Below are 60566 nucleotides of genomic sequence, written 5' to 3' on the forward strand. Positions count from 1 at the left end.
CCACCACCAGTGTCTAGACGGGGGATATTCCTGTACAGCTAATGGCATGACTACTACTGCAAAATGATGACGTCATGATGAGGTCTAATCGCCCAAGACTCCGCACATACTGTATATCTTCAACACTACACTATATTAAATAAATGCATTTATTAATATATCCAGCAGCTGAGTCTAAACTATTAGTGTACTCTACATTTTTAAAGCACGAATTGAATACAACATCCAGTATTGTTTGAGCATGCTATCCAGTATGCACAGTGCAATGTATTCTATGCTGTGTCGATCTCTGCTAAAAAACAGTTGATTATTAGTATTAAGAAACTATTCATCTGAAAAAAGAAATACATTTTAATTTCATTTTATGGACTCCAGCTGCTACTCTTCCTGCTTCATTCCTTGTCATATGATTTAGAAAACCTCCTCTGACCAGATCATTTACATGATGATGTCATGGCACAGTTTTAATCATGTATGGAGCAAGAGCTTCATACTAAAAACTTATACATGGTGAGTGTTTTTTGATTGATTTCCAGGGGAACTTCCTTGAAAGAACAAATCATTTGAAATAAAATTGCCGGTAGTAATACTGAACCGCTAACTTAATAAATAAAATATGAAAAATCTAAATAATGAAGAAGTTTGACACATTTCATTATTGTTTAGGCAAGTATTTGTAAAACCCTGGCTACAACCGTGCTGAAAGTTTCATGTGATGTACAATTGTTTTCCTACTCAAACCTTTCACAAAATAAATTTGTATACTACAGTGCTATTGCATATTAGTGTGTAGTTCAAACAATGCAGACACAACTAGTTTCTTGCTCAATGGCACTTGAGCAAGCAGGATGCTGAAGCCAGTTTCCCTGACAGTTCGGTCTCTACTTTTTGCAAATAACTGTCTCTGAATTAAAGAGAGTGTGAAGGCAAAGCTGTACCTTAAAACTAAGTCTGTCATATTCAATAAACTCAAAAAGTGTTAAATAATAGACACTTTTCATTACAAATGAATAGGAGTAAAATGCCCAGAAAGCCTGAAATGCAGGGGCGGGGGGATCACTCTGAACATCCATGACAAAGAAACTAAAAGCAGAGATAAAAATGTTGCACCGATCTTAAGTTTTGAGGGAAAAAAGAGCAGAAAAGACCCGTCTATGATGGTGCACAAACACTGTCTTCATCACACACACACAGACACAAAAAACAGCCGAGGTTCAGCTCCGCAACAGGAAGTTTTAAGTTTATTACTGAATGTTCAGTCATATACCTTATATTAATTATGAAGGAACAATATAATATTACATCTGGATCATTGTATAGTATTCCCTTTACAGCCAACAATCATATACACTACATATACAGTGTCAACAAAACTCACTACATATCTTCTTCACTATCTGAAGTATACAAACACGGCCGCTGCTTTTAATTACTTCAACTAGTCCAAAAGTAAAAGATGGTCTCATTATTGGGTGAAACTGAAGGGGAGGAAATGGGACAGTGGAATGGAGAGAGGAAGAAAAAGAGAGGGAGAGAAGACATGACAGCCAGAGGCCTCAGGGTGGGCCTGAGGGAGACTAGTCACACCAAATGTCTAATAAGAGTAAAGTCAAGGAGCGTTTGTGTGTGTACTGCTGAAGTGAGCATAGTGTCTAATGGTACGCTGCCGCTTTTGTGTCAAGAATATGATATTGTGTGTGCCTGTTTAAATGATATAATCATCATAAACAGGACCGAAATAACAGAGGTTAAAGCTCACGGCTGACAAGAAACAACCCGCAGGCTCCATTCTGGTGGGAAGGAAACTAGCTAACGGCGCTAGCATACTGACTGCACTTCTCTCTACTTTTTCTGTGTGCCAAAGCAGCACAGGCCAAATCTAAGCATGTACTGAAGGAGAGAGAACTAATGCCAGCCTTTTTAGTGTCATGGTTTACAGTGGAAGTCAATAAAGATCCTGATTCAAAATCTGATATCCAAATGTCTTTCCTCATTATGTTAGTCCAGTGTTCTCCAATGCTCTCCTTTTAGCTCTGTTTTGGTTTCCAACTCCTGAGAAAAAGATCTGGCTTTTTTAGCTACTAAACACTCCACTTTGTCACCTGATAATTACTAACTTTGTCAAGACAGGTAGCATATAGTGAGTTTATTTCAACTTTTTCAGTGAAAACAGCTGTGACTGGAAACAAACTTAATGAGAGCATTTAGACCAAAAAAATAAAGTTGAGGGCCTTAAACCAAAAATGAAAACCTGAAAGATGCTGAAACGCTGAGTGGTGTGATAATTCTCTGTGGGTTCATCACTATGTGCAACCCCTTTGACATTACACAGTCATTTGATCCATTGTTAATATAAAAATATTGGATTAGTGCAGCTTTAAGTCTGATATTAATTAACAGCTTGAAAATAAAACAAAATAATGAACCGTGGCATTTTAAGTAATTTCAAATTCTAGGTCTTTTGCGTATTTTTAAGTAATTATGTCTGTCTAACAATCCAGTATTAAAGCAGCTCATTGACATTTTATCACTACTTTCCAGTCTCTATTCTTGTCATATAATATAATCATATACGGTCAAACTCCCAAAATCATGTTCTTTGTGAACGTGAACCCATATTTGACTAATTAAACAAGAAAGACTTCATCTTTATCTCCCAGCACAAAGTGCACAAAGGGGTTCAATTCCCAATCAGGGCGGGGCAGTATCCAGGTGGACCCTTGTACCCTTAGGCAAAGTTCTTAATGCTACTGAAATATGCAGTATATGCAGTGGCTATGGGATATATGGATGCTTCAAAACCCAACATCTACACTGACAAAGAAACATCTCCTAGCTCAGTGCTCTAACATCTGCAAGTGGCAACTGCAATCACAACTTTAGATTGATGAGGTACAACAAACATGCTACAGCAAAGGGGAGCCAGGACGACAGTTCAGGGGGGAGATATCATCATCATCATCATCATCATCATCCCCACACTCCGAGATTGGGTACCAAGCCCCAATAACAAGCCCTTACGACACAGACTCACTTAACACAAGGGCGACTGAACTAAGATTGAAGATGACTAAGCTGGACCCCCAGTTACAACGATCACGACTACCAAGGTTAAGTGACAAAGTACCCTCTGAATGTCTGCTACAAGATGTGAATGCAGCACTGCATACTATCTCTACTAAGACCATAACTGAGACCAATGAGCTGATATACGCCTAGAAATGCTTGGCTACAAGATGAAAACCATAAGCCATAAACAGCATCATCCCCCATGGAGGAGAAGGCTGGAGGCCAAGATCAAGGCAACATGGAGAGAAGTCAGTCAGCTCTCAAAGTTACAGAAAGGTGCAAGGAAGAAGGGGCTACCTAAGAAGGCAGTGGAGACTGCCAAACAAAGACTCACAGCTCTGGCCACCCGCCTGAAGAGATACCAGCAGAAGCCAGGAGAATAAAACTCTAAGAAGCAGTTATTACATTGGAGTTCAATGTAACTTTTTGTTAGATTTCTAAAGATTTAACTTACCTCAGTCAGGTTTTGACAGGTTTTAAGCGGTTAAAAAAAGTTTGATTCTCATTTATGTGATGACTTTTGACATCCAGTATAAAAAAGCAAATAGTACCAAATCTAAAAAAAAGAACCTTTGTGTAATTGTCTTAATGTGCTCAAACGACTCACACTAAACCTCATAAAAATAAACTGCTGTTTACACAAAAAGTAAAAATCATTGAGTGTTTGTATTGATGTGCATGTCACAGCAACAAAAGATTTTTACAAGCAACATAAACAGAAAATGATAAAAGTGCATTTAAACATGAAAAGAGTCTCAGCTGAAAGGGGTTGTACTAAAATGGGATGTTTCAGCTCAAACATAAGAATGAAAAAAACCTCTAAGTACCTGGTAATGTCAAAATCTTACAAATGTACCTTTGAATATTTGCCACTGGACTTGGAATGGCTTGGACCACCTTGACACTAAAAGCAGACAGCCTGTGAGGAATGCATTGACTTTTTGGGAAAATGAACCTTTTGATTTGAGAATTCTGGTGGCAGTTTCACCTCTGTCTCCACTGAATAAAATAAATACTCACACTGTATACATTAGTGTCCAAAATGAGATAGCTGAGCAAAAACATTTACATACTGTGTGCAGTGTGGCACACTGAGTGCAGGACAAAAGAGGTGAACAGACTGGCAATCTCTGACTGTTAAATTATCAGAGATCAAAAGGTCAGCGTATTCATTTCGTGCTGACCCCAGCGGGTGTATGTTGATGTTGCTGTCCTACTAATGGCCCATAAGTTAAACCAATAATTTCATAACTGTTATTGGCTTCAAATTGCTTTCTTTATGGTGTCCAACCTGAAAACCCTGTTGTAGGAAAAAGCAGAGCTCCATGATGATTTCAGGCACATTAAAATGCTTAAAGATGCACATACTGAATTTGTAATGAGGGCTTGATATATGAAAACCTTTTACACTTTGCAAATGGGTAATTGAATGAATGTATACAGATACTTACTTCCAACGAAACTTAAATAACCACAAAAGAAAAAGTTGTTAAAATTTCATTTAAATAGACGATATTTTACAAAGGCTTTGTGTGTGAGGGGGAATAATCAGACAGACAGGCAGCCAGTGCTCACTGACGGAGGAAGGTGGGAGAGGACAAGACGGGACTCGCTGAATCTCATCTAAAAACTTTGAGAAAAAGTAAAAAATTTTATTCACTCTAGTTTCTTCCCTCAGCCTTCCTTGACTTCTCCTCACCTCCATCCCTCTTTAGCACTTGTGGTCAGTAGTAAAATTCACATAAAACATATACACAGAATACATATACACAGAGTGCCATCATCACCCCTCAAAGTGGACAAGACAAGAAAGAAAAAAGCAACCACGAACATTGTGCTGTAAAAAAAAAAAAACACAGCGAGGAAGCACCGAATTTGAACTTAAAGTACTGTTTAGTTTGTGCACCACAATCCCACATTCAGTAGTTGGCTTGAATGGAGTATCCAACACACTGAGGGAACTGTGTGGGATATTTTAAATGGCACATTCACCCTAAAAGAAAATTTACATAAGCTTTTCCTATGTCCACTGACAATTCTGGAAACAAGAGAACTGAACTACTGTTTTTCATACAGTTTTTCATAGCAACACACGATAATGGCAATAAGAGGTAACTCTTAATTTTGAGGCTTCAGTGAAATTAAAGCAGCAGAAAACAGACTTCTGCAAGTGCATTGTTACATTAAAATGTCATAGTGCAGTTTTAAGTCATCATCTGAAGACTGCTTCCTACAGTGGCATTACTATGTAAGCATACTGTATGTTATGTGTGTGTGTGTGCTGTTTTTCAAATGGGGGTAGATTGGATGGGAAGAGGATTTTGGAGACTTTTGTCCTCTGAACCTCTGTGTGTGTGTGTGTGTGTGTGTGTGTGTGCGTGCGCAAGTGAGTGTTACATCACTTAAATCCTCCCTTCTTTACCCTCAAACACACACACACACACACACACACACACACACACACACACACACTTGTCGCCAGATGGATGTCTGCTGACCGCCCCCCATGCAACCTTGGCTTGATATTGATTGGAGGTTAAAGGCCAGAGACTTTATCACGACCAATGATGCTGCAAATCTGCTGTGTGAGTGAGTGTGTGTTGGGGGTACAGTATAACAGGATAATCAGGCTGGATGAATGGAAAACCACCAATTTAAAATATACAGTTAAGGCTGCAGCACCACTTGCTGGTCAGCTACTGCCATTACAGCTAACACTTAAGCTTTTAAAACCTTTTTTTAAGTGTCTAAAAAATCAGGCTAAAAATGTAGCCCTCTTTTCCTTCATATTCCCTCTTGATACTCAATTCTGGAAAATACATCTCTAACCTTGATCATTTTTAAGTAGAAAAGATGTGTGGTTTTTGACATAGTTTTGCAGCACTAAGACATCTCCATAGGCTGTGTTTTAAATAGTTCCTCATCTATTTGTAGGACATACCAATAAGAAGCAATCACATTGGACAAATGTTGCTACAAACAAAATGTCAAAGATTTGTTGAGAATTACTTTTTCTTACCTTTATGGTAATAGCTTGGGCCAACTGTATGTATGTTACTAATTTTCCCTGACCAAAGGCCCTAACCCTGCTCCTCTCTCGACACAGTTTAAAGCTCAAAAAGTGTCAAAAAAATAGGTTAAAGCTGTTACAAACAGAAAGCTTTTAGCAAAAACAGTGTGAACATGAAGCTTGCGGCGTTGCAAAACCATAACAAAGCTTACTGACCAGACAAAAATGGAAATGATGCAAAGAAAAAGGTATGAAAGGATATGACATTAAAAGCAAGATATACAGACAAGAAAATGTAAAAAAAGTCAAAAGTTTGATTATGAAATCTTCCAACAAAAGGCATGATGTGTCATCTGACAAAAACAGCAAAATAAAAAATAAAATAGCTCTGTAGACAAGAACAAAATAGTCTGTAATAAAAAAAGGAATAAAATTAGTTAATAATTAATATCATTACTATCCCGCAGTATAATCATTATAGACCCCAGTTGAATGAATGTATTTTCCTTTTTACAAGTAATAATTTTAACTGAACGACATCTCCGCCTCTGACAGGACGGGAGTGGTGGACGAGGAAGTGGAATCGGCCAATGAGGCAGTGCTATTGTCCATGCTCCTGTTCCAGGTGCTCCGATTGGGCGTTGACGGGTCAGAGGGCGTGGAGCAGTTGGAGGGCGGGCCTGAGCCAGAACTGGGGCTTGGGCAGCTGTGATTGGACAAGGACGAGAACAGGGCGTCCTTTCGGAGACCTTTGTTCTGGAGTTCCAACTGAAGGTGCTTGCAGATTTCCTCCGGTAGTCGCTGATACTCCTCCTCCAGTTCCCTCTCCAACTGAGACTGGAGCTGGATAAGCATCACCAGGAAAATATTAAAAGTGTTAAAGTAAAAGTTTGAGCTTTTGGGAAATTCGCTTTCTTGCCGAGCATTATGTGAAAAAATTGATACAACTCTCATGTCTGTACGAAAAGTATGTAGCTAGAACCAGGAGGTGATTAGCTTAGCTTAGCATAAAGACTGGAAGAAGGCGTAAACAGCTACCCTGACTCACTCTAAAGTTTCAAAAAATATATCTACTAACACCTCTAAAGAGCACTAATTAACACATTGTATCTTGTTAATTTAATCCGTACACAAGCAGAAATGTAAAAATAGCAATCTGTGGTTTTACGGGGAGTTAAGTGCTGTAACCAAATTTTTCATTTCGTCACCATGAGGCATCGTCAGGCAACCATGGGAGACACTTAATTGCCCCAAAAACCACAAATGATCATTTTTACATTTCTGTTTATGTACAGTTTAAACAAACGAGATACGTGTTAGAGGTGTTGATATGTGTATTTTGGACAGAGCCAGGCTAGCTGTTTCTCCCTGCTTCCAGTCTTAATGGTAAGCTAGGCTAACCGCGTCCACTCTTGAGGTAAGAGTGGTATCAGTCTTCTCATCTCACTGTCAGTAAGAACGTGAAAAAGCTTATTTTCCAAAATATCAAACTATTCCTTTAAAACTTAATGTAGATATTGTCATATTAAAAACCTCAAGACTTCACATTCTGGAGATTTTGTTTGGTTTTTTACTACTTTTGGAGCAGCAGCACATTAAAATTTCAAGATATACAAGAACACTGCTGCCCTTTGAAAGCAGAGAGCAGTAACTATAGAAGAAATGAAGAAAAGGGTTTAAAGTTTTTAGGCTGGCTGATTATTTTAAATAGTAAAAAGTAAATTTAGTTTTAGGTTTAGCTAAGGCTAGCTGTAGCCAGCTCGCCAGCTAGCTTTTACTTGATATGGCTGTGTTACTATAGCTGTCTTGTTGGTTGTTTCTCTGTGACAGAGATTGCAGTAAGTGCAACGGTACCGCATTTTGCTTTTGGACGGTAGACTGGAGTACAACAAAACTGCCTCTGCTCTTAAATCAGTTAAATGACAGCACTTCAATGTGTGTGTGAGTCGATGTGTTTTTGCTCACCAGTGGAAATTCCTCGTCTATGTGTTGCAGTACCTCCTTCTGCTTCAGCTTCAATTTTTCCTGTCTCCTGGTCTGAGCCTCCTCCAGCTGGGGTGTGAGGAAAGAAGAAGGGAGGAAGATTTTGGAAAGAAGGAAGGAAAGGGACAATGAAAGGAAGATTTGAGGGGTGTCAGGTGGGAAAAAGGAGTAATGCAGGGGAAGTAGGAATGGAAATAGAAGGGAGATACAGGATGAAAAGCAGTGTGTAAGAGGGGAGAATTGAAGATTTTAGAAGAAACCAGTAAAAAAAAATATATATATATAAGGATGCGGAGGAAGGATGGCAACGTGGATTAGGAGGTGAAAAGATAAGGGAGGAAGGGAAATTAAGATAATGTATGAGAGAGTGGAGAAAAGTTGATGACAATGGCAGAAAAATGTACTATAAAGCAGGTAACTGGCCCTTCTCAAGGATTGTTGGTGATAAAAGTGTGTGTACGTGTGCTAGACTGGGTACTTACCCCGCGGATTAAAGCGACAGAATCTTGAATATGTTTCCTGTTGATCTCATTCAGTTCCCTACAGAGAGAGATAGAAGGACGAAGAGAAAGAGTGAGGAAAATAAAAGAAAGAAGACTAGATTTACCACCCCGCGGTTGTACACCTCCACCAACCAGTCAAGTTGAAGTTTACCTCCATCTCTGTCCAGACTCATATAATAAATGTAGATAATAATACTTGGAAGGAATTGAATCAAAGGTATAAAGTGTATTTTTTGGCTAAATAGAAGTTATCACTATATTGATGATTCCAATGAAGACACATTATCAGTAGGTGAAACTCACTCACAGGATCACGATTAGCTAGTACCCAATACGTTGTTTGCAGTCACGTGATTCCGATGACGCTCGGAATTCCGAATGAGGCAGGAAGCGAAAGGCAGAATGGACAAGAAGGAGGAAAGCCCGTACTGTGCTAGTTATTGTTTACTCAGTGTGTCGTCCTAGTCAACATGTGTGTGAAGTCTGAAATCGGCCAATTCATTCTTAAATTATGGCTAAAAACCCATTTAGAGGTCACAATGACCTTTGAGTCAAAACTGTCACTTATTCAGTGTCCGACCAGATAAATATGGTCACAATCTTGCCTTCTGTTCCTGAGTTATGGTGTTGAATAATGGCCAAAAAAGGACAAGTGGAAATTTGTGCCAAATTTGCAAAAATTCCCTCAAGCCATTCCTGAGATATCGCATTCACGAGAAAGGGACGGACGGACAACCCGGCCACGGCTATCGCCTGTGCAGACGCATAAAAAGAATGAAAGACAAGTTTTTGTTGTGAATTAAAATAAGGTCTGACTGCTCAAATATCCAATAAACATGTCTAATTCCAGATAAATAACAGACAAGTTTATTACGTTTCAGCCTTGTCTTTGTCGCGGCTCTTGGCTTCGCTGATGCTGTTTTGTCGCTTCCTGTCCAGGATCTTCTGGAGCTCTTTCTTCTCCCTGCAGACACAATTACATACCAACATTACATCCGAACAAAGACAAATAACAAGTTTTGTAGAGAAATATGACATTTTTGTGAATGTTAGTAAAAAACCTAGATGCTTGTGGTGAATCCAACATCTGGGAATCAAAGTCACATGTTGTAAAAAGGGACAAAGCTACTTTAAAAATCAATATAACACTATGGCATTATGGCAAAAACTAAGACTTAATTATACCATAATAATAACTAAAAGCAGAAAGTCACTCTGGCAATGACTTTTTTTTAATGTTCGGTCGTGAAAGGTGAAAAGGGGCGCACTTACTTCTCACAAGTCTCCCAGAGCTTCTTAAGCTGAGCTTCTTGGCATTTATGAGCCGTATCCTTTAACTTCTGGTAGTCCTAAAAACAATGTATATTTAAGAATTCACAGGAGGGATACAGTGTTATTCCAATTGTGTCACCTTGAGTATGCTTAAGTGTGCATTGATGCTTTTCATACATAGGTGTGTGTGTGTGTGTGTGTGTGTGTGTGTGTGTGTGTGTGGTTACCTCTTGCAGGTGTGTTTTTTGCTTCTCTCTCTCCAGTGAGTAAAGTTTCTGTCGGAGTATCAGCAGTTCTTGCATCTGCCATTCCCTCAGCTGGACCGTCTGCTTCTCAATCTCCTGATCCAACGCTGTCAGCTCACTCTGCACTGGCTCCCGGGGCTCGCTGAACACACACACACACACACACACACACACACACACACACATTACAACATACGCAGTGAGGTCAGGTTTAGTCAGCTGCAACTGTAAGTGCAAGTTTAAGTAAAACAGAGACCTTCTCCCCTTCATCATCTGCTTTTTCTTCTTCTTCTCCTCAAGTCTTTTGCACCTACCCCACCATCCATCACCCACCCGTTAACACACTGATTTCCATCCACCTATCTTTACATCATTAGTCTATCCAGATATTTTATCATATCTGTTCCGACTTCCCTCCTTCATTTACTGGTACTTCTTAAGATCTTCTCCACTGTTCTCCCTTTATACAACCCATAAATCCATCCATCCTTACTTTTTCTTGATGCTACGTTTGAGGTGTTTCTCCATCTGACTGCGTCTCCTCTGGGTGTCAGATTGAATCTGGCTACTCCGACTCTTCTGCTCCTTACTCAGATTCCACACCTACCAACACACACACACAAGCAAAAACTACTGTTTTGTAGCAGACAGGCAAAAGGAAGTGATTTGGACTTTTCATCATCCAGTTTCTATGTAGAGCTGAAAAAAACACGTGGAGTAAAACATTAAATACATATAGTTTTACATAGGAGTGTTTCCATTCTGTTAGGCATCTGTCTCTGTGTGTGTGTGTGTGTACCTTCTTAAGGTGTTTCTTGCGCAGCTCTTTGACTTCCTTGCTATGTTTCTTTAGCAGCTTCAAATAGCTCTTCTGCTGCTTCAGCTCCTCTATAGACTGGGCCTGGATGTCTGACAGAGACAGAGAGATCTAGAATTATGGCCAATCACCACTGTAATTTACCAGTTTAAAACTTGCTGACAACTTGCCACTCCTGGCTTGTCCAACTTAAAAAATGGCCATTAAATCTATATCCTATACGCAGCTTTATGTGACACACAAATGATTTCACTAATTTCTGAGCGGAAATGAATGCAGTGGAATGACCTTACCTGCCAGAACACTGGCTATGAGGTCTTGCTTCGGATTTTGTACACACACACACACACACACACACACAGAAGGAAATACAGGAGGAGAAGTACACACAGACAGTATGTGTGAAATGGACGATGAGAAAATTAACACAAACAGCAGAAAACTCATTGTGCCCAATGTAATGAACAGTATGCATAGCTTTAGTGTAAGTTTGACATACTGTATAAGTTATCCTTGTATTGAAAAGAACAATATTTTTCATAAATGGATGAAATTGGGCGAGCTCATAAAATTTCCCTTTCTTCTACTGACTAAAAAGTTACATTTTCAAAAAGCTTTAATTCATGAAAAGTTGACATTTTGGGAGATGCGTGATATTCACAAAACAGTGAAAAAATATTGTTTCACTTGTTGAAAATTCCTGGAAACAAGTGAAAAGACCTTGTCAATAGATCACAATGGATATTTGTGCAGTGAATTCACATACATGGACATATTACATTAGCTAACATTAGCATATAATACACCTACTCGTAGTAGGCTAACAAATACACATGGGAGGTAGGCAGACTGATACAACGGAACAACTTTAAGTGAAGATAAATTAAATGGTGTGGGTATTTACATGTGTTACATGTAGACATTAAGACAACATTTGTGGCTGTGTATGTATTGTTTGTGGATGTCTCTACCAGGTGCAGGTAATTTGATGATGTCAGGGGCTTCATCCAATGAGCAGGGGGGGAGGGCGTGGAAGGGTGGGAGGGGTCGACCTCCCGAATTGACGTCATACTCTTTCTTGGTCTCTTTCTCTTTGGGCTGGATGGGGACATGCTGGACAAAAGCAACCGAAAGATGAATTTAAGTGATTGAGTTGAGAGTCCACAATCTGTAGGCCTATCACACAGTGACTTACTACTGACTACATGGGGTAAAAAAAGTTGGGGGGGGTCTTTACAACCACACACGTGTTCTGACATCCCTGCAAAGTAACAAGATTTTTTTTCTTTTAGTTTATTTTATTATTACTTACACAGATGTGTCTTACCTCACTGTTGTCCTCTAGGAGAACAGCCAGCTGTGTCTCTCTCTTGTGCAACTGACTGATGTGCTTAATGGGGTTGGTCAGAGCCTCTGCGTACTCTGCGAATACACACACACACACACACACAAAAAACAAGACAAAGAGTGTCTTAATGTCATGGATGGATATTAACAAGTTCATATATTCTGGACAAGAGCTATGATAAGTCCAAGTCAAGTCTTCAAGCAAATTGCAAGTCAAGGTACTTTATTATTTATTGCTATTTGAACATTTCTCTTTCAAAACTTTTTTACATTGCTGAGACTAAGGCCTTATGATGAAAATGATTCCGGGGCTTACCGGGTTAAAATTAAAGTCTCAAATTGTCTTAAAAGGAATAGTTTGGCGTTTTGGCAAACACGCTTACTCACTTTCATGCTGAGTTAGATGAAAAGATTGATACCACTCTCATGTCTGTACACTAAATATGAAGCTAGACCCAGCGGCTGGTTAGCTTAGCTTAGCACATGGATTGGAAGATTTAACAAACCAACCACTGGCTCTATATAGGGCCGTTGGCGATTTTCACGGCCACCGTAGTTTCTCCTATACGCTTGGAAGGGGAGGTTGAGGCAAGCAGTATTCAAATGGTTGCATTCTGCAATGTCACCGCTAAATGTCACTAAATCCTACACACTGGACCTTTAAACAAAGTAGATACAACATTTTAATCTTCTCATCTAACGCTGGGCAAGAAAGTGAAAAGTGCATTTCACAAAATGTCAAAGTATTCCTTTAAAGCCCTGTGTGAACTGAATGAAAACTAGTTAGAAAGTGAGCAGAGAAGTCAACATTAGCAAAAACTCATGGATACATTTTTCAAATAGTTAGCTAAAAGTAATGGTATTTCTCAAATTGCCAAACTATTGCTTTATGGTGGTAAGTTTAAAGTAAGTCAAGTGGCTCAAGTTGGTTGTGTGGTGCAAAGCTGCAAAGTGCTGTTGTTTATGTGTTCTTACCCTGATGTTCATTAGGGATGTAGTCCTGAGCTTCAGTGTAAACCAGCAGAGAGGGCAGGAGGAGAGGCTGGTTTAGCTCATTCTTCAGGTTGATGTAGTGGTAGCCTAGAAGGAAGGAAGAAGGGAAGAAAGAAACAAATAAATGACTACTGTCCATTGGTGCTGGACAGTAAAAGGTACAGTAGCACAACATTTCCACTGAATGCAGACATACAGTACATCAGTGGAGGACTTTGTTTAAATGCTTGACAGTAAGAGAGAGTGTTCATTTGTGTCTGAGTGTGACAACTGACCAGGTCTAATGGCCGACACAGGGAGGATCCGGTGTCCAACGAACTTGCCGTTTTCTTCAAACACCGCTATCCTCAGAGAGGCCAGCGTAGGGAGGACCACCTGGAGAGAGAGGGGTGTTGATGCCATGGGAGAAGTTTAGAGAGTATGAAAGAGTTAACAAATGACAGACAACGAAGGGTGAGAGTAAGATTTGAAAGACATCTGAATTCTGGTATGTGTGCATGAGTTACCTTATTAAACACAAACATTTCGTCATCCCACACGGGATCCAGCGAGTTCCCATTGGACGTTTTGGTTCTGTACTTCCTCTTTGTATCAGCAGGAAGTCCAAATATGTCCACTTCCACGTACACGCCCACCTTTTTATCTGTCAGGAACTGGCCTGAGATCACCTGGTTGATGTTAAATTATAGATGTTTATTATAACAACTCTTACAAAGAAATCGAATGTCCAACTGATGACACGTTTTGTCCTTACCCTAATTTTGACAGTATTGGCGACTATCCCATCCACTATGTTTTCTGTAAAAGGGTCAAAGTGTTTGTCCGTCCTTCTCATGAACTCAGGTTTCAGCAGGTAGCCGCTGCCGCCGTTGTACTCAAACACACCCATGTTCAGCTGCATAGGGAGGTCTGACAGAGAGGAATTGATAGATGGGGGGGGGATTTAGTGGGATGAAGACTGAGATGCTTTAACTTGACCTCCCTGAGTCTTGAATTATTTATAAGGCTGAGGAGACTCTTTAAATTATCATCTATGCCACAGTATCTGCCAGTTAAAGATGAAACAATAAGGAAACAGAAAATTGGCTAAACATGCCTACATAGCGTGTGATAGTTCTAAAATGATAAATTAGCAGAATAAAAATGCAGACAAAAGAAAATATGTGTTAAAAAGACATGAATCCCAACACAGACATGTTTGGTATAATGTCCTATTAAACTTGTTAGGAACTGCTCTTAGAGTGGAAATGAGTAATTACATGCTGCAAAAAAATACAATTACTTTTTGTAAATGTGCACAATTTATACTTCTTAAAGGCTTAAAGCAATTTTTTAAGAGTTACAAAGGTTGAGTGGATACTTTGTACATCTGAGGCTGAAAAAGCAGAACTTACCGAGGGTCTGGAAGTTTAGCGCCACCATCTGGCAGCCGACATTCCAGAAGAGCTGAGGCATGTAGTTGGAGCTATCAACCCTTGTTCCTTTAGGGTAGATTCGGCTCAGCTGATTCTTATTGTACCTGGAGGAGTGCTGTTAAGAACCAAGCATTGCATATGTGGCATATACAGTATGTGCATGACCATTTGTTACATGTTGTAAATTGCAGCAGATAAAAGGCAAACATCACTTTTTATTTTATTATAGCTTTAAAGGTCAAATTTTTTTAAGGCTTTTCCTCCGTCACTACTTCCCATCCTGATGAAGAGTTCAAACACAAAAGAGGCATTTGAACACACCAAAGATTATGCACATAAACATTAACTGTACTCCTCAAAAGAAGCTCAAGTTTTCAAGGATCTTCCAAGGAGCTTTCAAGGATACTCGACAAACTCGATGGGGGAGCTCTTCAGGGTGTCCATGCCTTTCGTTTCCACGAATGACGACATTTCAAAGAACTTCCTCCTCTCTGGTGGGCAGAAAGCGAGTCACAAAAGAGAAAAGAACTCAGACGAAGAATGAGAATGTGATAAAAAAAAAGAAACAAAATCAAAACGGGTACAGGAATTGATTAAGATAATCTATGTGCAACAGGTCTGTATGACAAGACTGATCCACCCCCCTCACACACACACACTCTTTTTATTTCGCTTTATATCGTCTCTGCCCAGCATCTTTCTGTCTCTCTCTCTTTATCACTCACACACACACACTTACTGTTTGCCACCTCGAAACTCTTGAATTTGACAGGTTCGATGTAGTTGACGAGAGTCGACATCTCCTCTGTGGCGTTCACCTCGCTGCTGGCTGTACCCTGAGGGAGGCAGATACCACTAATCCATCAACCAGCCCATCATCCAGTCAAACACACCCGTCAGTCCTGCTCCTGATGGCTCTTACCTCGTCCGAGTTCGGCTTTTTCAGGTCCATCCCTGGCTCGTCCTCGTCCTCCTCCTCGCTCTCTCCTTCACCTCCTGGTAGGATGTAATAAAAACACCTTATGCAAAATATACACCACACTGGCACCCTTTCTCATCATTCATTCCATTCTTCTTCAACCCACCTATGGACTTGCGAGGCTCCGAGTCTTTGACCATCCTCTCAGCCAGCTTCTCCTCTCCGTTGGACAGGAGCTGACTTCCCTCACTGTCATTCAAAGGACAGTCTGCACAGACAACAGCAAATGATCAGCTTTGATTTGGTACCTTGAATTCTTGTTTTTGCACATATATGTGTAGCAAAAGGTCTTTATCAACCTTACTTTAAGCTTGTGTGTGCGATACCTGATGTAGTTGTCAGCCATATGCCATCTTGGCCTAAGACTATGCAGGTTTTCATTCCTCTAAATACTACAGAAGCTGATTTCATTTCATTAGTACAATAAGACAAAATGAACTTAGGCGTGAAATCAGCTGCTGTAGTGCTTCAATACAGTCCAAACATACAGATTCTCAGCCCTACATGCCACCGCAAGAGATGCAGTTGTCTGCGCTCACCGTTGTGGGGTGAAGACTGCTCCTCCAGTTCTCTGCGTTGTATGCTGCCACCACTGGAGGGTCGGTGATGTTGGTGCTTCTTCTTGTTTTTAATGAGAATCTTCCCCAGCATTTCCTGCGGTGAGGGGAGGGGCTGACCCTGGTCCAGCTAAAGCCACATGAAAGACACAATGGTGAACTCAGTGCTAGATTAGTTAACTTTTTAAGGTTTAGATTTAAATATGGTGACCAAATATAGAAAACCAGGGAGTGTGACTATCAAACTTTTGACAGGACAGATAAAGGGATAAAAGAAAAAACACACATCATTTTAATCATGAAGTGCTCTGAACAAGGTAATAGTAGATGTGTGGACTGGCAGGAGTCACAGGGACAAGCACAGTGTTCTATAACTGAACTTTTCAGTCTCAACACTGGACGATTGTGTTTAGTTTAAAAGTCGTCACACACTGCCCTCTGATACACATTCAAATTGATTCATCCTTGCAGTTCAAGCTGTACTTTCCATTACTTCTCCAAATAAAAAGTCAAGTCTGGTGCTATGACCCTTGGTTTGGGTCATGGGCCGTGCACATTTTTGAGTTTCATTTTAAGAATTGTGTATAGCCTATGCACTGGGAAAAAAACGGTTGAAAAATAAATAAATAAATAAATTAGTGGAATACTTTTTAGGCCACAGTTGTGAATACAGAGAGGTCAAAAACAGAGCATCACGAGTTGTGTTTGGGTACAAAATGATCAAGATCATGAGCTGATGTGCATGTCACAAGCTGTTTGATCAGATTTGACGGTTTGCAAGTTGATTAACACCGTGACTGCGGAGTAAAAGGATATTAGTGTGTTGAGGAACAGCAGTGAGACATCACTCAAAATCACAGACGACAGCCCTGCACTGTTTCCTTTACATCTTCACATTCAATCACAGTTACTCCCGGAGAAATCATATTTTCTTTTGGTCTAATTTCTACAGTGATCATAGGTATCTTAACTACAACAAATTGGCAAAGTTCATGTCAGATCTGACTGAAGATCAGTCTTACCGGATATTTCTCCAGTGGATCAATGAGCAGGGCGTCTCCAAAGATGGTCCTGCAGTACTCTGCCATTTTGGCCTGCTGCTTGGCCCTGACAGAACAAGAGACACAGGTTAGTTTCTGGTTTACTTTAACCTACCGCAATGGGACGGGGCAGTTAAATTAAAACCCAGACTGCCTTCAATCATCACTTTTAACTGCACATGTTTTAGAGCAAATATTTCAATAAAAGCCTTGAATTTTGCATCTGGTCTGCTTTATAAACACATCAGACTAAACTGCAAACTGTAAAAAAAGACTTGATTAATGAGCCAAAATACATAGAGCCTGAGACAAACTAGATGACCTGAATCCACGTGCTGACAAACACACTCATACATGCCGACACGACTTACGAATCTACGTGGTTTTCAAAGGACAGGATGAGGGGGTATGGTGAGGTCTTGAAAGCACTCTCTGCTATCGCTTCAATCACCTCCTACATTCGGGGAAAGAATGAGAACATTAAAAGGAGCTCCACTGAATAAAATCTCCAAGCACATGGTAAAATAAACATTTCCTCAGATTGTTAGGCGTTTCATGAGTGCTCATAACCTTTTTTTTGTGACAGAGGGTAAAAATGTAATTATTTGAATAAAAACCCAAAATACTCAACAGATATTTGCTTCAGGTAAGGTTATGGCACTGCCAACACTGTAATAATAATAAAGAAACTGAATTTCAGTGGAAACTTTTTATAATATTTCTTCTGCTTTGTTCAAACTGTCTGTGGTCGCTGCCTCCATATTCAGCAGCTCTCAATCCACTGCACAAATACACCAAGGTTAAGAGGTCCACACACCAAGTTTCCTAAAACAATCTTTATATTTTTAACAGCTGGAGGAGGAGAAATAGCATCTCAGCTTGTCAGGGCTTTATAACATGTACATAAAAGTCAATAAACTATCAAGTAAATCTACAAAGTGGGACTCTTAATGAATTGGTGATTTATTGAATCACTTTTATATACTGTCAGAAAATACAGAGTGGAAAAACAGACATTTACAGTATGTGAGGGAAAAAATCCCGTGAACATTTCATACCCTTGTAAAAATGCTGTATAGTAAATGATATATAAGACCAATAAAAAACACAAACTCAACCTAACCAAGGTTTCACAATTAAACTAGGCACAATGGTAAACTCAGTCAAAATTGAAAATCTGGAAAAATAACAGAATGATGCAGGAAGTCTCAGTGCTAGCTTAGCTAACTTTTAAGGTTTAGATTTAAATATGGTGACCAGATATAGAAAACCAGGGAGTGTGACTATCAAACTTTTGACAGGACAGATAAAGGTATAAAAGAAAAAATGAACAGTAATAAATAGTACGAATTGTATCTAAAATGAATAACTTGTTTTTTATCACGAAGCGCTCTGAACAAGGTAATAGTAGAGGTGTGGACTGGCAGCCACAAAATATTATCCCAATTTAATGCTACAATGTTACAGGAGTCACAGGGACAAGCACAGTGTTCTATAACTGAACTTTTCAGTCTCAACACTGGACGATTGTGTTTAGTTTAAAAGTCGTCACACACTGCCCTCTGATACACATTCAAATTGATTCATCCTTGCAGTTCAAGGATAGACAAAAACGTCAAGGGAAGAACGCTGGGTAATTGAATGCACAACACAACAACAAGTGGATGCCAAAAAGCAGTGGCTACCACCTTAAAGGGGATCTCAGTGGTCATGGTGAAGCCGTGGGTGATGTAGGGCTCCTCATCTTGCGGCCGGCCCTTCCAGCAGTCCAGCTCTACACAGCGACAGCCAGTCAGCAGCACCTGCCTGTACATCTCCACTGACGACAGACCGGTCAGCTGACCCACTGCAGGCAGACAGACAAAGAGGAGGGAAAAACAGTCTCAGATCCAAAAAGATTAACTATAATGCTAAATATTAAAATGAAGCATTAAACCGGTATGTGTGTCTCGTTAGATCTGAGGTATTTGTGGCTCTGTGAGTGTGTTTTTTTTTTGTTTTGTTTTTTTTACCTGTGAGGTATGTGTTGTGTGAGGAGTTGATGAAGTAGTGAGACAGCGGTTGGTTCATATCGTCGATGATATCCAGCCTCTCTGGAGGTACGATACTGTTTTCCTCTCCTCCCAGATACCGAGTGAAAGCCTGCAAACTGATCTGGTCTGCAGGAGAGAGACAGAGTATGTGTTTGCCGTCAGTATAAATGGACGGACCAGCATCCATCGGCAGCAGAATAACTGATTTGATTTAAAGGGCAAGGACTGGAAGATGCTATATTAAATTTACGTCATCTGCTTTAGCAGTAAACTGACCCAAAAGAGCAAAAGGCTCGTGTTTTAGGACAGACATCAACAGATTTAGAGGGAGCTCCAGGTTAGTTCTGAACACTGTGGGCTGGATAGTGGATCATCTTACAGGTTTTGGCTTAACAGTGTCCTAGCAGAGCGGCTCACGGTAGCCAAGTTTTGTACAGTTTATCCACGGATGACCACAGCAAAACATGTGGAGGACATTTCATCAAATGTGAGAATGATTCCCACATTCTGGATGTTTTACAGAAGGGAAATGGATGTGGCCTCAGTCAGTGCATGGCCAGGGATTTTAGAAAAAGACAACCTGCGCTCTTTTTTGCTGCAATAAAAATCAAGGAAATCAATCATACCTATAAACCAGTAATTATCTGAGTACTGCTGCAGCTGATCAAATTTGCTTTGGGACAAAAAGATACAAAATACAATAAGATAAAGCTGCATGTACACTGAACTCTTCAACTCTCGTCTTGAATCTCTTTTTGTGCGGTTATTTAATGCAGCAGCTTAAAAAGGTCAGTGTGTCCTGGTCACTTCCTTGGATGATCTTTAAAGATCACATTAAAGGCAAAAGCTGATTTATATACGCTGCAATGGTTCACTGCATTATTTTATCAAGATAAATGAAGATCACATGTTTTAAGCTGCTCTTGATATAAGCATCTAAATGCCTGAAATGTAAGAGAAACATAAGAAATAATAATAAGTTACTAACCTCTCTCCAGCTGGCTGGTGTTGGTCTCATACTTCTCCATGATGTGTCGGACCTGTTCTCTTTTCAGCGGGGGGTACAGAACCTCGTTCAGTCTGGAGTCTCGCTGCCTGCGGTTGATGAAGTCCATCAACTGGTCCAAAGAGATGAATGGCTTCCTCTTGGAGCCACTGGAGCAAAGCGAAAAGTGTACTGAAAAGAGTGTGTGTATGATCACTGAGGTACAGGTTGGGCGCATTACTAGCAATCCTAAAAATATAACTAGAGCATAATTACAACAGGATTCAGGGTGGGGATTGAAATTTTATTCTGGGGAAAGGGAATAAGCATAATTGAAAATCACAGCATATGTTTGTGAAAGTGTTATTTATGTGCCACATACATTTCCTCAAAGATGCTTTGTATCTCAGGCCGGAGACAGAGGCTGTCGAGAAACTTCTGGAAGGCCTCCCACGTGAAATCATCTGGCTTGAGTCCCTCTGACTAAAAGAGAACAAGGAGGATTGTGTAGAAAGACTGGTGGTTTGAGAGACACTTTGATCCTGTTAATCCTGTAAGTCAGCCTCTCAGCAGCCATCTGCCTCCAGCGACACACTGACATCCAACTTACTCCCATTGTAAGTATTTAAAAAACACAAGACATTCTAAACTATGACGCATTGTACATTCTGCAGGCTGAAGACAAATATACTTTCTAAAGCACCTAATAACATTGATGACACTGTCAGTTGCAGCTCAGATCCTCCTCGGTCTTTTCCCACCTTGTGTGTTCTTCTACTTAACCAGCAGGAGGCACTAGAGCACAACAATCCAAAGAGAAATGCTGACAGGGCAGTTTGCATAAACTGGTCTCTTATTCAAAAAGAAATGTCTTGTGACTCCAAACTGATTTTTAGAAAAGATTGCACTGACTAATAACACACAAGAAACCTTGTTTTACCTACCAAACCACACGCCTGTGTTACCCAACACTGCCAATACAAGAAAATATTTTGACAATACACTGAAAAAACAGGACTGATATTTTCATTTGACTCTCAGGTTTGTAGGAATGAATTAAGCCATGGTTTTTAGTATTTTAACAACAGTTGCTCTCTCTAGGAAGCCGCATTTATTAGGAAAAATCCTGATTTTTTAAGTACAATGTTTAAACTATTATTAAAGCCCAAGCTGCAAAGAGTCACTGAGCGATTAATGCATTTACATTTAGGCTAGTGTAAGAGGCCACAATTTAATGTCAAGTAACACAACATAAAAGTTGATATTGTTACAATATTTCTTTCATACAGTCAATGTTCAGGTTGGTTTGGTCAAGTTTTCATTCCTGCTACTACCACTTGGTGTGGCAGAAGCTGGGCCCTTCAACCATTAGTTTTATCTAAATATTTCAAATGTTTATCCATTACTAATAGCTTTCTATTTCAACTGTTTATGCATTACCTTTAGCTAACTATTTCAACTGTTCATCCTTTACTGTTAGCTATATTTCAACTGTTCATCCATTACATTTAGCTTAGCTTAGCACAAAGACTGGAAACAGCTAGCCTTTCTCTGTAACAAAATCCACCTACCAGCATCTCTAAAGCTCACTATTAACACATTATATATTTGTTTAATCCTAAAACTTAAAAATTTGTGACTCTTGTTGACAGTTAATTAAAATGTAAATTGTCATATTTTAAGGCTACTCTCCGATAGGTCTACATCCTTTTTTTTTGCCTTCCTTACACCGCAAAGGCATGCAAAGAATGCTATGCAACACCCCAGGTAAGAGACTGGGTTGCAGCTGTCATCATGTATCAACCAGTACAATAGAAACACACATCTTGAGTAGCCCTGTGGTCAGTGATTGCTTTTCATGATTACCCTGTTATTGACGAGGCCACACTGCTCCAGAGCCGTCTCCACTCTCTTTTTATCTGAAAACATCTTGAGAATACTGAAAGACAGAGAGTTTGGAGAGATAACAGTCACTGTTCGAAACTATTTTTTATCATGACTGAGTCTAACCATTCACAGGTTTATTGTTCTCAACATAAAAATCAAACCCTGTCAGGAGAGTCTGGAAGGATTTGATTTAGATGAGTGACAGGGCTGAGCAAAAGGGGTTAAAGTAGAGGTGAACTAAGAAGAGACAAGAGAGAAAGTGGAAGAGAGACAGAGAAGAGGAAAGGAAAGAAGAAGTTTAAAAAAGTGGTTGATGTGTGCGTTTCTCACTTCTTCACAGGAATCTTCCCATCTTGATTAATCTGCAACTTTAACTTAGTGTACCTGAAACGAAAAGAGACAGAGAGAGGCTTTTAAAATAATGATCTAGAATCTACATTTGCCTCATGTCAAGATAAGACACACACACACACAACTTCTTACGCTTTGAGGAGGAAGGTGTTCCGTGATGCATTCTTGGAAAGTATGTTTGTGGCCAAAGTGAACAGCTCATCCGTCCAAATCTGGAAACACACAAGAATGAGATGATAAAACGGGGTTGTTTGACTGTTCGTCTGGTGTTAAAACTAAGTGAAACAGTTTCTATATACAATATAAACGATACAGACAAACACACAGAAGAAAAAATCCCACTTTACAACTCCTAAACACACACATGCAGATGCCTCAATGTCAACATCGTAAAGTGAGTAATCAGCATATGGCCTGAGGAAAGAAAGAGGGGGGGATAAGGAGGAAGGAAGGAAGGAAGGAAGGAGAGATCAAAGGAAGCAAGGAAGAAATATTATGGTAACCTTGGCTGCATCTTCCTGCATAGCCTGGAAGTTGAGGAAGGAGATGTTGACAAGGTCGTTGCCATAGACGACAGTTACCAGCTTCCCTTCAACGTTGTCACCCTTACCGAAGCCCAGCACCTCCCGCAGCTTCGGGTCCTGACACACACACACACACACACACACACACACACACACACACACACTTTAATTTACATTGAATGTGAACATGACACATGCAATATATTGACCACAACACTGGTTTGATTTGTGCATACGAACTCTGCATCCTTCCCGCTCCTTCTCTCCGTCTCCTGAGAACAGTAAATGTGATGCATGTATTGTAGCACATTAATTAACCAAACAGTTTCTCAGTTTCTCTCTATCAATTATGCATTCTCTCCATGACTCCCTCTCTTAACGCATCTGTCAAACTGTCTTTTCTACGTTACTTAAGATTATACAGCAGGCTTCACTATTAACCACCAAAGAAATAGTCCTCGTAAAACTGTTGACAGTGTGTTCTGTGCATTTTCCAGAGCGACAGGAACACTGCTTCTGTTTATAAATGCTGTTGAACTTTTGAAACCTGCATTAACAGATTGTTTGGCCAACGAGCTGTAAATACAACATCGATAAATTATCACCTTATAAAGTTGATATGGCGAACTAACAAACAGATGCTTATTTACACATCCAGCACATACGGAGAAACGTTAGCATTCATTTGGAGTCGTGTTTGTGTCCACCTGATGAATCCTTTTAGCTGTGGTCTGGTCTCTTCCAACTCCTGAGGGAAATATCTGGCTGCTAAATGCTACACTATGTTCACCAGCTAGTCGCTAGTGTTGTCTGTCTGCTGTCTGGTGCCGTGCAGGTGCTATACAGTTAGTTTATCAGAGATTTCATTTGCTAAAAACAGCTCCCTGGTGTGGCTGTAAACAACACTGATGAGAGTGGTGAGAGCGAACAGAACAGTAAAGTTGCGGAACGTACAATCAAAACAATGAGATAAAAGATGGTAAAAAGCAAAGAGTGACCCCTCACATTACATTTCATTTGAGCCATTGTTAATATAAAAATATTGATTATAGCAGCTTTAAAATGAAATGTACAATGCTGTTAGCATCACAGACAAAGTTGTATTGAGGTGGAGGCAGAAATCTCAAAGAACCAAACCAAAGCTATCTGCTAGATACCATTAGTGATAGGTGAGAAGATGTGTGAACCGGCCCCTTTAAGTATTTAAATAAGATTTTTTTTGTCACTGCTTTTCTGAACACCACATTTTGACATTACACAGCAGTCTTAAGGCACATTTCCTAACCACATAACAGTCATGATATTCACTTTTTACACAACACTCCTAAATTAAATGTCACACTGTAACTAGACAATATTTCTGAACATGGTGTTTTTGTTACATATTGGCTAAGTCTTCATTGCACTCCAACATAATTTTAGTGTTTATTACTTTAATTACAAATTGTAAGTAAAGGAATGATGTAAAATGCTGTTATATATTGACCAATGACTCAGCAAAGAGTCTTTTGTTATTTTTTTACCAATTTGATCCACAAGCCTGCGCTATGTCAACACATCCATATGTTTGAACTGTTTACCACTAATACATGGCTCTATATTAGTGTCTCTGTCTGCCTGATCTACGCCCTTACACAATGACTTCCTCACCAACAGTCACTGGTTTTATCACTTCCTGTCTCCATCTGTCAGCAGGCTCATTAGTGCTCTGTCACCTTTGCACCATCAGCTGAGAGAGGAAACACACACATACAGTAGACACACACATACATCTTTTGGTGACAGTCACACTTGAGCATTACATTTCTGGTCAGAGGACAAAGTTATCAACAGCAGGAGGTGACAGCCTCTCTCTCTCTCTCTCTCTCTCTCTCTCTCTCTCTCTCTCTCACTCTCTCACTCTCACAGAAATTACCAACCTTTGGTTGTTTGGCGTACTTTCCTGTTCTGGTGTCCCTGATGGTGCCCATGTCCAGAATCTCCACCTCCTAAAAGACAGAAGAGTAGAAGAGTGTGTCAGGACAGAAATTCAACATTAGTTGTAATGCTATAAGAGTGGTTCATCATATTTTTTTGCCACAGCTGTGTTGTTCTTGGGATGGCAATGTCGATCGGTTAGTCAGTCCACCACTTTGGTCCAGACTGAAATATCTCAGTAACTATTGGATGCATTGCCATGAAATCTGGTACAGACTTCCATGTCTCCTTTAGGACTAACTGTAATCACTTTGGTGAACCCTTAACTTTCCATATCCTGCCATCATAAGCTGAAAACTTGACCAAATACCTACAAAACAAACGACATTCCCATCAGCCTCAGCTTTACTTTGTGTTAGCAAACCTTAGCATGCTAACATGCTAAACTAAGATGGTGACCATGGTAAATATTGTACCTGCTTAGCATATTGGCATTGTCATTGTGAGCATATTAGCATGCTGATGTTAGCATTTAGCTCAAAGCACCAATATGTCTAGCCTCGCGGAGCTCTCAGTCTTGTTCTGAATCTATTTGTATGAAATACTGATTGAGCTGGGAGCTGTTTCCTTCAGTTCAATCTTCACTTCATTAAACGTTTACACATGCACTTCAACTGATAATTGGGGCAAGTATGCTTATGCACCATGGTGGCGTGGCACTCCAGTTTTATATACATTATTTTCTGCTGTTTGCAATTTATGTAAGAAACAGCAAGCAGAAATGCTGACGGAACAAAAGTGTGTTTTTGGATGGATGTGAAATGAAGAAAAACCTGAATAGAGGCCTGTGTAGAAATTTATTCCTCAGGCTAAAAGCTTATGCTCTGTCTATGCTTTCTCCTCCTTCCATTAAATCCACTTTTATCTATCTTTTATCAGACTCCCCTGCTTCTCTAGACATAAATCACAACCACTGAGATATGAACTCAACTGTGCTGTGTGTGTTTGCGTGAGACAGTGGAAAACAGAGAGAAACAGTTGATATTTAGAGAGAACATTTGGAGAACTCCACACACACACACACACACACACATCTTTGGAATAGATTTGCATGCCTGATGGTCTGACACAAATACACATATGTATTCATGCACACACACACACACACAAGCAAAACACACACACAGAGAAGATAGAAAGATAGAAAGAGTTGTACTACATAACAAGTATAATATGCATGCATATCAAGCAAGGATAGTGTGGTCTGTGGACGAAGCAAGAGACAAAAATGGGAGGGATGGACAAGAGGAGGAAAGTGTGGTCATAAACCCAGCCATAAACACAGAGGAGGACGCACTGTAAATATTTGTTTAGCCCTGCACTCATTCCCCAAGCTTTCTTACTTCATCTATGTCACTTATGTCCCATGTTCTTTTTCTCCTCATCTTTCTCTCCATCTCTGTGCGGTTTTGCTGTGGCATTTAGTGCATTTTTAGGACGCATTTTACATTTCTTCCTCCATCCTAAGATTTCATTAATGAAAAAAAAACACCAAATATTTATGTCTCTCTTCCTGTTATTGTTTGTCTGAATCTGTGACTGTTTGTCAGTTTGTCAAACGTCTCCTTGCCCTTGTTTTATTCATGTTGTACCCAGATTTCCTTTCCAAAAATAACAACAAAGACAAACTCATAAAGTCACTATCCTTGGCTTAAGTATTGGAACTCATGTCTTCTCCATTCCTTCTTTCGCTACTTGACTCTAGCTGTGATGTTATGGCTGGCTGTCCACTCCCCTGGGACTGTCCGCGAGTAATAAAAGGTCAGAAGTGTTGGACCAATTGGATTAAACTCTGTCTCAAACTTTGTCCTCTGATTGGCCTGTGGAGAATAACTTACTTCCTGGGGGATTGAACCACTTCTAGGTCTGTAGGACACACACACATAGACATACGTGCGCACACACACACACACACACACACACCTCCTCTCCCACAGGCCATGGTTTCATTCTGCCATTGCCATGGTAACTCCTTGGAGACCGCAGTAATGAGACTACAGCTTTGTCAAATGCCTGTGTGTGTGTGTGTGTGTCTGTCTTTGACAGTTAAACATTGGCATCACTGGCTAGTAATGTAAAACACACACACACACTCAGACACACACAGTTGCAGCAGTATAAAGACGGGCATATCCTCGACAAGCAGGTCCCAACTTGTGAAACATCCTGACCTGTTGAGCAAGACAGGGTGTAGGTGTGTAGGTGTGTGGATGTGCGTTTGGAAGAGGCTTGTAAGTCAGCACACATTATGTGACACAAAAGCGTGAGCAATTCTTCAAGAGCCAATCTTCACTCAGGACGAGTACAAATGTGTCAGCGCGAGATCCGAAAAGTGTGTGAATGTGAAGTGAAACGTGTGTGTTTTTGCACATGGTTGTGTATCTGACCGCAGAACGTGGTGCGCGTGTACGTGTGAAGGTCGGTCATCGCCGAGAGCACATTCCTAACATATTCCGGCCTTCTGCTCAGTTAGCGTGTGTGTATCTGTGTGTGTTTCAGTGTGTAATATTTAGCTAGTCATGGCAGCTGTAGCGCTCCATTTCTCTCTCAGTGCTAAGCCCAAACACAGCTCACTCCATTTATCACTTCAGACTCGGCTGCAGGCTCATTATTGTTCCAAATGAGTCTGGGTGAGAGTTTTCCAGGAGTCATGTTGTGATAAAGTGCTATAATTTACCGTTTCTGGTGGACTGAAGAACTTTCCCTCAGCCTGCCTCTGTACTTTTGCCTCAGTTAGTGATTTCCTACATTTCCCAGAATGCACTCCCATACATCTTCTAGAGAATGTTGTGAACTTGTTGCACTCAGCTGTTGATTACGTGGAAGGGTAGTTTCTAGTTGAGAAAACAAAGAATGTGCGGGGTGTGAGTTGCTCACCCTCCCTTTTTGATTCTAAGGAAGCGTTACCAACACCATTACTGTTGATGTTTTATAATAATAATAATAATAATAATAATAATAATAATAATTAAAAAAAACTTTATTTATAGAGCACTTATCAAAACAAAGTACAAAGTGCTTCACAACAAGAAACAAGAAATAAAATAGCACTGAGCTCATTAATTAATATAATTAGTTTTTCTAATTCATACAAAAACCAAAGTGTAAAAAAGACAAGTTGAGGTTTCTACTCCAAGAAGTCATTGCACCAGGAGAAGAAATAGTCCAGCACATTACCCCCCCCCCCCCCGTAACAGCAGCAAATTGTTTTTGGTATCACTCTTCTCATCTAACTCAAGAAAGCAAACAAATGTATTTCCTAAAATGTCAAACTATTACTTTAAATAAAATAATAATTTCTTACACAGTGTCCTTAGGGTAATCTTTTGTGCTGTGCTGCAGTTGCGTGCATGGGTGGTTTTGATGCAATAATAGTTATTAGGTTAGTCTATATTTAGGCACTCAACACAAGAACAGTAAATGTTGCTTTGATTAGGCCCTCGGTCACTTACTTTCCTTCCTTCCTTCATTTCTTTGACTTTTCACTTCCCCTCCTCCCACCTGCCCTGTCACTCTCCCCCATTCACTTTCTTAAGATTAGAAAAATATAAAATCGCAACTAAACAATCAAGGGAGCGCCACTCCTTTCCTGTGACGCGCCTGTGTGTGTGTTTGAAAGATCACCAGAGCTAAATATGTCCCGAATGACCAATCACGGCTCCTATCAAATGGCACATGGTGACGGCATATAGGAAACTGATCCTCCTAAACACACACACACACACACACACACACCCCGCCAGGACAGCATACGTCGCCACCCTCCACAGCTTGGCTGCGACCCAATCGGCCAGTCAGTGCGGAGGAGAGGAGAGAACATGTAGCCTTGACAGAAGAAGACTTTAAAGGACACAGAAACATCGAAGAAGTAGAACAAAGAGACCTTCAAACTGTTTTATGGCGGTGATGGGAGAGTTGGCAAGGTGTTTAGAGAAAGAGAAGGAGGGGGACACTTAATACCCCTGTGAGCTCTATAACTCCATCTCTGTCACCTCATAATATTTCCTCTGTGTACATCAATGAGCTCTCACTCTCCCTTTTCTACTCCTCCACTACCGCTCCCTCCTTTATCTGTCTCTCTCTCTCTCTCTCTCTCTCTCTCTCGCTCTTTGTCTTTCATCCTCACTTAGTTGTTTCATATTTCTGTGGTCTGGAGAGAAAATGAGGAGAGAAAATGAAGAGAGAGTAAACATTTTAGCCACTTAGCTGACAGACTGGGGCGGAGTGATTTGCAATCAGTGAAATATTAGAATCTACACAGAGAAGAAGAAGTGCTTTAAGGATGGAAAGAGATAAAGAAACAATAAAAAGATGAAAGAAAAATGAAGTCTGTCCAAATGTATGAGGAAGGAAAAACGATCATTTATGAGAGGAAAAGCAAAAACAAGTTGAACATCAATAGTACACACATACACAACATAGTCATACCAAATGTCTCAAAGCGCAAATAAATACAGGCAGAACTGAGCCAAACACGCACACAAAAACTCACACAAAACAAAAGCAGTTGCAGTAATCATAAATCTCTTGCAAAACACAAACACATATAGATCAGTGGGGGGTGAACTTACAACACAAACCTGCATGTGCATGTAATAGCTGGTAAAGTCCAACGGAGCAAGAAATGTGAGTAGGCAGGTTGTAAACTACTTCATTTGGAGGTGAAACAGAAAATGAGTGCACATGAATGTGGGTTATTATCCAACATTGCACAGGAAAATTATGGCAAGTAGTAGGTCAAAGCTGAACCAGAATGTCTGTCCATGAACAATTTTGAACAGACAGTTTAGGTAACTATTTTTATTCATTTGCCTGTTTTCTCCTCCAAATATGTTAAGCTAACCTGGGAGACTGTTTAAAACCTGTGTGATCAACTGACTGCTTGTGTTTCTTCCCCTGACTTTTTTTTTTTTTTTTTTTTTGATGTCGCATCATTCCACCTTCCCAACTAATTTGGTGAGTACAGCGTTAACGCTAGAAATGATGGCTAAAACTATGAAAATAAGAATCAAGTTGTAATAAACCATAATTATCCTTTAAAGCTGAATTTCTAAGCTGCTCATACACACATGGTGGCAGTTTCATTCGCTAAGCACTGCAGAGAGATTAGCAAGGCACTACACAGTGTACAGACACTCCTGCAGAAACACACATTTTGGAGGAAGCATCTGCTTAGACAATGGATTCGATACCGTGCAGTGTCTCACTTCTTCATACAGTGAAGAAGAACCGAAGGTCTATGCTATATCTGTATGTATATATATGTGAGAGAGAGGGAGAGTGAAAATAAAGACTGCTCTGCCATGTGCACTGACAGATAATGTCAACAGAAAATTGCACATGTGATCGAGTGAAGTAAAAAAAACAAAAAAGAGGAGAAAGCGGGAGGAAGCTGTCACATTATCGACTGACACACTCAACTTCCCCTGCCAACCGCTCAGTCTGTGTGTGTGTGTGTGTGTGTGTGTGTGTGTGTGTGTGTGAAAGAATGACCCTGTGCGCGCGCGTGTGTGTTATGTAAACCCCTTGTTCCAAGTTAATTCCTTGTGGATGTTTGACTTGAGCCAGGGAGATAATCTCTATTAGATCTCTACTTATACATGCCAACAATCATTCCACTACCAATTCAGCAGCCTCATTTATATGCACACAAGGTTGGGAGCACCACAACAAAAGCTTCAAGAGGCTGCCACTACATTTAAAACAAAGTCACTTTTGAGATTTTGGAGAAACTTCCCAGCCTGGCACGTACACACGCACACAAACACATACACCCAGTATACCAGTGCAGTTAGTTATGGTTCTAGTGCAGCAACTGAGGGCAGTGAAGCCATTCTTAAAAGGCAGTTATCAAGGGAAAATGCTAAATGCTTTTTGCTGGTTTGAGCTTCCAAAATTTGAAGACTTGCTGCTTTTCTCTGTTTCATATCACTGGAAATTGAATGCGTTTGGGTTAGTTGAACAAAACGAGCAATTTGAAGACATCAGCAGACATTTTATCCATTAAAAGGAATAGTTTGGCCTTTTGGAAATACGTTTATTCTTGCTGAGAGTTAGATGAGAAGATCAAATTTGCTTACCAGAAATATTGCAAACAAGGGGAAACAGCTAGCTTGGCTCTGTCCAACAATATCAAAATCAGCCTGGGACGTCATTGTGCCAAGTAATAGTCCCGCACATAACCCCATGTAAAACCACAAATTGACTTTTTACACTTTGATGTTTGTACAGATTAAACAAGCGAGATATAATGTGTTAATTGGTGAACTTTAAGATATTTTTTAAACTTTTGACCAGAGCAAGACTAGCTGTTTCCCCTTGCTTCCCGTCTTTATGCTAAGCTAAGCTAGCTGTCTCCTGGCTGTAGATTTGTATTCAATGGACAGACATGAGAATGGTAACTCTCGGCACTCTCCTTAAACATCAGTTAATCAAAAAAATAAATGTACACATTGATCAATATTGAAAATTAAATATCCCTTGTTGAAGCCCTATTTAAAACCCAAACCATTCACACTAAAGACACCCACTTCTTCTCATATTAGACCGACATGGTTCAAACCACTTTCACACCTCCAGTAAGTATGGGGTGACACTGGAGCAGCTCCCTCGGGTGTTTATTAAAATTACATCACAGGTAAAACCTGACACAATAGAGTAAGTGTTTGTTTGTGGTTTCTGTGTATGCCCCACCCCTTCATCTGGTCATGGTATGTGAAATCAATTCCACACCATTACAGGCTAAATTGGAGTTCTGTGTGCAATTTAATTACATCCCTGGGGGGGATGTCTAAAAGCCCAGGTGCTATTGACATGACTTGTACACCTTAGTGGAGGAGGGAGGGAAGGAAAGACAGAAAGAAGGACATAAGGAGAGAGAGAGAGGAATTTAGAGAAAAGGGGAAATGTGGAGGAGGAGTGGGAGGAGGGGGAGGAGGGGGCAACGAAATTCCCCAGAACCCCCATCTCCTCGTCTGAGTAACTTCCTGCCCACTTTCCCACGCCTAGGAGAGAATGAGGGCGATTAGAAGTGTTGTTGCAAGAAATTAAGGAGCAATAACTATGGTAGGAAGGGACCACTTGAGAAAATGCACTGATGAGATGAAGAGGAAGAAGAATAAGGGAGCGGAGGGAGGTATGGGAAGAAGGGAGATGGAGAAAGACAAGGACAGAAAATGGAGATAGCGAGGTGTAAGACAAAGAGCAAGAAAAGATGGAGAGCAGAGGGGGAGGAAATGTCATCCTTCCGTTTATATTTGAACAACTTTTGCCTCATCTCTCTGATGGCTACCAGCTGCCCTGAGACAGACAGACATGGGGAAGTAAGAGGGGGGAGAGAAAGACAAATTGAAGGTGGATTAGCAGTGTAGAAACAGGGCAAGATGCAAGAGCAGGAAAGGATAAAACAGAGCGACAGGGAGGATTAGCAGTAGTGCCAGGTGCAACTCAACTCATCCCACTGTGGCAGGTGAGGCTCCACCAGGATCACCTCGACAGCACTAAATCAAACTGGCCTGTTTGTTTATTGGAAACTACAATTTAGCTGACAAATTATCTGCGCTGGCAACAGCAGTGTGGAAAATAACTGCAGAAATGACCTTCAACGGGGAAACAAAGTGCCATGAATAATATCTGGCCTGGTTAGCCCTGTTTGGCTGTGCAGGGGAGACCAGGCTTTACACCGTGTCGTTCTTTAAAACCACATGAATCGTCAAATCCCACCACATTCTTACATCCGCAGGGCTCGACATTAACGCCTGCCCGGGGCAAGTAAACTCTGTTCGGGCAAGTGGAATGCCTCATGCAGTTGTCCGATCAAGCAAGTGAAAAATAAATGATGTCTTTATCCATTTTTCCTTGTTGAAAACAGTTATTGTTGTTGTTAGCTGTCCACTAGCCGTCCATGATGATCTTAAACGCACTGCGCAATGAAATAACGAGCGACCATCTTGTTGGACCAGTTGTTGTTTTTGGGGCGATTTTTGTCATTTTATTTAGCTAATTTGATGGTTTGCCTCCAAAGAACGAGTGAGAGACGCTGCTCAGGGACAGACTTGTTCAGCGAACTAATCCAGTAGCACAAAAAGGCCAGCAACAGCAGACAGAGGCAGCAGGGAAACCACGTGTAGAGCCAGAATATTTTCACATCTAACTGGGTGACTTAAAGGTTTATTTAGACCAAACCAGGGTTGGTGATGGTTTGAACAATGGAAAGACTAACAAAACGGTTTCGGTGAATTTTATTTTGTTTGTGTCGAGTTTGAATGAAGTGTGTTTTACAATGATCAGCGAGTGAGGTAAAATTACTGTTTCTGTCAATGGAGTCTGGTGGCTTTGAGGAGAGCATATAAAGGCTGTTTCTTTTTACATCTAACTCAGTAAAATAAGGGTTTATTTTGACCAAACCACAGTTTGTGATTGTTGGAACAGTAGAAAGACTAACCAAAATGGTTTTGGTGAGTTTTATGTTGTTTCTGTTGAGTTTGAATGATCTGTCTTTTGATGAGTTAACAAGGCAATTAAGCTAGTCATTATCCAGATATTTACTTTTTAATGAAGGAAGTGTAAGATGGAAATTTGATTGACAAGAATAGTGCAATCACACCCACATAGCACTATAATCTGCAATGCAGGGCCAGTTAAAACGGATAGAAAATGAACCACGTATTGAAACTGAAATGGTAATTGATTTGGTTTATCCTCTCTGAGGTAGCTAGAGAAGTTTTTCTTCAAGCAAAAGGTATAGGACTATACTTTTTAGATTTTATGTTTATAACCTTTAGAATAACATTTTTCAACCTCTCAGTGCTCAAGGGTACTTCAGCAGGTGTGGCCACCTGGGGCTCAAAAGAGGCTACCACTTTGTTAGAATACTATCCTGTCACAACATATAACAGCAAAATCCACAAATATTAAATAAATACCACTGTGAATTCATGTGAAAAGATTGATGGCTCTAGTTTAAGATCTACCTCAACCTCTTGTGAGAACTCTTTAACCCCTCTCCTCCATCTCATATTTTACCACCAACAATCTGTTCATCTGCTAAATACCTAAAACATCAAATTTAGGTTGCAAATGTAAGGGGGAGGTGGAGGAGAGTTTGGCCAGAGGACAGAAAAAGGACACACACAGCAGGATTAGCAGGAGGGTGCAAGCATATGTTGTAACAGATGTGTGGATTTGGGATGTGCATGTTGATCTTGTGTAACCCTCAGCGACTGGCATGGCCTCAGCCAGACTCAACCCACCAACCAGCACTGAGGATTTATTGGGGAATTGGTTTCCAAAGTGGCTTCCATGGGCCCTTACAGGTCATTGAAGGGGTGACAAATAAAGGGAATAAGAATTTAAAGATGAACACAATAAGAAACTGTGTTAAAGTTTACAAAAATAGAATTTTTCCTGGACATACAGGCATTAAAAAGCTGTTTATGAAGGGAATTCTGCTGCAACCCCTTTGTTAAATGGGTTGCTGTCACCTAAAGCACGTCTCTTCTGAACTCCTGCTGCACATGAACAGTTTCAAAGTTTGGAAACCGGTGAAATATGCACTGTTTAATTAGAGCGACCACTTGGAACAAACCTGCCTTTGGACTGCATAAATTAGCAGTGTGGGAGTATATCTCTCCAAGGTGCTACATCAAACAGTATCAACCATGTTATACTAACATTTGCCGAGGCCTGTATGTTATGTTACTGAGTCCGGCTGTCATTACTTTTAAATATTTTTATAAAATTCAACCTCTGTGTACCCTGCTCAATTTATGCCTGCAGAACACCCAAGGAATAACAACTAATATAAATCACAAGAGTGTAGCTGCACCTCAGTTTGATAAAGTGAACTCTTTCAAGTAAAAATGTGTTACTGATCATGTTAATAACAACTTTATCTCAAGGTGCAAATAGTGGACAGATTTCAAGAGTCGGGAATGGAAACAGAAAAACAGAAAGAAGGAAGGAGAGTGAATGAGTGAAAGGGAGAGAAAAACAGTACAGACTGGTGCATGGTGGGGTGTGTCTCCCTCATTTCACTGCCAAGCCACTGTGTGTACGTGTGTGTACATGTGTGTGTGTGTGTGTGTGTGTCTGTCAGCGACAGTTGGTTGTTATCGCCACTGACTCAAGCGTTATGGGAAATTCTGGGCGCGCGCACACACACACACACACACACACACACACACACACACACACACACACACACACACACACACACACACACACACACGTCAGAGATCTTGTAACCTCAGAACATTACACAAAGATGAAGAGAGGGAGATAACTGAGAGAAAAGGGGAGGAAAGATGAAGGAAGGGAGGAGAGGAAGTGAGAGAGATATCAAAGATTATTATACAAGGATGGAGGAAGGAAACATCAGGCACAGCTGACCGGTCACGGAGGAAGAAAAGGAAGGCGAATACAGTTCCAAAGAAAAGGTGTCAGCAAAGAGACAGAAACAAATGAAATGTTGGAAAAAGAGAGAAAAGTATAGAGTTATATAAAGGTAAAATGTTAAACAAAGTGAGGGCTAAGAAGAAGGTGACACGAAACAGTGTCACAGTGGATTTAAGTGAACAGAGAGAAAAGAGACGGAGGATGGGATGAGGAGGAATATCTGGAGAAAAGGTGAAAGGACACGCGTTCAGATGGATATACAAAAGGAGGAAGAAAGGGAATGAGACAGACCAGATTTAAAGATGAAACAAGTCTGAAAGAAGAGGCGAGAAGAGGGAGGCAGGTGATCCAAATACAGTCAGGGAGGAATAAAAAGAGACTGATGATGGATGATGTATGGATAAAGAGAGAAAAGGCTGGAACATGCTTCTCCAGGCTGCACGTAAGGGGAACATGTACGGGAGTTGTTCAGAGATGTCAGCATGGATGTTTCCTTCATACTGTATGGCTATAAAGTGTAATGTGTATGTGCTTTTTCTTTTATTTCCCATTATGAATCTGCCTCTCGACTGGAGTCGGATCAACCAATCAGCTTGCTTGATGCTGAGTGACCGAGTACTTGGTTTTACATTCCCAACAAATTGCTTTAATTGCTGCTTTAATTTGGCACAAAACTCTTTGATTACTGTATGACAAACTTTCGTCACCAGGTTCTAGCTGACATTTTTGTCAAAATTGAGTTAGTCACATATTCTTATTCTGTGACAACTTATTAACATTATGTGAGGTGCTTTTTTAAGTTGTATGCATTTTTTGACTTTTTATTTAAAAAAACAAAAAGTTTCTATCTCCAGTCCAAGTCAAACTCTAACTTGGTTATAGTTATAAGTTCAAACTCTAACTTGGTTATACTTGTGAGCTAATCAGCACTTCGAATGCACACAAGACGACCAATCAAGTTCTGCTTCTTTGTCATGTCGCCGCACTGCTCAGTGACAGCGGGAATAGGAGCAGAGAGGACAAAGAAGTCTGTGAAGATGAGAAACGCAACGCTATGTTTATAAGAAACCTCAAGATCGAGGATTTTATTGATGGTCTCGTGAAGGACAGAAGTACAAATGCCAGGCAAGTTCAGTCTTTAAAAAAATAAAAAAAATCATTTTGGATCTTGCAGAGGAGTTTATTTTCATTGTTAACTACCACACTAGCTTCCTAATGTCAGTCTGGCAGCTAATGCTAACAGGCAAGCGCTAAAGGATAGATTCGGGTTTTTGCCCGTGACTGGAATAAATGTTGTAGACTTCAAAAAACCTGAACCTTTAGTGCTTGCGTCTTAATGTTAGCATTAGATGCCAGACTAACATTAGGAAGCTAGCATTAGCTGGCTAGTGTGGTAGCTAACAATGAAAATAAACTCCTCAGCAAGATCTAAAACGATTAACCCAAAGGAAACTTCAACTAAGCTTTTTTGAATGAGATGATTTGCCCTAAAAGAAGAAATCAATGTCATAAGAATGCTATAGAAAGCATTCAATTTAACTTTGTCATACACTCTCAGACACTCTGTTACAACACTAAGTTGATGGTTTGAAACAAATTATGAGTAAACGGTTTGTCTCCTTGAAAATCATTGCTTCTTTTCATGTTTTGCAAGCTAGAACATTCAAAAATCACTAAAGTACAGTAGTTGTAATCACAGATTTTCCACTGACACTAAATAAGGTTATCCAGTAGGAAATGCACAATGCAGATCTTACAGGACAAAATTTTATTTTGTATAATGTCATTAGGATTTCTGAAATGATATTGAATTGCATTTATGGAAATTACTTGAGTCTAATACTCTACATTACCTCATTCAAAACAATGTAGTTTCCTCTATAACTGTAGTTAGATATCGGGGTTGAAAAGAGGGCATGTGTTTCAAGAGTCCTGAAACTCAAATCCACAGGGGCTGAGCTTTTATGCCTATGTGCCCGTCCTAAATAAAATCCAATGTCAGTGCTGTATGTTTCTCACCTTGATAAAGAAAATGGTACTTTCTATCCTCTCATCTCAAGTTGAGCATTGTTAAAAAAGTTCTTGTGACACTTCTGGGTTACAGACTTTTGGACGTCCTATGCTGAAATTCTAAAAATGACTTCAGTGGATGCGATCCAGTTCCACTCACTGACCACGGGTACCCTGAATTTCACAAAGCACATCTTACATACATCTTGATCACCTCCGAATGGAAAGAATCATTCGTCTTTAATTGAAACTGTATCGTTTGACATCTAAAGTAATAAAAGCAGAGCAGCAAAAATAAAAACTGCACTGGAGATCAAATATTTTGGGTACCTCTATTCAGAGAAATGGGTTCCATCCAGAATACCCTTGTCATCTGTGTAAAAGCGTATTAACTGTTCTCATTAATAATAGCTGGATATCTGTGTTGCCGTGTCCTCTTTCTTTTCAGCTCTGGTTTGAAATCTCCTGGGGAGCCACAACGCTGAATTAAAGCTTCACTCTGGGATCACTGAGGTCACTACCCATTCACTTTGAAATAGGACTTCTGAAAAAGCCACAGTCCAGATCTATTCATTCAGGTGTGCTTATTTTCACCTTAGAACAGTGCAGAGAACCTTCATTAGACCAAAAGGAGGTTTGTCCAGATTGCCTGAGCCAGATTTAAACCTCTAGAACTTGAAGTTGAAGAATCAGACGTCACAGCACTGGCCACACAGTTTGACTAACAAGTGATCTCCGGGAAGTACTGTTCAAAAACAAATAAAGCCTTTGAAGCGGCAATATACAACTTTTTGGACATTCAAATAACAAAAATGAACTACCATTTTTAGTCACTGCCAGTCTCTAACTCTGTTTCTACATGTGTAAATACCCACATTTCCCTGGGTTTGGCCTTGGTGGACTGGATTTTTTGAGGCATATTTCATTTTTTTGGAGCCATGGCCAATAGTGTGCTGCATTCCCGCTACGGAAGTAAGAATAGTGGCCACAACCCAACTCAGTCACGCCAACAACAACAAAGATGAAAAGCAGAGTAATGAAAGAAATGCCAAACATTGTGGCACATGAGGTGACACTGGCCCCGCAGCCGGGAGTTGCCTAGACTTAGGAATTGTTGTAGTTTTAAGATAAAATCTGACACGACAGTATGAAAATAGATCATTTGCATGGCTGGATCCAAGTAAGCAAATGTATCACAGCCAGTGATCAGAGATATTTCACCTAGATATCTGTAATCAAAGGCACAGGGGTTTAGAAAAGGCTGATCTGCCTTCTAGTCTGTCTCACTTTCCATCTCCTGTCCTCTTTATTTTACCCACACCACACACTATGTGACATCTAAACAAACTCTTGCTGCACGTGTCTTTATAATACAAAAAAAAATCCATCATTGCACAAAAAAAGTGTGTGCTGCACATCTGCAGTATGTATGTTAGGTCAACAGGAAAGGAAACAGGAAGTCGGTCTGTATATTGTGATTAAAATTTTATCTTTCACCTTTGTTTTCTCTTCCAAAGACATTTGGCTAAAACCTGTCTGCCTGTTTGTGTTTCTTGCTCAGATGTGACTTCCTTTTAGCAATGATGCCATATTCCCAAATGTCAGAAATTAACTTGATGAGTGCAATGTAGGGCTGTCACTTTTTATATAAAAACAAAACAAATATTCAATCTGTAATGATCCATTTGATTTCAAAATTCAGCACAAGTGGCATAAAAAGCACTGTCCATCTGACCCATTGCATGCCCTGTTGCCCTATCAGTAAAATAAGCTAATGTTCTTTTGGCTGACACAAAACAGAGAAAACCGTGGTCAGCCATGCTGAACAGATAATCATGGCACAAGACCTTAGGACAAGTAACGGTAGATGGGGAAATAATGGATAAAGTTACGCTGTTTGCTGCCTTTGTAAAATGCAGCTGCTTTACAGCTACGTTAGCTTGTCACTCGGTGAGCCAGTAGAGGTACCATGAATTTACAGAACAATGTTAATTCTACAGTGGAGTTCAGGATAGGGCTACATGGCTTGTGTTTGAACTAAATTGAAAAAAATTACATGTAGGTTTGAATTCGATTTTTTTTTTTTTTAAATAGTGATACTGCCGATATGAAAATGGCCAACGCTACAAGTAGGCAATCTTTAAAACAAGAGTGAGTCTGATTAACCTACAACAGAGCCAGGCAGGATTTGAATATCACCCTGAAGTACGCGTGATGACTGAAGTGATATTTAATACATGACTATGTTCTCTTTTTCTTTCCTTACCTGACAACTTACAGCTTCTCTACAAGTGATGTGACATCGAAACAATCTCCTGTTTCAAGTTGCGTGTGTCTTTATAAAACTGTTTGCAGTCATTATAAAGGGCGGCTTTATTGCCGCGATGGCAAGATTTAATGACTTACAATCTGAATCTTTGCTAAACAGTGTCACAGTTGCACCTCAGGCAACAAATGACCTATTATCTCTATACCGCGTACACACGCACATGTGCAGGCACATGCACAAGCAAGACATCAGGATCAAAATTTAAAGCATCTGTCTGTTATGCGAGTGCTTGAACACGTGCTGACACACGTGCATACTGACAGGATGACGTTTGTTCTGGCCCAGATATGTACGCACACGCACACACACACACACACACACACACACACACACACACCAAAACATGCAGACACAACGCAGTGATAATATTGGCTATCAACAGGTCATTCCATACATGCCTTTTGGATAAATAGACAAGCCAGAAATTAAAAAAAGTCAGTGTGTGTGAGAGAGAGGGAAGGAGAAAAACACAGAGAGAGAGAGAGAGAGAGAGAGAGAGAGAGAGAGAGAGAGAGAGAGAGAGAGAGAGAGAGAGATTGGGATGGGGGCGATGGGGGAGGTGGGGTGAGTTAATTAAGCTGCTCTGAAATGTCATTTGATCCACGAGGCCTCACAAAATGTTCTGACCAGGCCAACATGACACAGATGTATATACATATAGTAGATGGACAGATGAATGGAAGAATAACCGAAAGAGAAGAACAATAGATAAAAAAGGTAGAGGTAGAGAGCAGACAGAGGAAGAAAAAAGGAGTAGAGATGGAAGCCAAAAATACAGAGAGGTCACTGTGTATATGGGATTTGTTTATGAGAAATGTTTTACAAGTTTCTCAGCATTATTATTATAATTTGATATTAAAATGAATATTAAAATAAAACATCGTTAACACATCCGCACTACACAACCACAATCAAAATCTCTAAACCCTACATCCTGCTGACTCACTGCCTATTGCTTCTGTCTAATTATGTCAGCTAAATGCCTAAAATCCAATATTGCTAAACTAATGGCTTAAGCGCAGCCACCAAAGATATGGAGGGGAGGGTGGTTGTTGGGAAGTACAGATGGATGGAGTGAAAGAGATGGAGGACTTAAAGGATGAAGACCACAAAGACATCAGGGAACAGGGTAAAGAGGAGGCAGACAAAGACCGGGACAAATTGATGAAACCCATTTTGGCTGAACTAATGGACTGAAAAAAACCACAATAAGGGACAAAGAGACACAAAGAGAGAGGAGGGAGAAACAGTCATTTAGAAAGACAGCGAAAAAGCTGGAAGAAGGAGAGTAGCTATGAAGTAGAGTTAAGGTAAAGAAATAACAAGTGCCATATTCATATTGGCTGGTGCATTAAAAATCCATTGTGGTCTGCTTTAGAGTGGCCCATTTGTATTTGATCATGTCTGTTTTTGTGAGATGGACAGTCCCTTTGGCCTACTTTGAGACCAACCGGTGTGAGTGAGTGAGTGAGTGAGTGAGTTTGTGTGTGTGTGTGTGTGTGTGTGTGTGTGTGTGTGTGTGTGTGTGTGTGTGTGTGTGTGTGTGTGTGTGTGTGTGTGTGTGTGTGTGTGTGTGTGTGTGTGTGTCTCACCAGGTTGGACCCTCCAGTCCAGAAGAGGTAGAATCCATCTGGGTCAACTTTCAGGGTTACCAGGGTGGGGGGCCCGCTGTTGGGCTCCTAGACAATAACAGAAATAGAGACATTAGAGGGGCGAACACGCAACAATAATATCCACCTTTCCCTCAAACACACGACACAAACGGCTGGAAGTAGAGAGAAAGTGAGCTCCAATTTTATAACCAGTAGCCGGTATACTTAAAGCTCATCAAGGATAATTGCAGTTTATTAGAACTTGGGCCTTATTTTCATAGTTTGACTGTCGGTTCTATTGGCTATGATAACATTGTCCTATCCAAAGTACTTGCTGATGTCTGAGAACACGACAACATTGTTACAATGACATCTGACTGCGCAAAAAACACGAGTGTTCAGATGATCAGACAGATTTTATACAAGCAGTTTATCCATATCATCTAAACCACTTTAATTAGATGTATAACTGAAAGTGAGCACACCTGAAATGTCACTATAATCCCTCATTGCACGGAAAAACTAACTGCAAAGTACGGTAGGTAGGTCAAAATCGAACCAGGAAGTCGGTCTGTAAATTGTGAGAGATGTTTGCAAGAGAGTTCGGGTAAAAATGTTAACGTTCGCCTTCATTTTCTCTTTCAAATAAGTTTGGCTAAAACATGTCTGATCATCTGACTGCTCAAGTTTCTCGACCAGTCTGACTACTTTTTAGCAGTGTTGCTGCGTTCCTACATTTGAGGATTTAACTCTGCGAGTGCAATTTAGGGTTGTCACATTTCATTCAAAATTAGAATTCAATTCGTAGTGATCTGTTGGAATTAAAAATTCATTTGTTCCTAAAAAGCACTGTCCATCGGACCCCCTGCATGCCCTGCTGTCCTCCCAGTGAACCAGGCTATTGTCTCTTCACTAACGCTAAATGGTAGAAAACTAGCAAGCCATGCTGCTGAATGGATAAGCAAGACACCAAACCATATGAGAAGTAATCGAAGGAAGTATTTTGGATTCAACACCATAGGTAGAGAAATCGTGGATAAAGTAAGGCTGTTTGGCTGACTTTGAAAAATGCAGCTGCTTTACAGTTTCGTGAGCTTGTCACTCAGTGAAGCAGCGGAGGGGCTGCACATGACCAGAAGAACGTTAATTTTACAGTATAGTTTAGGATAATGCTGCGTGGGTTGTGTGTGAACTGGATCAAAAGAATTACGTGTTAGTTTGAATTCATTTGACCACCTGGGTCCTATCGGTAGTATGAAACCAATCATTTCGTTTAAGCTCTAAATCCCTCAGCCAGTGTTTCTGAAAACTACAGATTGGACTCCCAAATGAGTCAGGGGCTCGTTTCTGCTTGGTCACCTTGTATAACATTACATTTAAAATTAAATGTAGACTTCTGGTTATGTGCAGCAGGTTCGTTGAGGGGCCCTAAAAAGGCACAGGTCCTTTGATCCATTTTGTTCCCAAGCTGCATTTAAGGAAACAACTTAAACTGAAGGAGAGTATTGCAGAAGCTACTCTCTTTACTTTTCTTTACAGACGTCTCACAGCAATAAGAACAGTGTGATATGAAATAAGCTGTTTATGGCAGTATTGGCTGTCCCTACTGTTTTATGGTGCCTTGCCATTATGAGATTGTACAAAGACAGACAGACAGACAGACAGACAGACAGGGATATTGTGTGCATGTGTCGTGCAACAGCTGTTTTGATGCTGGAAACCACACATTTGGCCAGCATGAAGATCTCATTCATGTGCAGCATAATGATGGCACAGGAGCCTGCATCAACATATCATTAGCATCATCATTATGGGGTCATACGCACAATACAATGACCGCACACGTACGCATTCACACACAGCTACTGGCTCTGTAATTACAGTGGTGAGCGGTCATACTCCGCTCCAACAGACACACATACCGGCCAGCCATCCTGGGAAACAACGATGATGATCCAGATTGTTTGTTATTACAGTGACAGATGACTCATGTACACATGTCATCATGAGCATCAGTATCAGCATCATCATCTACATCAGATGGGAAAAGAGAAAGATCTGCCTGGCAACCCACAGAAAACTTTCCCACCGACATACTATCAGAGGAAATACGGTAAGTTTTCAAAAGGCAACATGCAAACAACTAACCACTGACCACAAACAAACGGTATTTTTTTTAATGTGGGGTAGAACTAATAAAATGACTACCATATGATTGTAACAAAGCTGACAAATGGTCATAGTTTCATGTTTAACACATACTGTAAATGTCTAAACACGGACTGAGCAGCTGAATGCTTGAATAATCATTCAAGACTGAATGAATTCAAATTCTGTATAACAAACAGGACCCAGCATAAAATAATTGATGCAAATCAATTTCTAAATGACCTCAATCAAGTGGGATACTGAAGCAAAGACAAGCAAATTACACAATGTTACATTATTATTTTATAGGACTACATAAAGGACTATTTTACTCATGTATACTCACAATAATCATGCTTGCCTTAAGGTACAGAAAAGGTACAAAAAAGCAATTAATAACGGCATCCTTCACTTAATAAATACAATTTGGAGAGACAATACAAATCATTTTTATTTAGTTTTATAAGCTAATGATTCAAACTTAAAGTGATGTGTAAGTAAGACATGTTGTATACCATATTCAAAAATCTCAAGTGAAAAAGTAATCTTGTTGAAAATGATTGTCAAACTACAAAACTGAAACTATATATGATGTTCAATACATGTCATTGGAAATATTTATATTGTTCTTTACTTAAATGAGATGAAAATATCAATACCGCTCTCATATCTGTACACTAAATATGAAGCTAGAGCCAGGTGCCGGTTAGCTTAGCTTAGCATGGAGGGGGAAATGGATATATCTAGTTTGTTTAATCCTTACAAAAAACAACGCATAAAAAACAACAATTGTTTTGCACTTACCTGTTTTCAATCTTTATGCACACATTAAGCTAAACATGCTTCTCATCTACTGTATCTCTACACAAGAAAGCGAATTAGTGCATTTCCCTAAACGTTGAACTATTCCTTGAATGAAGTCTCCTTAGTTTCAACTTTTGTACCGCTACCAGGATATGTACATTTTGAGTACATTTTAAGCTGAACATACCTTGAGTTTAGGCTCCAAGGCCGGCTAACGGAGAAGGAGTTAGCAGGGGAGGGAGATGTTTGGATTGGGATGAGGACAGAAGAAACAGAGAGAGGAAAAAGAGAGAGGGGTTGAGAAAGAGAATGATTGGGAAGGAGATGGATAGGAGTGGGATTAGAAGAAAGGGTGCCGGTTGAAAAAGAAAAAAGAAACAAAAAAAAGGTCAGGAGTAGGAGAAGAGAGCATGAAGTCCAACCACATCATGAGGCCTTAATAAGCAACAGTAAATGCAGTCTTTTTAAAGTGGGCATCCCTAACTTAGAGTTAGGTGATTATGAGACTACTTTGAAACAAGACTCTTCACTCTGTGGCACCAACCAGCTGTGAAGTTACCGGGATTTGGTGCTATGCTTTCATATAAATCCCAGTAAAAGAATGACAGCTGAACTTTGAGTTTAACATCAAATGTGAAGCCGACTCTGCGCTATAAATCACTGAACTTGTGACCTGTGTTTACTCACTATAACCAGTGGAAAACTGTAGCTCCAATTTCACGCTGTGATTACCATCTTAAGGCTGTGACCTTCTGTCAGATGCTCTTTTCAGCTGGTGTCAACGCTGAACCGTTCTTTAACTTGCAGTGAAGCCTGAGCTCACATATGTGCGGCCATAATGGCTTATGTTTGTTAATCTTTTGTCCACTAGGTTTGATTTTCTGGAGACGAGCGCGAGTACAATACAAACTGCAAACAGTCAATTGAGAAGGTCCAGATGTGCCCACAGCCAAAGTGCTGAAAAGAAAACATAACCACCTTCCATCCTTGTTAGCAGAGACAACTTTCTAGCAAATGCATATACAGCAAATCATTTGCAAATCAAAATGCTTGGCCTTGAGCAATGGAGGCAAATGAGACTATTGTTAAAAACTCCAGGTACTCTTTGCTGCAGCTGGTTTAAAGTCAGACAGATTTAAGGTTTTTCCAAACTAGCCAGTTTCCATTCAACTTCACTGACTTAAATTTAAAAACGAGTGATGACAGCTTGTAAGTGGAACAGTGTGAGCATCCTCACATTATATTTTTACATGAACAAGGATGAATACATTATGAAAGGCATTGCTATTTTGCAGCAAACAATACCTTATTTGTTAATTAAGCAGAATTGAGTATGTGGTGCCCATACACACACCCTCATACAATGTAAACACGCTATATTTATTTTATTTATATTTAGGACTCACTCCAACAATCATGTTCTAGTGCATTTGTGATTGGTAAGAGACAAATGAGATTAGAGAGTTTAGAGGGATAGAAGTCATCACATCATATCTTGTTGTGTTAGTGTGATACTATTACTGTAACCGTTCAATAGCTGTAGCAATGCTGAAACCTCTCTTCACTCTTTAGTATCAACAGAGCAGTGTACATTCCTCGAAAATTCATCTCTGTCGTCTCTACCTTACACCTTATTTCTACAGCAGTTTTCATTTTACATAAGGTTATATTCCATATTAACTTTGCCACTGTGGTCAGATATATTTGCATGTTATGCCTGTTGAGTTTTGCATACCTGGCAGTTGCTTTCTAGTGCCGCCTTTCGCCATGACACACGCGCCTTTGTTACACTCCTCTCTGTCTGTCTCTCTCGTTTCTTTCACAATTCATCTGCTCTTTCAATCTCTCTACGTGTATTCACAAATGTACTCACAGCAAAAATGTCAAACGTTCTCTGCTTCCAGCTTCAAAAATGTGAGGATTTGCTGACAAAACACGACATTTGAACACATCACCAAAGTTTTAATGGGTGGTTTTTCACTATTTTCTAACACTTTATAGACCAAATGATTAATCCAAATAATACGAAGGTTAATGATAATGAAAATAGTCATTCATTTATGGTCTTTATCCAGTTTTTCGTCATTGTAAGCTCTGTAAAAGCATGTTTCATAACACAAAAAGGTCACTTCAGTTTCCAGCTGAAATTAAGGGTACATGCTAGAAACCTAACCAGGAAATCATTAGTGCAGGCCCTCCACACACACACACACACACACACACACACACACACACACACACAGCACCTTGCTTACTATAAACATGCACCCTATGGTGTGTTTTCTGCATGAGAGTGGGTGGTAGGTCTATAATAGGACCTCACCCCACTCCCTAATTAACTGCCAAATGTAGAAACCTTCTAAAGTCTCGCCCTTCCTTCCTCTTTTCATTCTTTCATGTCTATCTTTCTCTCCATGTCAGTCTTCCCTTCAATTCACTCTCTCTCCAACACTTTGATTCATTTTTTCCTCCTTAATTGATTGAAGCCCACATCTCTTTCTCCAGACCCCCTCCAGATGCCCTGACCCTCTGACAAACACCTTCATTACCTGACTGTAATGTCACACACACACACACACACGGGTTAGTGTGCATTCAGGTTAAAGTCCCCACCGGGATATAAGAACATAAAACGCACACACACACACACACACACACACACAGAGTGCAGGGACCACCCTCTGAGGCTGAGGCCTTAAATGGACAGAGACCAGCTAATGAGTCCCTCTTGACAAATCACAATCTATAAGGGCATACACATGTAGCAAGACAAACATACAGCTATTCTGCCTCTCTTCCTACATACTGTCCTCACCACAAAATGTGTGTGTGTGTGTGTGTGTGTGTGTGTGTGTGTGTGCGTTATACAATGCGAGTCAGTTGAAAGCCATTAGTGAGAAACGAAAGATAAAAGTGGCTGCTCCGAGTGCACCTTTGGTCTGTCATACTGTGTGTGTGTTCAGCGACAGCTTACGGGAGTGGTGTGAGAAAGAGGGTCAGTGTGCACTTAGTGTGAGTGTGTTTGAGTTGCTGCTTTGGCAATATGTTAAAAGTTGATGACAGTAGGTAACCTTTGGACTCAAGAGAGAGGAGAGGACAGGGAGAGGAGTGGGGCCGGAGAGGGAAAATTAGCTATAGAATATAGTACAGAAAGAAAGAAACTAGCAGGTCAGTAGAGTTGATATTTAGTATAGTGGGTAGATGGCATGTGGTAGATGTATCAACACAGCATTACATACTGTCGGTGTAAACATATTCAGTATTTGAGGGCACTCTGGGTCAGTGTTTCTTGTATTACTCTCAGTACTCTCTTTGTGCCCTAAACTTATCCTGTTCTCCACAGGGGTCATTTAACCTTCATCTGATCCAACATCTACTCAGGAAATGACCCGCTAACCCCACCAGAGGTAGTGCCTGGAGTGAAGATACATGGGCCCAATCCCAGTCTCCACTCTCACTGACTTTGAGGCGCATTCCCGGTAAATCCGCGAGGGCTCTCTCGCAGACCTTTTGAGCCCTTTATGCACACTTTCCTTAAGTCCTTTCCTTACCTCTGCAGACTTCGCCTGAAGGAATAACCCACAGCGCGTTGTGACGTTAAACACGGGGTTACCAGGGGGAAGCCCGGAGACGTTTAAAAAAAAAAAAAAAAAAGAAGGTAAACAAACATGGAAGGAGCAACTACAAGAAAGAAGATGTTTACATGTATGCATATGATGCTGTTTTGATAAAAACAAGTGTAAACTGATTATTTGAAAATGACCCCTCGTCCACTCTGTAAGGCAAGAGACTGGAATACGTTCAAATCAGGCAGTCGGCCTCTTAAGTGCCTTGGCCGTGAAGAAAGTAAAAAACGGAAAATAAAAAGTCCCAAACCCACTTGTACGTAACGTGTTCTGGTGTCATCAGGGTATGTGATATGTCACAAAGTGCTGTCCCATTATACCATTTCGGGCCCTTGCAGCCTCTCGCACTCAAGCACTTACCAGGTGACGTCATCTAAGTCCGTGAGGGTTCAGGATTTAGGCTTCAGGGTGGAGAGTGGGATTGGGCCATGGTTTTCACAGGACAGCGACGAAAAGCAGGTCAGCGCGTAGCAACAAACATGACAGACCTCTACCAACTCTACTGTGACACTGCAGTGTTGTTAAAGCCTTCAAATAGGGATTATTTATAACCAAATATTTTAAGGGGCTTTTTGGATACCTTGTGTAGGACTGGAAGACCCCTAACCCTACTGGTGTGAATACTACAAGACCAGGCAGAGATCTAAACTGAAGACGGGACAGAAAGAAAGAGGGCAGAGAGGAAATAAAAACAAAAAAAGACAGGAAGTAGACAGAGTAACAGAAGGAGGGGGAGAGACTGATATAAAGACGACATAAGAATGAAGTAAAATTATGAACGGAGTGAAAGAGGAGTAGAAGAGATGGAGCAGTCCAGATGTTTGTCCCACACTTCACATGTGGCTGTGGTTGACCTTCCACCTCTCTCTCTCTCTCTCTCTCTCTCTCTCTCTCTCTCTCTCTCTCTCTCTCTCCCCCCCATCCATCCCTTGTTTCTCACCACTCTGTCAGGATGTCAGCAGTGTTTCTCGGCACGGCGTCAGACCTTCACACAAGCCTGTGTTTCCTCCTCCTCTTACTCCTGCTCTCATCGCCCAAACATTTCCCCCTACACTGTCTGATAATGACAATTTGTGGCTTGTTGCTTCACCATGTCTATCTAACGCTAAACCAAGACATCCGCATTCTGAAAATACGGGCACACAGGAACAATTTGGCGTGAAAGTGGAGCCCATTGTGTTTTCCCATAAAGTCGCGATGACACAACACCTCTGCTTACAAAAAGAGATCTGTTTCTAAAGGATAGAAACGTTTTCATTTTGAAATATTGGCTGTCACATCTCTGGTATAAAATGCTTTCTCGCGGTTATGAAACCATCTTGCCTTGTGTTAGAACTTTTCAACACCTCATATATCCAATGTAGTGCGTGCTGACACATGAACAACACAGAGTCAGTTAGGATGTTCTGTAAACAGCTTTCTTATTTATCTTATTTAAGGAGAGCAAGGATCACTCAAGGCTGCAACTGTGGACATTTTTTATCAATGCTGTAGCATCATAAAAACATTCCATGGCATGATATAAAGTGTTCACTAAAGAACCGGCTTAAGCCAAGCAGGAACAAAAAGGATAAAAAGGAGCTGCTCGATGAGTCCCAACATGCAGAGGGGAAAAAAAGCACATCAGTAGAAAACTTGTAAGAGGGTTCAAATGATATGTTTTACTCTGAAAAGATGTTTTGAATCTATTTCTTAACAATTGTTCAAGGAAAACGCAGTTCTATAACAGTAATGCAGGTGGTAGAGATGGGGAGAAATTTTGAAACAATACCTGTATGAATAGAGATATCAAATACTTGTGGAAAACTTGTGTCTGAACTTCAGCCATTCTATCACAGCACCACCTGCCTGTAGTCCAAGTCTTAAAACAAAAAAAAAAAAAAAAAAAGCTAAAACTTTTTATCTGCTTTAGAATAAAACATAGGTCAGTGTGGAATGGATTTCCAGGAAGAATTAAACTGGTACTGAGGTTAACAATGGCACAATTAAACAAACAGTTTGACATTTTGTGAAATACTTTCATTCGCTTTCTTGCTTAGTTAGATGAGAAGATTGTTATCGCATTGTTAGCTTAATAGCATGAAGACTAGAAACACAATAGGGAAACAGCTAGCCATTTGTAATTTAGTAGTTGTAATTTTAACACTTTTTGAACTGAACAAACAAGATCCAACGAAATAATTAGTGAGCTTTTGTCTTCAAAATATCCATACATACTCAAGAAATCTGGGTCATTTTGCTTTAAAATTTGCTGTTTCACCTTTTTCAATTCTTGATGCTAAGCTAACTAGCTCCTGGCTGTTGTTTCACATTTACTGTACAGACATGAGAGTGGTATCAATCTTCTCATCTAACTCTGATCAAGAAAGCGAATAAGCAAATTTCCCAAAATGTCGAGCTGTATAGACTCAGATGCATTGGAAATCATCCAAGTCACATTCTGGAGTAGGTGAGAACTAGGTCTTTGGCTGTTTTCAACTAACTATATGAATCATAAACTTTCATGCACAGATCACTCATAGTATCTTTAAACTAGATGGGTTTGGTTTGACAGTTTGCCAGTTTGGTTTGACAACACACCAGTGATAAACACTGAGGACAACAGCAGCATTAAAATGTCTTTAGTGTTGACAAGATCACAGCTCCGAGCTCCTCTAAGTGAACTGCGGTGCAGTCTGTAGGGTCTGACTAAATAATCCCAACCAAATTGCAGGAAACGACCTCGAAATGCAACGTTTTATGGTCCATCATGTTTCGCTCAAGTTACAGAGATCTGAACTGGAGCCAAAACCTCTAATCTCAAAAAGGATGTCACGTTCCGAAAACTGTCCAATTAATGAGCAACTAGTGATTCCATGTGATTTTGTTTATAAGCCCTGGTTTGCTTGTAATTGTGCAATGTGAACATAAACAAATCAAATCCAAAAAATTGCATTTTTTTCCCATATGATTCTGAGCAAAGAAAACATGAGTGTTTGTACACTGAGATCAAGTCTGCATATTGCCTGTTTTGGTTGGGGCTATATTTGTGTTGAGGGCCTGTTCATGGGTTTTAAATACATTGGACCAAAAGTCAGTCAGCCCCTGGCATGCCGAGAACATATGAAAATGGCTGGCTGGAGATTGCTTACTCTATTACAGGCATCGCTTCTATCTGGGAATATTTTTGCCAATTTAGCGTTGGTATAGTGGGCTCTGTGGAGCACCATGCACTGCAGTAGGCCATGTCTGGCATATAAAGATGATGAGTGCACCAGACCGAGAATGTCGCTCCTCTGGCTGTCGGAGAGGTCAGCCCCCATGTGAGACTTGGGAGACTTTGAGAGGAGCAGAGGGGGCCCGATTCACTGAGTCAATTTTGCCATAGATAATGGATATCAGGCCTTATTTGAAGAAAAAAAACAGAAGAGGTGGCTAATGCATGGAACACTTAATGACCTATCTGAGGATGAGAAGACCACATCCTCATATAGGTCATTAAGTGGTTTAAGACCTTTGTTTGACCAACTACAGAAGGCGGGGTCAGAGCAAAACGGGGAGAATAGGGAATTATTTAAAATCAGAGCAAGAGTCAAAGCTCAGTGTAGACCATGTTGTTTCCTGATTTGGAGCCAGATCTTAATAGTGCTAGTGACAACTGGGCTGTTCAAAATTTTGTGGGCCACTATGGGAAGCTGAGAGCAAAGAGAGTGTAAAGAAAAAAAGTTAGATGATATCTCGGTATGAACCCAGGGTGAGCAGGGGCCAGAAAGTTTGCAGCTGCTATGCTTTTGCTACTATGATTTCAGGAGTGCATTCAGTGCCTGTTTTGAAAGAATATACTGTACACACAAAGGCACATAATGTACAGGGAAGTCAAGTGTATTTGAATACCAGGTGCAAATATAACCCATCTGAATGAAAGCTGGAAACACTCTGCGAAGGAGCCAAATGTTAATGTTAGGCGTAAAGATGACTATTTATTTGACTTTTGCGTTCTTTTAAGATTCATATCAAGGCACTCCACGGCACAGTGACAGAGAGCCAAGCTGCTCTGTAGACAAGCTGTCTGTCTCTGTTTGTTCCTAATTGGTTGTTTGGGAGGAATTTTAACTGAATTCCAGTTGGAATTCAGTTAAATTGAATTGTGGCCGGGCTGCAGAGGGCGGAGCAGCAGCAGACGGAGGGAGGGAGAATGAAGGAAAATGGTTTGGCTCTGGAGCCTTACAACAAGCTCGAACAGGAAGTCATTCGAAGTGAAACACACATCCAGAACAAAACAACCACACACACACACACAAGCACACGTGTGTACACAAGCCAAAACACAGAAGAAAGACATTCAATTTGGAGTGCATTCCTCCTCCTCCCCCCCCCGCATGAGTCAGTGTGTGTGTGTGTGTGTGTGTGTGTGTCTCTCATTTGACGGACCTACAGTAGACGACAGCAGCAGCTCAGTGACTGATGAGTGTAGGATTGAAAAGTAAAGAAGAAAGGAGAGGCTACAGGATGAAGGGATGTGAGGAAAAGAGAACAGAGAACAGAAGATGAAGAAATAAGCCATGTGGAGGGAGGACATAGTGATGGCGGGGGGTGAGAGAGAGATGGGGTCAAAAGTGGGGTTTCCATATAAACAAAGTGCACTGCCCTCAGGCACTTTCTGTGTGTGTGTGTGTGTGTGTGTGTGTGTGTGTGTGTGTGTGTGTGTGTCCTAATTCTTTTCACACTCTGCTAAGTCCTTAAAGGAATACACCAAGTTTCTGGGACAGTAGCCCACTGGTCAACTTCCCTGTTAGAACACAGACAGACGCTAAAATAAACCATGTGTCCCCAGTAGACCATTATTTCTGAGCTCCATGTGAAAACCTTGGAAACACTGCTTTGAGACGAGCACATCATATTTATCATATGTCCAGGTAATCAATACATCTTAAATATTAATCTTAATAAATTCTAAGCTGCTTACTGCGGGAACAAAAAATTGCTACTGGTAGTTCATTTATTTCTGTAGCACAATTTGGGTAAATTTCCCCTGTTTTCTGCAGAGCCAGATTGAGTCATGCTTAATTTGAAATGCATGACCTTCAGTGTCCCCAGAGTCTGCTCTGAACTTGTAAAAACTGCTTTTTCGCACTGTACTATGTACCCTGGCTTTGGAGTTATTTGAAGATAATATTTGGAAACACTGCCTTCATACCAGGCATTCAAATGCCATATTTAAAAAAAGGTTTCAAGAAGAATTTCACTGTGTTAAATAGTCAAGCTCTCACCTTTACAACTCTCATGTCTTATGCTATTATGCTATATGCTATTGCTATGTGAGAAAGTTGGGGGAAAAATATTTTATGTGAATCTGTGTCAACTACTCTACACTGACATTTCGGCCAGGTTTCCCTCGTAAAAGAGATAATGAATCTCAAGAAACTTTCTGGTAAAATAAAGAATAAAATTAACGTGTAGCTGCAACAAGTTCTTATTTTCCCATTTTTGAGATATTGGTATGTTTAAGTATCCAGGAGTGTCAAGGAGCAAACGATCAACTTTTAACTGTGTTAATATAAATTTGGCAAGAAATTTGCTGGATTACCTTATGGGAACAAACAGGAAAACATGCTGTTTCCTCAATGAGTTTCTGACAAGTTGGGGACAAGTAGAGGCATCTAGAAACAGGATTATTAGAGGATGTGAAGCCTGTCTCACTAAACAGGATTACTACTGTCTGTTGTCTGGATAACTGCACCGTGGGGCTGTGACTTACGATTATTTTTTACTGATTTATTTTAGTCCATAAAACTGTAGAAAATAGTGAAAAAAAACAACGCAAAAACGTTCCCAGAGCTCAAGGCGTCATCTTTAAGGCTCGTTTTTTCTGACTCCAACACTCAAAGATTGCAATTCAGTTTGCAATGACACGATGATGATCCTCCCATTTGTAAAGCTGGAACCAGAGAACGTTTGGCATTTTACCTTGATAAATAACTTAAATGATTAATGAATTATTCTGTGGATCAACAGTCAAATAACTGATTAATTGTTTCAGCGCTACCTCGATGTGCAGAGAAGCTGCCGGAGTTCATATGACACCATATTACCAACTTACTTACTAACTTAAAATAAATGACAAAGCACTACTTCTCTCAATAGACGAATTAGACGACTGATTGCTTTTACTTGCCTTAACACAGCATTTACATTACGGATTTGGCAGGAAATCTGTCCTTATGGGACAAAACAGAAGGATTATACAGTTTCCTCAGTGCGCTGCTTGTAAATTCAGGCCAAGCAGATGTTTTTGCAACACATACAATCAGAATTTATGGAAGATGTGGAGCCCATCTCGTGAAGCAGGATTACAAAATCAGCTGAATAAGTGCACTGAGTTGACCCTGGAACATCTCTTTTTACATGAGTTCAGTATTTCTCTTCCAGATTTAAAGGGGTTCTGGATTTTGCTCAACTTCACAATCTTTATAATGCTGAATAGTGAGACAGCCCCTAGACTTAATTTGAGGAACATAAGCGCTAAACAGGTTGTTGATCGAACCTGTACCATCTCAATCATGGTCTCATTTTATGATACTGTGGTTTAACAATGGAGCATCTTTGACATCTAGTCCCCAAACACTGCCATTTTTATTCTCTCTCTCTCTCTCTCTCCTCCCCCACATCCCTAGTGTTTCTCTCTCTCCATTTATTCTACATAATTCATTTGTTGATTTTAGTGGGAAATAGCAAATAAAAAGGGAAAGAGGGGGATGAAAGATAGACGAGGACAAAGCATGCACATGCTTTTGTGTGTTCACACACTTAATCACCAGCATAACCATTTCCTGGGAATTCCCTTTGAGAGAGAGAGAGTTAGTGTGTGCGAGAGAGGGAGGGACAGAAAGGAAATCAAAAGGACATGGTATCCACTGTTTGCGTGACAAGACCCCTCTTCGGAGGCCAGACACACACGCATCACATCATCATTTCATTACAATGCGTGTGAGGCTCTGTTGCTAATAAGTTGTTTTACTTTCAAACACTCATGTTATCCATTTTCTTTGCATGAATGTACAAGTGTCAACACCACACCTGACCTCATATCTGCAAAGTACACTTGTGATAACCGCCTTGCTGGAACTATGGACCTTTTCCTTGCAAGATTCCAGTGACAGACACACACACACACACACACACACACACACACACACACACACACTTGCATGCAATTCTATTGTAAATGCAAGACAGAGGTATCCAAATGGAAGACACAAGCCTACAGTTAGAGCCAGATCAGTCAGCAACTCAGTTAATCATTGATGGCCGCTCAGACACATGACCCCTACTTTCTCTATGGAGAAGATTCCAGAAAGCCACACAAAACACACACACACACACACAATTAGTATGGTCAGTGACAAGGGCAGGCACATGTCAGGGTTGCCAGACAAGCTACTACAGAAATAAGAGGAGGGAAAAATGAGCAGGAATTCAAACCTTTGTGTTGATATGATTGAAAGAGTCATAGAAACAAAAAACACAATTAAGTTGTAAGAAAATCCTAAACATGACATTTCAGAGTGTGGAAGCTCAAGATGCACTCAGAGCTCCCAAATCCCTCAAATACAGGCACTTCTACGGATTTCCACTCAGACAGGTAGGTTACTTTCTCCTCCAATCCGCTGAGGGGGGAGAATGGGAAAAGTAGAGAATGCGAAAGAAATAGGAGGTGAAAAGGAGGGTGGAAAAGTAGTCTGAACTGAACCGGAGCCCGAGGAAAACCGGCTTGACAAGAATTCAACACAACAAAGCACACGCATTAAAGCTCTGCTGCCTGCTGGGGAATTCTCTGCTAAAGTAACCTATCTGATGAACACACGCTCGCAGATATAGTGGGCTTCTGTGTTCACTGTAGAGGACTGAGAGACACACACCTGCACCCTCTATCCGTGTCTGTATCTTTCTAACACACATGTCAGTCTCTTGTGTCACTTCACAACAGTGGGCCTACTGTCAAAAGCGGGCTGTCATGTCTCGTGTTGTCTGTCTCTTGTCTTCAAGTCAAAGTCGATCACATCAGGAGCACTTCTTGATCAAGAAACAACAGTTTCAACTTTAAGGCTTTAACAGCGGCGAATGTATTAGTCAACACACTTCAAACATGTCATTCTCACCTCGTCCCATTTGATGAATTTGCCCCCCTTCTTCAGCGCTTCGTGGACGGACACGGGTTTGAGCTGCAGCGCGTGGACTCCCGGCTTGGCCCCGGCCATGGCGAGGGGCTCCCTGCCCGGGTGCCAACGCCTAAACCCCGGTTACGGTGAGCTGGACTCCTCGGAAGGAACAAACTATCTTCCTTCCTCCACTTTTTCTTTTCCGGGGAGAAAGTTAGGCTAATTGAACGGACGAGGGGAGGGAACGTTTTTCAGACTCTGACTCTTAAAAGTTAATGAACCTCAGTAGTTTGAAGAACATGAGGAGTAAAATCCAGAGAGAGAAAGACAGAACTTGTCTGTTTCAGCCCGCACCGCCGCTGTCTTGTCCGCGTCCACGCAACGCGGTGGCGCGCCTATAAGTCCTCTTGCTTTATTACAGGCTTTGATTCATATATGTGTTTATTTATGCCGTATCCTTTAATCGCGCACTTGAGCCCACAGAGAGATCCTTTCCTTCCTTCCTCCCATCTGATCGACCCCTCTCCTCTCGCCCTCTTACTCCTCTACCAACTTTCTCTTCTTCCTCTCTCTCTTGTCGCCTCCGACGCGTTTCTTCTTTTCTCCTCCTCCTCTCCTCCCTGCATGTTTTCTGTTGGGGGGAAAAAAAGAGACGATTCCGAGAGGAGAGAGTGAGACACAAGGACAGCGTCAGATAGCGCTGAGTGAATGAGAAATGACAGAGGAGGGGAGAAGTCAGAGTTTGCGTAAAAGGGGTGTGTTTTAAGGCAGTTCCTCTGCCTGCCATTTCTCCTAAAACTTACAGTATGCATACATTCATATGAACATGACAGTGTATATGCTTTCTTTTTCTGAAATAATATCGATTTTCCCCTTTAGCCTATTTGTGGTGATCATTGCTAAAACTTTACACACCTTTTATGTTTACTTCATCACAACTCCAAATCTCTCCAGATGGAACTTAAAGGTGTACTCCGGTGATTTTGTATTGTACTCCCATAAAGTTGGGGGACTTGTGAGAGGCCGATTTCAAAAAGAATCGTCAAAATCAAAGCAGCGGTTGCTGAGATATCCTGACTTTTGGTCCATAGTATGAAGTCAAGCTCCAAAAATGCTGGCGCCACAAATAACATTATGCAACAGTGTTCACGGACATTGTAGGCCTACGACTTCCCATTACGACTACATTGACCTAGATGTGTAAAATCTGTGGAGCGCCCACCCTGAGTACTGCAGCCTTGACTGAAGTGCATTTGGCGCTATCACAAGCCTGCATCAAGTGTAGCACAGTGCTGCATAAAAAAATGCATCCATGTTTTAAAGGAATAGTTTGACATTTTGGGATATACGCGTATTCGCTTTCTTGACGAGAACTGGATGATCAATACCACTCTCATGTCTGTACGATAAATATGAAGCTACAGCCAGCAGCTAGCTAGCTTCGCTTCGCTTAAAGACTGAAGCAGGGGGGCGGCAGCTAGCCTGGGCTAAACTACTGGCTAGTTTAGTAATAAAGCACTGCATCAGCTCCTCCTGTGCTTTGTATGTAAAATCTTAATCTGAGAAGTCATTTAAGATGTCACATAAATGTAGTGGAGTAAAAAGTGTAGCATTTCTCTCTGAAATGTAGTAAAGCAGAAGTATGAAGTAGCATCAATTGAAAATACTCAAGTAAAATACAAGTATCTCAAAAGTGCCCTTAAGTCTAGTACTTAGTTTCATTCCACTGCTGCTTATCCACCTTCTTGCTGAGACTCAGATGAGAAAATCAATACCACTCTCATAGTCCACTCTCTAGTACTTTTTTTACCTTCAGACAGAGCCAGGCTAGCTGTTTGCCTTGTTTCCAGTTTTTGCATTACGATAAGCGTTTCCTGGCTGTAGCTTCATGTTTAGCGTAGAACATGAGACCAGCATCGGTGTTCTCATCTATCTCTTGGAAAGAAAGCATACAAGTGTATTTCCCAAAGTTTTAAACTGTTCTTTTGAGGGGCCACAAGCCAACAAGGCTAGGCATAAATAAAAATTATGTAAGGTCCATCCTGTTTAATATCACAGGCACACATACGTGCCTGTAGAAATATTAGAGTAAATCTCCTATTTACTGTAGTTCACTGCAGGGAGCAAAAGTATAATCAAAGGGCTATTTTAATTCTTCAATTTACCTTTGCCTTTAATTGCTCTAAATTATTTTCCTTGGTGTTGACAGTGACAGATTACTTGTGCAGCCAGTAATGTTATTAAAAACATGGTAGCAGTTATCACAGTCATTGGAAATACACAGTAATCAACCTCAGGCAGTCAGATTGTGAGATTAAGGATATATTTTATAAATGATGATATTAACTCTGCATTATGTAAACGGGAAATCATTTATTTGGAGGTAAGGTAATTGAAGCCACTGAAAGTCATCAGGTAACTTTCCCCTGCCTCCTCCAGATCAGTGGCAGCATATAATGTTTTAAGAAGCGTGAGAGCTAAGGAGGCTGCACAGTTACAATCCAATCCTGTCCAAATCCCGCTGCCAAGCAACATTACAACTTGGACTCCTCATAAAAAACGCTACGGAGCAACAGATTTTTTGGCAACCGTTGCCATTCTCCAACTCCCTAACTACACCCAGTAGGAATGTCTGCTATGCTGCAGCCTGCTGACTGAGTGACTGACTGGCGGTATGTTTTTCCTTGACTAAAACCATAGCGAGGAAGAGGTAATCCAAAGAAAATGCACAAGAATCAATCAAACATAATCTATCATGCACACAAATTCCATATTTGTGTCTAGAAACTGCTGGAGTCAGTGTTACATGACCCTGAAGAGGTGCACACATCCAATGAGAGATAAACTGTTTAACAATTCAGAAGCTAGACAGATTGGCATTGAGGTGGCTGTGTGTTCCATAACTCACTCCAGGTAGACATGTTGATTAATCTGATCTTAATCCCCCCCCCCACACACACACACCTCTCAAATGACAACAAACACATACAAGATGGACACATGCATATGCATCTTTTCAACAGCGCAGCACACATGCATAAGCAGGGCTATTGTGTTTCTCTGGTGCATAATAAAATGCACACACACTCATACACACTATCTCTCCTCTCATACGCATACACGCACGTGAACTTCTTTTTAGCAAACAATGTTGTGTTGAACGCTGCTTTTGAAGTGCGGGCACCTGTGGTGTCAATAGAGCGCCTCCTCCCTCCATTCACCCCTCTCTCTGTTTCTTCCTGTTCTCTCTTATGAATACATTCTCTCTTTAGGTCTCTCTGTCATCTCTCTGTTACAGTTAAAAACACTCCCTCTCTCCTCCTCTGTGTTTTTCTGTGTGTCTCTCTCTCCTTCCAACAGGTGTCCAGCTCCCATTGGTCAGTGGGACATAGTGTACTTGGTGCTCATCTGAAAAAACAAAACACGTTGCACTCTGTAACAAGAGTAAATGTAAATGAGCAGGCTCTTTTTCAGAATCAACTTCATATTTTTACTTAAAGGAGCAGTGTGTAGGATTTAGTGGCATCTAGCGGTGAAATTGCAGATTGCAACCATTTCAATACCGCTCGCCTCACCCTCTCCTTCTAAGTGTGTAGGAAAGACTACGGTGGCTGCAAAACTCGCGAAAAACACGAAAGGCCCTGTTCGTTCTGGGCTACTGTAGATACATTGCGGTGCAACATGGCGACCTCCGTGAAAGGGGACCCACTCTTTCTGTAGATAAAAACAGCCTATTCTAAGGTAATATGACCGTATGACCTGCGATCTATCACAACTTTATCCACATTAAAAGTTAGTTACTATGTGTGGGTGGTTTTAGCTTTTGTTGGTCAGACTGAAATTTCTCAACAACTAGATGGATTACCATGAAATTTGGTACAGACATTCATGGTCCCCAGAGGATGAATCATAATGACTGATGATATCCTGATTATTCCTGTAGCGCCACCATGAGGTGGACATTTTTGGGTCGTTTGCCATGAAATTTGGTACACATATTCATGATCTCTGAGTTTTCTCTAGCACCACCAGCAGGTCAAAGTTTTCACTTAATCTGTGAAAAATCTCAACATCCACTTGATGGATTTGCACAAAATTTTTTATTGAAATTTATGGTTCCCAAAGGATGACGCCTAATGACTTTAATGACCCCCTAACCTTTCCTGTAGCATCACCAGCAGGTTTACATTTTTGGTTGTGGCATGTCCTGACAAGTATTGGATGGATTGCCATGAACTTTGGTACAGACATTCATGTTCCCCTCAGGATGAATTGTAATAACTTTAGTGATCCCTTAACATGTCATCTAATCAAAATTTAATTGTGTCCAATACTTTGGTTTTTGACCAAATACCTGCAAAACTAATGCCATCCCCATTAGCCTCAGCTGTACATTGTGTTTGGTGCTAATTAGCAAATGTTAGCATGCTAACATGCTAAACTAAGATGGTAAACATGGTAAACATTATACCTGCTAAACATCAGCATGTTAGCATTGTCATTGTGAGCAGGTTAGCATGCTGATGTTAGCATGTAG

The 60566-nt window shown here is 40.6% G+C and overlaps 1 protein-coding gene across 1 annotated transcript; it reads right to left on the reverse strand.

The window, feature by feature from the left end:
* Nucleotides 1-1213: 1213 nt before the first annotated feature.
* plcb3 (phospholipase C, beta 3 (phosphatidylinositol-specific)) lies at nt 1214-56768 on the reverse strand. Its single transcript, XM_044183344.1, has 34 exons — nt 56030-56768; nt 41314-41400; nt 24930-24998; nt 22990-23127; nt 22619-22698; nt 22466-22519; nt 22115-22187; nt 20631-20731; nt 20252-20418; nt 19243-19389; nt 18919-19076; nt 17602-17684; nt 17213-17297; nt 16173-16320; nt 15740-15841; nt 15577-15650; nt 15394-15490; nt 15061-15145; nt 14634-14758; nt 13994-14148; nt 13746-13907; nt 13515-13614; nt 13222-13326; nt 12227-12321; nt 11871-12012; nt 11193-11234; nt 10882-10991; nt 10576-10685; nt 10065-10224; nt 9838-9914; nt 9440-9529; nt 8545-8602; nt 8045-8131; nt 1214-6922 (listed from the first exon to the last, which is right to left on the reverse strand). Exons 1-34 carry the CDS (start codon nt 56126-56128, stop codon nt 6605-6607), a joined length of 3783 nt encoding a protein of 1260 aa, XP_044039279.1. The 5' UTR covers nt 56129-56768; the 3' UTR covers nt 1214-6604.
* Between the last annotated feature and the right edge of the window lie 3798 nt (nt 56769-60566).

Source organism: Siniperca chuatsi, linkage group LG22, assembly GCF_020085105.1.
Source record: "Siniperca chuatsi isolate FFG_IHB_CAS linkage group LG22, ASM2008510v1, whole genome shotgun sequence".
Taxonomy (NCBI): Eukaryota; Metazoa; Chordata; class Actinopteri; order Centrarchiformes; family Sinipercidae; genus Siniperca; species Siniperca chuatsi.

Bases quoted from the DNA above. Each gene is read 5' to 3' on its own strand.
- plcb3 (XM_044183344.1), bottom strand. From the start codon at position 56,128: ATGGCCGGGGCCAAGCCGGGAGTCCACGCGCTGCAGCTCAAACCCGTG. The intron at 15,491-15,576 runs GTAAGAGCCATC...TGCCTCCCTCAG, and splicing joins AAAAGCCGAACTCGGACGAG to GGTACAGCCAGCAGCGAGGT. The intron at 8,132-8,544 runs GTAAGTACCCAG...CTCACACCCCAG, and splicing joins CTGTCGCTTTAATCCGCGGG to CTGGAGGAGGCTCAGACCAG.